Source organism: Platalea leucorodia (assembly GCF_965183815.1).
Source record: "Platalea leucorodia genome assembly, chromosome: 9".
In the NCBI taxonomy this organism is placed as follows: Eukaryota; Metazoa; Chordata; class Aves; order Pelecaniformes; family Threskiornithidae; genus Platalea; species Platalea leucorodia.
Window position 1 is genome coordinate 34,073,456 of NC_138831.1, and position 60,948 is coordinate 34,134,403.

Genomic DNA, 60,948 nt, shown 5'->3' on the forward strand with positions numbered 1-60,948 from the left:
CACAAGTTTCAGTAGTTTAGTAGTGTTGCGTTCTGTGAAATCCTAGTCATTGGTTCAAGATTTAATTCAGCTATGAAAAAAATGGGATTCTTTGAGCTGCAGTTTGTCTCAGTTATGATAACAGGCTTGGCTTGTAAGTAGCATTCGGTTCCTCTCAAATGTCAAAACTCAGGTCCCAAGGGGATTTTGGTACTGGTTTTTGTGGTTCCCCCACCGCCCCCTTCTTCAACATTTTCTTAATTATGTCACAATGTAATTATTGTTCACTCCTTTATGACTTTCGCATTTATAGTTTACTGGAACATTTCAAATTTGCATGTGGTCTGATAATGACTGTGAGGAAGATTACAATATATTCCCCAGACGTTTTGCATGTAGTCTAGCTCAGTTCCTACTCATGTACAATTTTATATATAGTTTTGCAGAAAAATCTAAACCATTGCATCTCTTTACACTGTATTTTGGCATTTCAAAGTTCAGCTCCCACATTTGCTATCCATAAATTTTACTTCTGGTATATGCATGCACTAGTCTCTACATGACATGGCTTGTTAGATCTTACAGAATGCTACATAAAGAGTGCAGAAGAAGAAAAAGAGGGGAAAAATATTTCCTTCGTACTAGGTGAATTAATTTGCTTCTATTAGGGGAGCAGTTTCAAGACCAGTAAGTATCTGAAGAGAAATGATACGTTGTCTGTCTTTGTATTGTTTTCATTGATACAGACACATTTGGGGGACCCCAGCAAATACATGAGATTAGAGAAGAGTGTAATCTTTTTATGTTTTTTTATCTTTTTGTTAAGAAAATGCTATTAGCTGCATTCAGTAAATGAGCTATCAAACATGCCAGCCAAAACTTACCACTTGGAAAAACAGTTGTTTACTGAGTTTTCAATTATTCATACTTAAATATAGCTGATTACCCAGGTATTAGATTTGCAGCAGCTGTAATAAAACCATAACAACTTGTTACTTTTTGAAGATAAAAGTTGTTCGCTATCAGTGAAGCAAACATATTTTATTTTGGCAGTGGAAGTAATAAGGGCATGTGTTGACAGTGATGGATGTAAATAAAGCTTTTTTTGGCATGGACTAATGCCTGTATATTGTATGGGAAGATATTGTTTAAATCGATAAAACCAAATTCATCAGTTCTTCATTCTCCCTTACTCCCTGAAAGCATGTGGGTACTGAGTACCATCGGAAACCAAGGGAATTTTTTTCTGAGACAGTCACAGTGAGGGCAGCAGAGAGATGCATATCTTTATCCCTTTCCTTCACAGTGCATTTATATCAAGCCATGTCACAAAACAAACTCCCAAGTGCCATGAGCCTTCCCATAGTATGAGTGCAGGCATCCATGAAAACTATCTTTTGTGTAGTGGCATTTTCTCTGAGAATGTAATTTTTTTCACTCATGTGTGTTATTCCTTTGAACTCTGAATGAGCACTTTGGCTGAACTTGACAGAATTTGGAATTAAATGCCAGTGATTTCTTCCTCTTACCATGCAGAATTTTGTCATAGGCATTTCAGATGGTAAGCACAGCAGACAGTAGGCTGTTTGCCCTTGACAACAGAAGTGCATGTTTATTAGGTTTTTAGCCAACTTGATTAAGGTCTGTTTTACACACACTGTGTATAAGTCCCTTTGGTTTTACATGGCTGTTCCCTGCCCCACCCCACCCCCCGGAACATGGCAGTTAATTCTTATTATATTATATAATTATTATTATATTATCATTATATTTTTAAATACATAGAATGATATCTTTTGTTATCTGAACTACTATTCAGAACATTCTCATTAGAGTGTAGGCATCCTGACAAGCTTGGCTTTGCTTAAAACACTCAGTCTGAAATTTGTGTTTTTAAGAATTTTCAAAACTTGTTCTTTATATTCAATAGAAAGTGAGGAAAATGTTCTTATTGCTTGTAGAAGGGGGCTTTGGTCTCAGTCACCTTAAACTGAACACTCTTAACAGCTACAATTTTTTTCCTTTTGGGTAGATGAATATGGCTTGTTTATCTTTGATCAGTCTCATTGCTTAAACTGAGGTGCCAGAGCAGTTACGGTGGTGTAGAAGGGATATGCTGGCAGGCTTGCAAGCCTATCAAATTTCCATTAAGGGAAGAGTCAGCAAAACTTGCACTTGGTTTTAAAAAATACTGTACTTTCTCAGGTGTACATTTCTGTCATTGCAGTTTGAGCTAACAAATGGAAGAATAAAACGGATAGGCATGATGTTTCCAATATTAATTCTTAAAATGTGTTGTGTCTTCCAAATGCAGGTACTGTAGATGCAACCTGCGTTCTTGCATAATGGCTGGCCAAGGAGAACTCATTCATGAGCAAAAAGGAATTAATTCGTTTTTAACTTCTGTTGCTATAGAGAACCTAGCCAAAGAAACATATCACACCTCATGTCTGAGTTCCATCTTCAGAAGGGAGTTAAGTGCCCAAATGGCTTTTTTTTTTTTTTATAGTTTTTCTGGCTTATATATCTTTGGTAATATTTCTTGCAGTTTATCCACTAGGTCAACTTTTTCTGGCTCACAGAGTACATCACATTCCAGATCCAAGAGGGCTCCATAAAGGCCACTATGTCAGAAATCTGGTTTTCACTGGAAAAAGAAACATCTGTTGACGTTATCACATGTCCTCCATTTCTATGCTCAGCTTTCAAGCATGGTGGGTAGTGGCTTTGAGACAATCTCTTTGCTTGAACAGGATATCAGACAGCTTCTGCAACAACCGGAACTTAAGCTTGATGTGATTTCAGAGGTCAGAACTAGCAACGTGATTTTGAAAGCACAGAAAAAGAAAGTTATGCAACTTGTGATACGCTGTTTCGGTATCTGTTGAATACATTGATAGAAAGTCTCTCATTCGTGAACTTTGGATGAAAGCTTCAAGTAAAAAATTCCCTAAATCAAGGAATGCTCTGTATTTCCATTATTAATCGAGCACTGTACTCCACAACGGACCTAATTGCTTGCTTGCTTTGGTTTCTTGCTCTCTTACTAGTGTCTTCCTTTCTTCAAAATTTACCATCTCCTCAAACAGAAATGAAGTCCTGAATTTTTTTTGGCATTGTAGTTTTCCAGAGGCATGTCTAATTCTTCCATACCCCATTGCTGTTTCTCATGAAGTCAGCAGGAACTTTGTCTCATTAGGAAGAGCAGGGTCTAGTTCTAAAACAAAGCTGTTTCAGCTGCATGCTTTGGCATTTAGGGCAGGACAGAAGCTGAAATGATGTCTGTAAAATATTTCTTTGCCAGCCACAAACAGGTACATGTTCAGTACATTGGAGATCAGATACAGGAACAGTGAAACAAGGTTAGAGTCTAGCCAGGCTACTTGTCTGCACAGTGCAGTGCAGCAGAAGCAGGGAGTTAGACTGCCTTTATCTCTACATAGTATGATCCTTAGATGCGATTCTAGATGTCACCCTTATCTATTGTGTTATGTTGGCACTTGGCACAGCAAGACAAGGTAGATGTTTGAAAGTTAGAGCAGAAAAAAGAACTACCTGCAACACACTGCGTCCTTTGCTATTGGTAGTTTTAAAAGTATGAGAAGATGCAAAAGAAGCCCTTCGCAGCAAAGGAATTAATTAAATTGACAAAACCAACAGGGTATAAAAATGCATGTGATATGTAAAGTTACAAAATGAATGGCTTATTTACGACTTCAGCTGTTTTAGTACAGCATTTTGCCCAACTTCAAATTGCTCTAAAAAGGATTAGATATAATTAATGCTGTATGACCTCCTTTTTCTTCTTTCCAAAGAATGTAGAGCTGTACATCTAATGAGGACCCCTGAAAGGACTATTATGTCCAATTGTCTCAATTATGCAAATAACGTTGATATTTTAGCAGAAGGGAGGGGATACTTCAAATTAAAAGTTTCAGCTCCTGCTTTAGCCTTTCTGCAGTGCCGGCATTTTTACAGCAAGTACATCCACTGTTTGAAGAGAGGAAAGGAGGTTTAACAAATTGGAGATTTGGGCACTATCAAAGTAGATTTGTTGTGCCTTGTTCCACCATGAGATGAAAATACCCTCTGGGCAGGGAGATGGGTCATGAGACTTCTAAAGGATTACCTTCAAAGGGAGTCATGAGATTGGTTTGAACAAAGAAGCTGCTCACATGCTTATCATATGAGATTCTCTTCTTAAAGTGGTGGAAACCCATCTCCTTGGGAATTCTCATGAACTTCAGAGAGACTGGAAGCCCTAACAGTAAGATGAATGAGAAGTCTGAACAATAAACAGAAAGATGGAACAGAAGCTCAGAGTTAATGCAATTTATTTATTCTAGATGTAATTCGTCTTTCCAAACTCTGAAACACTTCCAGTGACAAGCAGGTAGGACATGATTTTAAATGCTTTTTCATTTCATTCCTGATCATCTTCTGCTTTGCTACCTTTTTTAGCATGGATATGCATAATTGAAATTTGCGCTGAAGACCTGTATAGTGACCTATAATTGATTGGAGAAAGATAATTCAGTTGAAATGACAGTATTCTGATTAAACTACTTCCTAGATTTCTAATTTATTTTGAAAGATGTGAAACCTGAAGTACTAATTACAAGAAAACAAAATGAGTTTTGAAGTCCAAAAAAGGTGCCTCGAAACATTTCAAAATTAGAAAATTGCTTGGGTATGACTGTAATAAGATGTAGAAATGCTGGCAAAGAGAAATTAGGTGAAAACATATCTTACATATTTCAATGTTTTGACTGCTAGTTTAGAGCTATCTGTGCAGCAAATGGGGATGGAGTTCTGTGGTTTTATATGCTTTGTAAGTTGGGAATTTGCTTTGTTTTGGGGTTGTTTTCAGTTTTCAAAATTAGCCAGTAATACTTTCTGGAGTTCGCTTTTGGCAGCAAGCCTTCTGATAAGCAAGCCTCTGTCTGTGTGTGTTTGTTTCCAATTGAGTTTATCAAGGTCCGATGGTAGGTCAGGTATTATGGAAGTCTTAGAACAGAAAAGGGCATAATTTATGGTGGTTTTCCTTACCCCAGTGAGGGTTGCCAGTAAAGGGGGTTTCCCAGTGAAAGACTTATAACGAACATCAGCAGCCCCATCACATTTGTATTAACAATGCTGCTGTTGTCATTTGAAGCAATGCATTTCTGCCATAAAGCATATGCGGCTCTGAGGTGAGAAGTCTCTATGAGAACTCCCTCACCGAGATCCAACCTACATGTGATCCCTGAGTATTCACGTACCAATCTTTCAAATGATTGAGGAGCCAAGGAAGCTCAGTTTTGGCCCTTGTTACTCCCTAGCTCTTCATATCACAACTCCAAAGAATGATGCTCCCATCCACTCTTCCGTCATTCCTACCCCATCTGCTGTAGTGCAGTTCGGGTCTTGAGGACGGAGATCTCAGAGTAACAGTAGCTCCAAGAGAGCATATCCTTGTATTCCCCTATCAAGCCAGAGACAGCCATGAACACAGCTTCTGGCCTGTTCAAGTCTCCTTTAGCTCCTCGAATTCAGGCTTTAAAATTTTTCTTCCCCATTTTTGATAGTGGATTAAATCCAGTAAACGGAAATCTTTATAATTTTTCCCCACTATCATTTTAATTCAAATGGTAGACTGCAGCTAACATTTTAAAGCCAAATACGTTAATGAGTTGTACATAATATTTGATAACTGTAAATGATACTGTATGTCAGTACAGGCAGAGTAGTTCCTGTGTTGTGTTTCTTGGATTGTATTTTGATCTGTTGAAGCTAGATGTGTTCTCCTCTCTCTTTAGAGAAAAACAATATGTTGTACACCATGAAAAAAAAGTCCAGGAACATCGCTGGAGATGCTCTTTTCTGGTTCTATGGCGCATATTAATTCTTTTCTCTCATAGCTTCGAGGGTTTTAGATGCGTAAGGACTGAAAAGAAGATCAACCAAATTTTCTGAAAACTTTTAAACTCATTTGAAATCTCCCATTGCCCTCACCCTTTGTAATTATTTCGGTCCCAAAGTATTCAAGTTTTCAGAAAGTTCTCAATGAATGTTGGCAACTCTCAGGTATATATAATACAATATTTTAAACATACATATTTATCGTCTCCAGGAAATAATTTAACCCTTGAGTTCCAATGCTTTCATAATGATTTCTGAAAGATTATAAGGAATAATTTTGTGCAAACCTTGCAGGCCAAGAGTTAAATTAGCTGGAAATTCTTTCTTTTTTGAAAATGACAGAAAGCAGCAGGGTATAAAATGCGGCTGATTGTGGCATATTCTGTTAAAGCTTACATATTAGCTAAGGCCTGGAACATAATTGCTTTACCAAGTGTAAAATTAGCCACAGCAAGTTGCAAATTTTCAACAGCCAAACCATTGAACAGAATTCTACCTGGAGAACCTTGCTTTCAGGAAAACTGTATGTACTGCAAACTAATGTTAATTTCTTAAGGGAAAGATTGGCTAACATATATATTACATACATATTTGCAAAAAGAGTGCATATTTACAGAAAGCAGAGGAGAGAAGTAAATATTCTTTATCTTTTCTCAAAATATATATTTGTTCAGCATGTCCAGATTTTAGAGACTTCTGAGATATGCGTATATTGTATTATATTGTGAATATAGAAATTTTACTTTGTAGTAATTTTAAAGTGTGTTTTATTAACATGCCTAGCAGTATGTCTTAAATAGTGCCTTTCTTTCACCGTATTTTGAAAATGTCAATATAATAAATTCTCCAAGCCTACCTGTTCAGTGCGCTCTGCATTTCAAGTACTACTAATTAGAACTGTACATTTAGAACCAACTCTCATAGATAAGTAATATTTCACACAGCATGTAGTCATTCTCTTAAAATGTTGTTCATTCATGGTTTACCCTGTTTCTTAAAGAAAAAGATTATAAGGTCTCAAACCATACTATTACATCATGTATGAAAAATCAGCATGTTTAACTGGCTTATCAGTAGTTTTATAGAAGTTATCTCTGAACTAGTAACTTGTAACCTCTTACCTCAAAGAAGCACTTACATTTTTAACCTCTTTTCCAAAAAGCACATTTTTTATCATTTCTACTCCAATAGTCATTATTCGTAATAATATGGACTTGCATGACCCAAATCTCTCTCAGATAGAGGCAATATTCTAGTCCAAGTCAATGTTTTTTGCATCTGCATCACTTAGTGCAGGTTAGTCTTTGCATGCATAGTTAACATCTGTTGACACGGTTTTGTAAACCACAAATAACCAGGAGAATTAAGCACGTGGGTAGTTTTGGTTAGAACTATTCATAGGCTTAGTTATGTAATGAGGGAAATACCTTGTTACGTTGGTTGTGATTTCAGAAGAACTGATGAATTTCACATAGGAGGATCTGCTGTTGAGGGTGTTGAATCACATTGGTTTTCATGATAATAGCATTTTTCTATTTCAGGTCAGAACAGCCTGTATTAAAGGCTTAAGTTAAGAGTAGTTTAAGAGAAATATCCCGCATGCGTATAACCTGGAAGCATCCTGACTTCCTTTAAAACTGTATCTAGCAAAGAGTCTTCATGTTAGACAGGGCAGGTAATTGTTACAGTACAAAAATCATTCCTGAGCCTTGTCAGAGCTAGATACCAGGGTCATCTTATATCTTCAAATAAGAATTATGAATAAATTATTTTATAGAAGAAACTAGTAATTACCAGGGTACTTTGGCTAGCATCATGTTGGAGGCTGCTTGCTGTCTCTCCGTGCTCATCCACTCTGCTATATTGGGCCTCTTGAGAATGGTTACTTGTAGGCAGGGATGACTCCACTACCCACAGATAAAGTTGCTCAACACTTCCCATGCTAGCATCTTGGAGTAAAACTGGCTATATGGAGTATCTGCAGGCCGAAGGTTTTTGGGTGAAAAAAAATCCAAAACGGATCTCAGAAAGGAGGCTAAGTACAGATATATATTTGTGTTCCTCATCTCCCTAGCATCTATAGAAGAAAGGCTAAAGGGAAAAGGAGGATTTGACAAGTTAATAACAGAACTGGAATACGTGACAAATGAAGATTATACACTATTGTTAACATTTCTTAGAAAATGTCTTCTCTGACATTTGGTACCGTAAGGGATGGGGGTGAGCTGTTGCAGGAATGGCTTTTGCTACCTTAAAATGTGGTAGGTGTGGGATGTAACCTGGTCAGTGAGTTTCCTTCTGCATTCCACGCAAAAAAAAAAAAATTCTCCATTGAAAAACTACACACGGTATGTTCTCTGCAGGAAAGCGCTGAGCCAAGCTGTCCTGTGGTGTGCTCTAAATTGTTGTTTAGTTGCTTCATTTTAGTTGCGTTAGCTGTACTGTGTAGTTACATTAATGCTGAGCTGTGCCCAAGCAGCTGTGCCTGCCTCTCGCTGGGGTGTCTGAGCTCATCCAACGCACTTTACTAAGGTGCCTCCACGGACTTTGCGCTGGAGCTGGGTATATCCAACCATGTCAGAGCGGGCCGGGTCTGCTGTGGTGTTGAGGCTGTAGCTGTTTTTCACATCTCTAGGCCTCTGAGGAAGAGCTGTGTATCTCGAAGAGATGCAGCAGAGTTGTGTTAACTTTGAAAAGAGAGCTTGATACTTCCTTTTGTAGACTGTGTCCCTAAGTTAATCAATGTGGAGAGAAAATTATTCCTCTTGTTTCAGTGGATGTTTGCTGCGTGCCTTACCAGTAGGCCAGGAACACAAAACATAACGAAGGCATGAAAGCTCATTACAGCTCTCTGTACAGTGTAGCACTACTTACTGGTAGTAAGGTAGGAGTGATTTCTGGCCTCAATTTGAAATAACAGCATTGCTTACTGACACTGCCATCCTGCCTGTTGTGTGTTAGTCTCAACCACAGAGCAAATGGTTCCCTGACAAGGTTGCTACAAGGGCATGGGTTCAAATTGAAACTATGCCCTGTATTTCTTAGCAATGAACAACTTTTCAGTAAGATCTTACCAGTTCATTAGTGCCTACAAAATTGGCTATTAACATTTGTCACATAGTTCGGAGTATTTTTCTCCAAGTAAGAACGCTGTTATTGGGAGGACAATTGTTCTGGGTGGAACTAATCACTGGAAAGGCTGATTAGTTGAGCACTTGGAAAAACTGTTCCTTCAAAGTGAAGAATGGTGGATAGTGTAATTAGGATGTTGCATAAAGGCAGCACAAAATAGAAATCTTTCTAATATCAGTTTTTAAGTTCCAGATAACAGGGATTCTGCTAATATAATGATTTTTTTTTTTCTTTTTTCTCCCAGGTGTTTATTGGGCAGAGTTCTTACTTGTTTTCTCTCAAGTAACAGCAACTGCATGTGATTACCTACATGGCATATACAAAACTCTGTGGACTTGTATACATGGTGAATGCACACACCATGCACATGGTTTGAATTTCATTCCATTTTCGGATTACTTATTTCTCTTACTATCTCATCAAAGCAAACGTCTCTTTGCTAAAATCTGGCATAAATATCCCAGTTTAATTCTGTAGACCATTCTAATTAAATAATTGGGCAACACAGTTGAGATTTGACTTCCCTGGTGATACCACCTTTTGCAGCATACTGCAAGCTAAAGGAGGATTACCAGGAAATGTTGGTAAGATGGTGTGAACAGGGTTACAGCTGAATGTTTCTGTAAAGGACAATAATCAATCCACATCTTAACAAGATGTTGGTGAAAGTAATTTCTATTATTCCACAGATGTGAGCTCTGCTGCCTGGCCAACTCCATTTTTGTGTAATTCTGTGCTTGATTTAGCCTGAACGGCTTTGTCAAACCCCATATTATGCATGACATACGTTCATTTGGTCCCCTGCTACTCCCTCATTGCATCTGTGTGCCAGGCACTGTCTGCTGCGTCTGATCCCTGTACATGGCTCCAGGCACCCAGCACTGCTCTTTGCATGCCCGCTTGTCTGCTGACCAGCTGTGCCTGGTGCAGGCAAACCCTCACTGGAGTGCAGCAGCTGGGGAGCATGTGCTCTTTTGTAGGGCTCCAGGTGCCCAAGAGCTGTCCTACAGCGGATGCTCTCTAGCTGCAAGATAAGGCCAAAGCCCCATCCCATCCTGTGACCAAGTCAAGCATGCCAAGCCATTCAGCAAAGACGTGTCCCTGTTGGGTGGAGCATCTCTCTTTGGGGATCGTGGCAGTTGAGAGGGCTAACTACATTGGCTTTAGGTCTGGTTGAGTTTGGGCTTTGGATATGCTCCGCTGACACTATGACTCTCATCTCTGCCCCCCTTTCACACCCCAAATTCTTTCACTTCCTTTGGTGGTAGTTTTATCATTATGATTGTTCACAGACACTAAATACTGCTGCTATCCTGCAGAGGTATATGACAACTGAAGTTCACAGCTTCAGGTGGCACAATGGCGTTTAAGAGTTTGTAGCATGATGTTTCCAGTGGCTTTGCTCTCCTGTGTTGATTCTCACCCTGGATTTTCACCAGAGGTGCCTTGGTCCAGAGCCCACCTGCTGCTCTTGCATGAAGCTGCAGTGAAACAGAGCTGCTGGCTCTGTTTTGGTATGGCCTGAAATTCAGGCTCAGTACTTGTTCATTGACTGGTTGGTTATACGTGAAGTGAAATACATAAAATTTAATGTTAATTTATCAGCAGACTGGAATTGTCTGTTTGTGGTGGTGAGAGAAAATTTTCTCTTCATTTACTGCATGTCTGCAGCCCTGGATAGGCATGTTTCTCAGCAAATAGTGTAGTTTGCTTGTGATAGTCAAAGGACAACTGGTCTTTGTAGAACTAGTTCTTGTGTTTATTAATGGCTGTATTTGAAAGGTGACTATTTGTCTTGATTTTGTTAACTCATGATTTACAAACCAACAACACTGATTTCCATTCCTTTCTGGAGGAGGACCTTCTGCAGGAGGATACCTTCTTTTAATGCTAAAGAGAACTAACAAATCCATAAAGTGGAATAATATAAACAGTATCAATTAATACTGTTTCTTGGCAACATATTGATTTCTAGGCTGAAGACCAAAAATTAGCAGTGGTTTGGTTTGGCTTGTTTTTTATCATAATTTAGGAGACCTGTTGTCAGTTTTCGTAAAGGAGAGAAAATATGCCACTGAACATCTGAAATGTCTTTTTTAAAAATTAGATTCTGATTAGTACATTCAGGATTTGCAATAATAAGCAGGTTTGCACTTTACTACTATCAACAAGTTGGGATCTTGCTTTTTTGTGTTTCTTAGACATGAATGGAAAATGTGCAGTGTTTTTTAGTGTCATAATCCTGCTGGGAGCAACTGCTTGTCTGTCAGCCTAATGCTCCCACTGGCTATTGGTCTGAAAACTGTAGCTGCTCTGTTGTAGTCCTTTAACAATTCACCCATTCCAAGACTGTTAAAAAGCGCTTTTTTTTTTCAAACTCACGATAGACAGTATGCATGCTTATATTTTTCCTCAAGAAACCAAATAAATTTCAATCCAGAGAGAGGAACGTACAGAATCTGTATCAAATAAGTGGGGAAAGTGCCCGTTTTCTGACAGTGAATGTTTCTGCTCAAGTATTTGCACTGGATTATAATGAAGCTTTGGTTAAGCAGATTAAATAGACAAAAGCAGTGAAACTTCAAAGGCTGACCAAATGTGCTGAGGTTTTATTTACCCAATCTGTAACGCCTGCTTTTGCCTTCCTCTCATTAAGCACAGAAAAATAAGCCAGTAAAGCATAATGCGTTGTCCAACTGTAGTGCCTATAGTGACTGATTTCTAACAGGATTTTTAGTTGTGAGTTGTAAGGTTTTTTTCAATGTAGCAGTAGATAATAGACCTCCTATGAGAGCGGTTTTAAGAATGACTGCACAGCTGAGAGCTCAGCTGTATTGTAGAGCTCATTTTAGATACCAGGATGCACAAGCTTTCTTCCAAACACAGATATTAAGTCTGTGACTTAATCCAGTGGTTAATTAACTGCTTTTACATGAAGCACACAAAATAGCAAAGGAAACTCTGTTCTTCGGTAAACTACGAGAAATAAGGTAAAGCAGAACTCAGTGACGGAGTAAGAATCCAAGTTGTTTTGATATTTCTAGCTTCCATTTTCCAGTATTCTTTACAGAACAGTTACATGTGCAGCATCTGTTACCATTTATATTTCGAAGAGTGTTTCCTGCACTGTGGGATTGATTTGGACATTTGTGTCACTCAGTCAAGGAGTTTTCAGAGACCACAAAGAAGTCTAAAATTTTATTTGGGGAAAGAGGTGAATGCGTTTAAAATATATAAAATAATAATAAAACCTAAATCAATTATAACTAATTAAAAATTAAAATATATAATTTAAAAAGTAGATAAATGACATAACCTCTGTAACAGTTTCCTGTTAAGTTCATTTTATAACATTAAATATCATAAGCTATTATGGTGTGTATAAGCACAAGTAACAACATTGGACATAGTTGTAAAACAGCAGCGAATTTGGACACTGTGGTTTTGGATTAATTTTGAAAAGCTAGTGTAATTCCAATCAAATAGACTGCTTTTGTCTCTCTGAACATTTCGAACGGCCTGAATACCTGTGAATTAGCGAAATCTGGTTCTGAACAGGTAAATGGCATTTGTTTGATATAACCACCCACCTCCGCATACCACAGCCTCATGGATCTCCCTGTCTTGAGTGTTTTCTTCTGTACCTTTCTAGACCTGCACCTCAATAACTAGACTCCATTGCTATAAAACTAAAGCATTTTCTGAGCTCTATTTCTAATAATACTATTGCTAAAACTTGTCATCTTGTAAAAGCCTTGTCAGAAAGCATATAAAAAGAATCTTTTAAATATTTTTGGGAACAAAGGCTTTTTAGGTTCATTTGAAGAAGGAATGTATGGAGTTGGCACAGGAAAGCTGACCAAGTCACACAGCCTTTTAGATAGTAAATTTAACGCTCTCTTCCTTCAAAATTTGCTACATAATCAAGCGTTTTATGCTGAATGCCTGAAATATATGCCTTGTCATTCAGGAAGCAAGTAACATTGTAAGCTACATGAAGTTTCGTCTAATGAGTTCTTAACTCTTCCTCACTCTGTGGTGCTATGAGCTCCCAAATAACTCATTTTAAAATGAAACAAGGTGGTTCTGCCTTGGTAAACCAGTAAGTATATTAGAGTGGAGAGCAGAAGTGCAGGATCTGCCAAACCACTGACCATCAAGGTGTTCTGGCCCAGAAGCACCTGAAAGAGGCAAACGTTTACATACCTGGACAGATTATGGACAGCTTTTTCATGAAGTAGAAGCTTGGGTTTTAAAGTTATTTGCAATTATTTGCAATGAGGGAACTTCAAGTACCCTCCTAATATTTCAGACATGATGGAGGAAACGAAGAAGCCAGACAGAAACTAACAAGTCAACAAACAAAGGAACTTCAGAGGCAGCTCTTGCTCACACAAGAAAAAAAGATGAACTACCACAGCCTCTATTCATCATGCTGTAGACTGTGCAGCACTTAGGGGGCTAGTCCAGTCTCGAAGCTATTACCAGACAGGCTGACAGAGCATTCATCCAACAGAAATCTGCAGTTGACTTTCTTAAGTCAGGAAATCAGCAAGGTTTTTAGATCTTTCTCTAGGAAAGGCCCATTTTTTTTTGTTGAAGGCACCTGAAAGTTCTCGTGTAATTTTTAGCTTTTGTCTCTGCAAAAATTTAATTTCACTTCCACAGAGGAAACTAAAGCAAAACATATGACATTTGCTTGCTACTTGAAAAATGAATTAAGACACAGTTTCCTAATTGAAGTTCAGAAGAAGCAGCTTTCATCAGCAAGGCAAAGTTATTGGTGTCATCAAATCGTGAGTGTGTTTTAACATTTTTGATTTCTTTAAAATTAAAAGGCTGCTTTTTAGTTCACTTTTTTAAATTTACCACTAAATGTTGGTTTATTATTGCAATCATGATGATCCGTTGCCTTGCTGATGGTTGCAGGGACAGAGAAAGCCTGGGGTCTGCAAGTAAGAAACTATGGGAAACTCTGGCCTGCAGCTATTTCTGAACTCATTCCCTTCAGTGTTCCCAAACTCAACTGGACTACACTTCTGCAACAGACTTTCTAACCACGTTGAGCAGATCTATGATTTTTGTTCTAGCTTGCCTACGCATTGTTGTTTTTAAAATGGCTGTGAGCTTGGTCTAATTTCTGGTTTGCAAACACAGTATAATAGGCGAACACATTTTTATTTTGTCTTCAAGGTTGTTTTCCTCCTCCTGTTTCACAGATACACCATGCCTGAAGAGTTTGTGCTTTTTCTGTCAAACATTCTTTTAATTTAAGGAATGCCTCCTCCTAAGACACATCTTGTTAAGAGGAAGGTGCCTTAGGAATGACTGGAACTTGATTTACAACAGGAAAAAATTATTTTGAGAAGATTGTTAATCAAGCAGGGCAAGTTTTTGGGAAGCAATTTCTACATACAAAGAACAATACTAAAGTATTATTTGGAGTAAATACTACTAATCTACTTATGTCACAATTTATGCTGTTTTTCTGTACTACTTTGAGTCCATTTACTGTTTACTAAAATAGGAAGAAGTAGCTGCATTTTTGGTAGACCTTCGGATAAACATTGTAACTTAAAGACCAGCATCTTTGCACATAAAGGTTTTCACACACATTCAAGGTTTGAATTTTATCCAAGTCATGGACAATTCACATCACCTACGTGCTTCACAAGTAGATGCATCTGGTGTTTAAAAGTGATTTAACGAATTCAGTGCTTGTTTTTAAAAACAGTAGCTAAAAATAGAAGGCAAATGTTACTATATCTGCCACACAGAAATATTTCAGTATGTTTCTTCTTAATTTTTCTTCCTTTTAAGGGTCAAAAGGCTTGGATAGAGAAGACCTTTTCAAAAAGAGAATGCATCTATGTAATTGCCAACAACAAAGACATTAGCAGGTAACATTTGAAATTTTTGTTTTGGCCAACAGAAAAGGTTAATGCTGAAGAAACTGGACTTGATTTGGGTTTAGACATGTGAAACTGAGACCCAATTTACTCACTGCCCTTAAAGTGAGATGATGGGGGAATAAAAGTGCAAGACATGCTTGCACTCAAGTCTGTACAGAGACATGGGACATGTCATACAGAGATGATAAGGCTGGGCAGCAGGAGAGGCAGTGAGTTGTTAGTTCCTAGCTTTGCAAACCAGGGCATAAGTTCATACTAAATTCTGAAAGCAAAAATGCAATAATGTGCACTGTGAAGCAAGTGGTACTGTTCTTCACAGCTGGTATGACACTACCAATAACAATGCTATACAGAGGGACTGGAATTCTTAGTCCAAATATTAATATTACTGCTACTGCATGGGCTAGCTAAATTGTGGTCCAGCTTGTTTGGATAACGTAACAGTTTATGTCACATGCTAGCTATCACCTCTGAGTAAGAAACAGATGGTCACCACTCCTGTTCTGCATTCTTCTTCCTTCCCTGTCCTTTAGCCTAGAACAGCTTTCCAGTGTATAACAGAAGTGAAGTGAATTTTATCTTTGCTTGTTAAGAAACACCTGTGGGCTGGTAATTGTGGCATATGCGTGTATGCAAATACAGCAGATAAGACCTAGAAGAGGTGTTTCTATGATTCATGTAGCGCAAGGCATGGTCAGTTGAAAATATAATTTCTGATCTATTCCTTTTTTTTTTCTTTTTTAAATCGCTATGCAATATTGAAGATACTGTAATCAAAGTCACTTCAAATTTTAACTTACAGGTGCTGCTGTGGCCAGCTTATTAACCAACATATTCCACCTCCTCCAAGTATAACAGCTAATAAAAATGGAGAAGAAACAAAGCAAGTGGAAGCTCAGCCAGAGAAATGGTCCGTCAGTAAACACACCCAAACATACCCAACTGATGCCTATGGAAACCTTGAATTCCAGGGAGGAGGACATTCAAATAAGGCCATGGTAAGGAGCATAGGCTACGCTAAGGTGTTCATCTGGTATGTTGGCTTAATAGATATGCGTCAGGATTCCAGCTCACTCAGTGCATAATCCATTGAAATCAAAGGAGGTCTCTTTGCTGTCTCAGAAAGGTGTGGACAAGATGCTGAAAAGGAGAAAGAGAGAGAGAAGGCAAGAGAAAAATAATACCTAATACTTAGGTAGCACCCTATAATGTCTTGATGAAACAGTTTCATTGAAGTTAATGTCAGTAAATAACAGCTAAGGAGGCAGCTGCATGTATTAATGCCCAAGATTCCATCTGTTTGTATTAGATTTGTGGGCCAAATAACCCAGCATGGTAATTAATCTTGCCTTTCTGAAAGATGGAGGCCTGACAGAGCTGGAAAATGGACTGTTGAGTTTTCTTAGCAGCAGAAGTAACAGCAAGTCAGGCTGCTGTAAAAAAATCTCTTTCTGTTTTGCCTCTCTTCTGAACAAATCCAAACCTAGATTTCTTTCTTTGCCCATTTGCTTTCTTATCTCTGTGCTGAGACTGCCACTGGAAACAACCACACTGCAAAAACTTGTACAAAATGTATGGGAGAGGTTGGTGGTTTTTGTTAGTGGTGGTTTGTTTTTAAAGCAGAAATAAACACGAGTTTATTTCATAGTTTTCTTTGATAGAGTAGTAGTTTGAAAAGAAATCACAATGGTGGAACTAAACTGAGAAGAATGCAAATCATTGCTTTGGAGGCAGAAATATGTACATCAGCAGTGAATGGGATAAAATGTAACATAAGCTTCCTATTTTTTATGAAGATTGTTGCTTCTCTTTGGCAGTCAGACCAGAGGTTTTAGGAACATACAAAACACCTTCCAGTCATTTCAAATAGGTAGCTCCCAACAATGCGGATTTGTAATAAGAGCTTAGGATCATTTGATTGCAGTCAGTTTTGCAGGTGAAGAGAGGAAAGTGGTGCTTTTAAAATGCGTGAAGTGAATGGTAAATTCTCAATAGCAACGTGAAAGGTTTCAACCTGTTTCTTCTAATCACAAGCAGAAGAGAAATTTAATAATGTGTTGCTTAAAAATTGTGAAACTCTTTCTTCAAGATGGAAGGCTTAGTATAACCATTCTTTGCTCAGTCAATAGACAATTTACAGAGCAGATGGAGTGATAATATTACGCATTACTCTTTGCAGTATATCCGTGTGTCATATGACACTAAACCAGATTCTCTGCTGCATCTCATGGTGAAAGACTGGCAACTGGAACTGCCCAAACTCTTAATCTCTGTCCATGGAGGCCTCCAGAACTTTGAAATGCAGCCTAAATTAAAGCAAGTATTTGGAAAAGGTCTGATAAAGGCTGCCATGACCACAGGAGCTTGGATTTTCACTGGAGGTGTTAGTACAGGTAAGGAATTACCAGCACTTTTAGTTTACTTAAGAATTCAGTGATGTTCATTCACTAATCTTTCCCACAGGCAGAAGATTTAAATCTACATGAATGAGTCATTAGCCACTAGACCAAAAAAGGAGCATTGTAATCATTTGTGTTAATCTCCTACCCAGCCCTGACCATAAGATTTTCCTGGGTCAATATCGATTTGCATTACTCGGTGTTTCCCCTGAAAAAAAAATTTCAACCTTGGTTTCAGTAGCAAGGAATCTACCAGTAGTTATAATACTTTTTTTTTTGGTGGTTGGTTATCCTTGTAGTTAAGAAACCTCCTACTCCAAATTTGCCTAGCTTTAGCTTCTTACTGTTTTTTTGTTGTTTTTTTTTTTGTACAAAGATCTGTTACTAAAAGTATATTTCCTATACTAAAAGTATATTTTCATACACAGCACTTTTGTCAAACTGCACATGCTGAGTTCCATAAAACTCTCACACTAAGCATGTTTTCCAGTCCTTCAGTCATTATCACACCTCTGCTTTGAACTCTTTCTAGTTTTTTAACAGCCTTCTTGAATTTTGGACACTGCGATTTTTGAGACAGTGCTTGATGAAGCTTTTAATCCCTGAAGTAAAGCAGCCTTTCTGCTTCCATTTGACACTTCCCTGTTCATGCAGCAAAGGACTGAGTTAGCCTTTAGTCTGTGTGATCTCTCTGAGAGTTAGTGATCAATTGATAATCCACCTTGAATGCCATGTCCCTGAGTCACTGTCTGCATGGGATCACCCACCACCACATGTGCACACGCTCTGTCTTGAAATTAAGTAAGATATTTGTTCTTAAATGAATGACTATAAATTAGCACTCTTGAAACACAAACCTGAAGTCAGTTGTAAAAGTCTCTACTTGAAGACATTGCAATCTCCTGTTTGCATTTTCCTCCGGTCTTCTGGCCACCTGAAACAGTTTTCTGTTTCTGTGTTTCCTTTTTGACCATATGAATCATCAGTTGTACAGCAACTCTACTTAACTCCACCAGGAGGTTTTTGATGCTGTTCCTGGATTCTGTCAAATAAACAGTGTCTGATATGATGTCCAAAATTTGAAAGACATGTTTGGTGATTCCCTATATATTGTTACATTTTGAGATCAGCTGATTTCTAATTAATTTCATTTATGTTAATATCAATTCTGAGTGATTCTCAAAAAACAATCAGATGCAAACTTTCATTATAATATTTCTATAACAATATCTTTATTAAGCTGAAATAAATCTCGATATCAAGTTTTTTCTCAGAAAACTATGTAAGATAAGAATGAATTCCTTTTAATTTCATTTTACAACAAAGGTCTAATGTCTTTAAGGGAAGATGATGATTGCTATTCAGAATAATTTTTAAGGGAAAACATGTTTCTTAGATAACTACAGGGTTGGAGCTTTTGCTTGTTCAGACCGCAGTGATAGCATTCCATATGTGTTTATCATTGTGTACAATGAATAATATAATTCCAGACAATGGTACACATTACACTGTGACAAGTTAAGTAACTGGGTAGATCTTTCAAAGACTTCATTGAATTCAGAACAAGGATGTGAAAAGGCAATAGGATTTACACACACCTATTACAAAATAAAAGCATGGATTTGTCTGCATTGCATGTTCTATTATAGAGATACCAGGTTAGTAGTGAAAGCAATCCAGAAAAGCAGTTAGCTCCGTAAGAGGCAAGAAGAAAATTCTGTTGTTTAGTGATCTCTAAAAAGTGCCAGGAATGAATTAAATTAATTGTACCTATAGGTGTCATTCGTCATGTGGGAGATGCCTTGAAAGATCATTCTTCCAAATCCAGAGGACGAATATGTGCCATAGGAATTGCGCCGTGGGGCATTGTAGAAAACAAGGAAGATCTGATAGGAAAAGATGTAAGTCTTTAAGGAGTAAGTCTTAACTCCTGTGTAATTAGCAATGCCAGCTGTATAACAAAGTACACCGTTCATCTTTTTGGAGTATTAATATTTTCGCTGTTTCTAAAGCATGCCTAAGAGCTGAAATTGAACAATTTCTTGAAGAAAAGCTGTCGTTTAAATATATTTGTCAGGTTGTCTTATATGACCTCAAAGTAAATATGGAGCTAGTGAGGTTTCCATTGCTTTTGATAGTAGAGACCTCTCTACGGTGACAGTTTTAGGTCCTAACTTCAGTGTGGCGTGCTCAGACTTCTATAAATCATATAAGAGCCTTTATGTGTACAAGGCTGGCATTTATTGTAGATGGGTACTCTGCAGTGGCTTATTCATTACTAGGAACTCCAAATGAGAATATTTTCTAATGCAGTAAGAGGATTATGTGACGCAGTGTGTGATCAAGGAGAGTACATTAGTGAGCTTAGGGGAACAGGCAGGAGAGTGCACAGGTGTGACTGTCATCCTCCAAAGAAAACACTGCTGTGAAGAGTTCAAGTTTTGAATGTAAAAGCAAGCTCCATTTCTAATTTTCCTCTATTTTTGGTTATAAAGATCTGGTTGATTTGTTTTCTCATAAGGCACGTGGTTCTGTTGGGCAGTGTGGGGGATTTTCACATTTAGTTCTTAGTTCTAATCTAGGTGCATCTATCCTTTTGACACACAGGTAACACGGGTTTACCAAACAATGTCAAACCCTCTAAGTAAGCTCTCTGTGCTCAACAGTTCCCATACCCACTTCATTCTGGCAGACAATGGTACGCTAGGTAAATACGGAGCTGAAGTAAAGTTACGACGTCAGTTGGAAAAACACATTTCCCTCCAGAAAATTAACACACGTAAGTACAGTGGGGCAAACTGTAAACATAACATCTTAAAGGAAGGGAGGGAAGAAGGGCTTGAAATACTTCAAGTTATTGAAATTAAACGCTTCTTCCAGCTCTTTCTAGCAGGAATTTGATCAGGACTGTGTGACTAAACTAGAACATACGCTGTCTGATAGGTGGTGAAAGAGCCCACGTCTAACAGCATGGAAAACCCAGAAAAGTAAGGATTTGTATTGGGTTTGCGTGGCATAAAGGGAGAAAGAAAAGCTGACAAATAATAGTGAGGAGAAGCTTCAAAGCAGTAAGAATTTAAAGAAAGGGAAATGTAAAGAATTTGTGCACTTCTAGCTAGAAGCATTCATAAGCAGCAGTAAATACACAGAATGGGGTGATTTTGTACAGTTCCTGTTTACAGGAATCCTATGCGGCTCAGTGGTTTCTGATTCCAAATGTTCATACTAACATTTTATTTGCTCTTTTATATGAATTTGTTTTGTCCAAAATATCACACTGAAAATTCTTTGATCTTCCAGACAAACTCAGCTGGGATTTTGATTTTTAGTGAAGCCATTATCCAGATAATTTCACATCAGTGCTTTCATATTTAGAGTTTAGTGCAGTTTTAAAATTTCTGCCAGTTCTTACAGCCTCTCTAAAACAACTTTCTAGAATTCTTTCTGTCATTAGCTTAGAAAAAATTCTTGTAAAAGACAACTTTTCAATAACATTTTTGTAGAAAAAATTGATTTTTTAAAAAAGGAAATAAATAATAAAAATTAGTAGCTGTGGTTTTCCAGCAACTTTAAAAAAAAAACAAAAACAACATGACAACAACCTAATTAAAAATGGTTGCAAAAAAGTTAATAGTCTTTGAATCCACGCTTCAATTAAGAGCTACTGGAGAATAGACATCAGTTCTACCAGTTGCCTTTCTGACTTCTTACAGATGCCATTGTAACCTGTGTAGGCCTGTATAAATAAGAAAAAAAACAAACATTCAGAATGACAATTGCATTAAACTCTACAAAAGTTTCTAACAGGGCTTAAGTGCTCTTATAGGTAGAGCAGAAAAATGAAGTAGAGTGCCAGGTAAAGCCGGAAGGCACAGTTAGAGATCAGCCACAAGATACCTAAACATTCTGGAAAGTCTTTAAGTACTGCTTTTTGCCTACGGTAAGCTTAAGAAACAACTCACCAAAATGATGCCCCTTGCCTTTCAGTGTGGAGACAGTGTTGTGCGCTGTTGCCCACAGACATTAGAAAGAGCTAACGTTAGCTATGCTTTTTTCATGTTTGTCTTCTGCGGAAGTGCTGGGAGAGCTGTAACACTGTAAAAGGGAGCACTGGCTTGGAAGATAAGGAAGCCGGGGCCCAGAGGCAAGATGTTCTGTATCATTTCTTTTAGTACCACTGGGGCTGGGGATATTGGTTCTGATTTAAGCAGCATTTGGTGATTTTTGTCATGAGAAGGACAAAGTTGGGAATACACATAGGAATTAAGAGTTCTGTGAAGGGCTGCAGTACACCTACTAGTAACAACATACAGGGAGTTGTTTTGTTTCTTTTTAATCACTTCAAGCACAGGCACCTCTTCTGGAAATCTCAGCAGGAATCATTAAGGATTTCATGGACACACAGGCCGGCCCATGCTCTGTGACTCCTCCTTACCAGAGCTGGGGTATACTGACAGGAGGATGTCAGGAAGCTTCTGCTGTTATTGTGCATGGTGTTCCTGTTCTTCAGAGAGGAATGAAGGTTGAAAATATGAACTCTTTCACGCATTCTCAGCTGTACAAAAAAGTGCATCTTCTTTATAAAGTGCTGGTCATTTTACAGGTTAAGAACTGAATTCAAATGCTTATAATAGTGGGATTAGTCAGCCTTCAGGTAATGTTTTGTCCTTCATTTCCCAAAGTATCTTGTGACCAAGGCTACTGAGACCATGTGACCTGTGGGCTTCCCTTTGTCATCCTATGCCTGGAGATCACAGTGAGGCAGGGACAGCAAAGGGATGCTCAGCTGTCGTCTCTTCCATCGGCCAGCCATTTCAGCCTCATGATAAAGACACTAATTTCATATTTTCTATTTTAGGAGAAAGCATAGGTATATGTCACCTTACTGAAGACTTCCTGTAGGTAACCAATGAAGAGTTAAAGCATCAAAGACACAGTAGCTGGGAGCCATCCAAGTAACAGTGAAGCTAGTGAAGTAATAGGAGAATCATGTTAGCTGTTTTATCTGTACATGGTGTCTGTTGCAAGAGATTACAAACAGTTCACCAACAGTGAGTGAATAAATGATCAGTATGGAGCTGATGCAAAAGCAAGGGCAGAGATACATCTTACTCTTTTCCTTTTGGGGCTGTGAAATGGCATATGAACATTTTTCCTGGTGTTGGCCATGAAATGGCCATCATTTTTCCTAGCTGCTCTGGTTTGAAGTGATGCTGTAACACAGAAATTACATCCGCTCATAATATCCCAACCTCTTAAACTAAGTTTCAATGACACTTCTATTTTTGCTTCTGTTCTGTTTTTTTGCAGGGCTGGGACAAGGTGTTCCTGTAGTTGGGCTCATAGTGGAAGGGGGTCCCAATGTGATCTCCATTGTCTTAGAGTGTCTACGGGAAGAACCCCCTCTCCCTGTCGTGATATGTGATGGTAGTGGACGAGCATCGGATATTCTGTCATTTGCGCACAAGTATTCAGAAGAAGGAGGGTAAGATTTTGAGATCTTCACCAAAGCTGTGTCTTGCTTGGGAGGACAACATAGGACTATATGCCTTGCTTTCATTAAAGCTTCATAAAAAAATACCTCAGGGATGGAATGCTACTAACAGCGGCATTCTGCTGTCAGCCAACTTTTGTTGCCTGTTTGATCTTAGCCCTGGCGTTAATGAGTACGAATTGTTACCACTTGCAATGTATATGATGGTCCATTGAAACAAGCTTGCTCTCAGTGCAGCACACTGTCATACAAGCTGCATCAAAATTTGCTGCACTATACTTGATGCTGGATTGGGCGTGTTAGAAGCAAGGAACAAGTGACTCCCAAGAATTACTTTTTCTCAGCCCAGGGCTGAGGTTAATTAGTGCATGTATTTGCAAAACTTGTACTGCCTGATTCTAGTATGTTGTGTGAATGAGCTTCATTCTCCAAGAGTGCCAGACCAGCTGAAAAAATATTGGGCTTCCTTCCATTTTCCTGCTGTTTTTTGCATCTATGATGGTTCTTCAGGGCAGTGCTTCCTGATGACATGAACAGAGTGGAGGATGTTGTCTGGAGCATTCTGCTCCACAGCCCTCCTGTCCATTGCCCAAATGAACCTGTAAAAGTCACTCCTAATCCAAAGTTTTCTGGAATCTGTTATTTTTATCATTGGTTGTCTGCCCCTTTGGTTGATAGAAAGTACGGTTAGTTTAAAGAAGATACAAAGCCTATGCTAGCGGCATAAAGCTCGTCTGCTCTGCAGAGTAAAAGATCTGTCCTGACAAATACTCCAAGTGGAAGCAGAGTATTGCATTTTTAATTGAAAATATTGCTTCTCCCAGTCAAGTAACATAGATTTCCCATTGTTTTTGTTAATATCAGAATTTTATCTTTAGTAGCCAGATTCAGGCAAAAACCTAGTATATTGTCTTGATTAGGGTATGACACACCCATATTACACTGAAGAAATAGCCTATTTCCTTGACTGAAATTGAAGCTTAGCTTGGATTAAATATTAAGCAGACAACTAGTGAAGCCAAGCAGTGCAGATGTTATTTGCTGAATTCGGAGAGCAGCTCTGATGCTGGATTTTTTTGATGTTTACACATAGTACATGTTTAATCCTACCAACAGTACCAATGGTATTTAATGATTCAGCAACTTTCTTTTCCTTTCCGTCGACCGAGGCTCCTTAACTTTCCTTCTTTTTTTTTCCTTTCTCATTCATCCTTCCTATCAGCTTACAGGTAATTGAAAGAGCTTATTAGGATCAGTCTGTCTGAGATGGCACTCACTGCGTGACTTTCTCTCCCAGTGCAGTGTCCCGTTTTCCTCTCCGATAATTATGATGAGATAAATGCATTCATCTGGTAAGGCAGGTCTGTAATGAGAATTTTTCATCAGCCCTGCTGTCTAAAAGAATCATTTTCTCACAATGAACTTCGAATTTTACTGCACTTCACAGGCTCAGCTGTCTCACTGCTTTGAATGTCTGCTCGTAATGTTTGCCATCATCTGAAAATACACGTGTTTTATTGAATAAAGATCGAAGGGCTCTGTTTCAGATTGCTTTGAGAGATCAAACACTTCTGACCTTTCTAGAATGTTTTTGATCTAATTTCTTTAGTCGCCTTTTGAGTTGTTTCTCAGTTGAATATTATGAGGTTTCAGATACGCTAGCAATTTAAATCTTCTGTTTAAGAGGATAACCAAGATAACCAAGGTGACATATCAGTAGTGTGAAATATTTTGGGGTTTTTAGCTATATGCAAAGGGCCTTGCAACATTTAGAGGCAAAGGTAGGGGGTCCTGTAAGGTGTACTGCTGAAATCTGAAGACTGAAATTCTTAACTAACGTGTATCTATAATATATAACAGGAGTAAGAGCTACCTGCATTATATTCCAGGGTGAAAGGATAGTTCAAGTTCCCTGCAAGTTTGTAAATCAATGCTGAGGTACTGAGATGCATAAGAGCCAGTCTGGGTATGAATTTCTTGATTACTGTTAACTCTTCATGAACTCCTTACCTGTACTGAATGCAAAGATGCTGTGTGTTTTCATTTATTTTCAAAATGAAGGATGAAAAATGGTTTCTCAAACAGCAAGCCTTCTGAATATATATTAATTCTGGCAATGTCTTCTTTTATGTCTCATTTTTCGTTTAGGATAATAAGTGAATCCCTTAGGGACCAGCTTCTAGTTACCATCCAGAAAACCTTTAACTACAACAGGAATCAAGCTCATCAGCTGTTCATCATTCTTATGGAGTGCATGAAAAAAAAAGAACTTGTAAGTGTCCTAAAAGTAGTTCACAAAGAGAATTTCTGTGACCAAACTTTATAGAGTACTTTCAAGTGCCATTCTCCCAGGGTTACAGTGTAAACTTCCCCCCCCTCCCCTCTCCATATAGCTCCATAAACATACACAATCATTCATTCATAAGCATAGGCCAAGAACGAGATTTTGTCTTCTGGAAAGCCTCTAAAACCAATTTCAGATTCTTCTCCTGTGTAAGTTGATAGGAGTCTTTTTTCACAGACTTCCACAAGGCAGACTAAGACACTGAGATAAATGCACTAAAACCAGGATCAACTGCAGAATGTAGAGGAAGGATAACTGAAGAAAGGGTTCCTAGGAGCTGTAAGCATTCAGAGTGCATCAGCACAGTTTTGGTCTTCTGATATAGTTACTTTTTCACAGACTTTCATTCCAGTAAAATGGGCTATTGAGGTCTTTCAAAAGAAATTGAAACATTAAGTGTTCGTGAAGGTCCCAGCCTTGCTTGATCCTGGCTTGTTGCAGGCCTATTCTATGTACTGTACCCCTCAGTCAGGTTCCTCCATGTCTGCCATATCCCAGCTACAGAGAAAAGTGTGCTCAGGAAAAGAAAATCTTTAACATTCGCACCTGTCATCTGTGAACAGTGTCTTGAGGTTGTGTTTATTGTGCCTTTGCAGGCAAAATGAATCCTTGAGTGTTTTTCCTTGACTAATTGTCTTAGTGAATTTTTGTAAATATGATCTCTACCTTGAGTCCTGGTATAATTCCATTTCATTCTTTCATAGAAATCCTAAGTAGCTGTTTTAATAGCAGATGAACAGTCTGATGGATTTTTTTGTGTTTTTTTAAATTACAGCTGGAACTGGTATGGCTGATATTTTTATGTTTTTTGCTAAAGTTGCATATTTCTATTAGACAGAAACAAGAGAGAACTACCACAACCTTCTCCTCAGACTGTGTGTAGGGAATCAGATAACGAAACTGCTATTGAATTTAAGCATTATATGTGGGGCAGTTTCGTTCTTCAGGATGCCTAATTGTATCACTAAGGAAGTGATGCCTCTAACAGGAGCAGCTATAAAGAAAGTATTTGTATGACAGATGAAACTTTTCTTAGGAGGCTGAGAAAAGACGGAATTTTTTCTAAGTTCTTAGAAAAATGGTGTTTCGTGCTCCCTTAAAACTAAGCGTGTTTTCCTTCCATACAGCCCACGCTTTCTGTCTTTGGTCAGCTTGGAGACAAACTCTAAACTCTGGCCTTCCCAGGTTTAATACTGTCTCCAATAGATGATTTTTTCTTAAAATTTTAAATAAACAATAAACTGAATGTAGCATTCCTTACAGTTCTTACTCGTTTCAGTATGGAGTGTTCTTTTGATTTCTAGAAGTAATTGTTTAGTTCTTTGATGAGAAATAATAAATCCTGCTTTGGTACCCAGAGAAGTATGACAGGAGGTGGGAAATAAGTATTTTCGCTGGAGTACTTGCTTGTTACTTGCCATGGCAATACTGCATGTAGTAGCTGCCGGTGTTTGCATTTCCAGTCTCAGATTTGGAGCAAAGAAAATGAATACAATGTAATTTTTAGTTATCTAAGCCTTGACATACATACTTCGGAATCGGTGCAGTGATATAGTTTTGAGCATGAGGTCAGGTGCATTGTTGTGAAAAAGGAGAGCAGCCCCTATATGTTACTTGTGTAAGTGCCATTGATTCTTAAGTAATAGCTTTTGTGCAAGTAAGATCTGAATCAAATTGTCTAAAATTTGACCTGATTTACACACAGAGATCACAAAACATGAGCAGTCCCATCATTTTTTGCTAGAGCTGTCACTACCATGCACAGGCATGCTTCTGGTTCCATCATTTTCTGTTGTGTGGTTTCATATTGACTTGACATTATTAGCGAGTGAAGGGCTAATGCAAGAAAGTTACCACTTGATCCCCACTTAGAGTAATAGGATACAGAGCTGAACTTAGCACAGTGGTACTAATCATAACGCAAAGAAACTTCCTCAAATCTGTACATTAAGCTTTGTGCTAGTACTCTTTTTATACAAGCTGCTCCCAATGATCAACGTACCAATCAAGGCATTATTTTTACATTACTCTTGAGCAATTAAAGTAAACACTGGAAATGAGGAGATCACTTTTATCAGATTAGAATTATCCCTGATGTTCCAGTCAAGGAACAAAGAGGAGCATAAAAAACCTCCAGAAATCCAGTTCATCATATCCACTGAATGAACTCTGATTCTCTGAGATGTCCTGTTCTACTTTTCAATCCTCTCTAAGTCTCACATCAGTAGAAAGGTGGCTAGCAAAGAATTTGGAACATAAAGGAAGTTTATGCTATAAAGAAGTTTGCTATTTTTTCTTTCTCCTGCTTTGGGAAGATGGACACTAAAATTGGTTTTGAAATTTTTCAAATGTTAAGTAAAATTATTTCTTACAGTATAATGGCAACTGTACTGTTGCATATTTTCTGCCATAGGAGCCTAGCCTCTCACAGGTAAAAGCTCGTGCAAAATATTCAGTGAAGTTAGGAGATTTTGGCTAAGTCAAGGAACACATGAAAAAACATGACCAGTGGCTCTCAGGATTAATCTACAAAGCCATTCTCAAAGCGTTTCAGGAAGGTGTCCTGTGACAATTAAAATTACATAGGATTGGGATGGGAATCTGTGTCAAGTAATGGCCGGGTTGTTGCAGACTTTCTACCAGTTTCTTATTCTCCGCACTCTCCAAATAGCTGGCCTTTTTCCAGAGATTATGCTGGGCATTGGCTCATGCCTCTGACTTTTCTTTATCATGTCGATCTCAGCTGCCAAGGGAGTGCTTGCTTGCATTTCAAGATAACAGCTAAATACTTAAATGCTTAAAGTAGTTGCCCTTAGTATCATAGAAGTCTCTTCTCCTAATTGTGTTTCCCTTCTTCCTTCATTCTCTCCAATGCTTTTCTCTCCAAGGTTCATTACATTTGATGCTGAATTCCCTTTAGTGTGGGAGGGATTTCTGCAAGAAGAGAAGGTCAATTTTAGTTTTATTTCCATTTCTTGATTTTTGGTCAGATTTTGATACTACTTAGTTCTTGTGTTCATAAAAGCCAGATTATGCAATTTTGAATGATTTTTAGCAACATATATTTAAATACCTTTGCCAGAACTAAATTCTCTAAGGATTAATCCAGCTGCAAATGCCACTTGGAACAGAATATGTCAAATGCTGTATTTTCTAGTAATGCAGCTCTGTACTGCAATCAAATGGACAGCCATCTGTGCTTTTTTCTTACGCTTTCAGAAGTATTACTAGCATGCCCAGTTGATTATATAAAATCTTACTTAAGGGCTCCAAATGTGAAGTCTTTAGATTGTCTGGGTAATGTAGACATACTGTTTATATATTTACATTTGTATGGTGCCAAGATTAGTTCCATACATATGCCTTCATCAGAAGTCAAGTTGGTAATAAGCATGACTATGATAAGCTGACTGTAAGAGAGTCAGCCTTCCTAGAGGAATTGATTGAGAAAAGAGAGTCCACAGCTGCCTTAGTCAAACTGCTTCGAATTTAAAATGTGCATCAGAGCAGGCCTGATATACTCAGCAAAATTCAGACGCTGGCTGTGCAGCCTAAGCAGGCTTATGGTTTGCATTTGTTGATAATTTTGTTTGCTTTCTTGTTAATTAATAGAATTTTTCCTTTAGTTCTTCTCTATTGTAATGTCATGTATCTTTGTGTTTATGTAAAATCTATTCCAACTGTTGAGAAAATTGCTATTTCCAGTACTTAATGCTAGCATCTGCTGTGAAGAGTTGCTTCTGGAAAATTAAGAATTTGTTATTTTTTGTCTGCATTCAGTATTAACTTAATCAACATAGAATATTAGGTTATTCTGCTTTTGAATTATTAATCTTTTAATATATAGTTCAATGGCTAAGGTTTATACGAATTACTATTTTTAAAATCTGTGAATTGTAATGGACTCAGCTAAGCAAATGTGACTGGAAATTATTGCTTTTCTTTATTAGTTGATTCTGCCTTTTTGGTTGTCAATATGTAGCATATCCAGCAACGAAAAAATGTTTGAGTGTTATCATCAATAAAATTAATTCTATGATAGTTATTTCAGGTAACTAGCATTTCCATTTCCAAGCTGGCATTTCCATTACTACTGGAAAGTAATAGAACTGTTAGAAAACAATCAGTTTGGCATGGCAGTTTTTGTCACTACTTTTCAAAATTCACAGGTTTGGTGAAGAACTTTGAAGTAGTTCATCATGTTTGCCAATGCAGGGATATTTTAGGATACCTTTATTTAAAGAATTTAATTAAATGCTTTTGTGAAAATTAAATTTCAAAGAAAAAATTAGTGGGACTGTATTTTTTGAAAAATCTCAAGTCTTAGAAAATAACAAAGCTTCAACATTCTGCTCTTTTTTCTATCTACATGTTTAGTCTCTCTCTTTCATGTGTTGTAATTTTGTGTGTTTGGTTTTATGCTGTCCTTTAGATTACCGTGTTCCGCATGGGGTCTGAAGGGCAACAGGACATTGAGATGTCTATCTTAACTGCTCTCCTCAAAGGTGGGTTTTGCAAGCAGTTAGGAAGGATGCACAAATTGATCCCAAGAAGACAGTACTATACACTGTCTGAGGTTCACTCTTGATGTTTAAGTCTTTGATTTATTCAGTTCGATTCTAACAAGTAACCTGAAGATGCTTGGCTTAAGGTTCAGATTAGCTTGAAGCATAAAATCTAGATTGAAAGTTTTGTTTGGCTGTCCTCACCTGAAAGCCTGGGATGGGAATGCTGCAACAACTATACTACTGATATTTCAACACATTTTTTTGCAGTTCTAGCATATACTAATAAAGTTAGGAAAAAAGGTGGGAAGCTTAAAAGACTATCTGGATTTTTCCAGATCTCAGATTGTGCTCTTTAAGCCTTAGGGCAAAATTTAGGATCAGTTCCATATTTGTTTGGAGTTTGTTATATTTGCTGAAATAACTTGTTTCTGTCTGCAGGTATATAGTAGTTGATATGGGCTCAGTATGGGATCACTGGAGTCCCCAAAGCTAAGAAATAAAGAGAGGAATTTCTATACTCATATCTACAGTGTCAGCCAGAGGAGCTGAGAGGAGGAGTCTTCTAGAACAGTTACATGCCTATATTTAGCATCAGAATATAAAGTCCATGTGGGAACTTTAAGGAAAAAAGGGAGAGAATCTGATTAATCCTTTTGAAATTAGTATTATGGGGTTAAATGGAAGAGGCTATAAATTGATTTGATGAATCCACTGCTTTGTGGTAGAATTATTATAATGGTAGTATGATATGAAGTCAGGCTTGCTGTTTTCTAGTTCTTGGAGAAGTGAATTACAGAAGGTTGTCCAATCTTGTTTCATCATGCATGAAATACTAAACATCTGTGTGTTTCTCTTTAGGTACCAATGCATCTGCTCCAGACCAGCTCAGCTTGGCTTTGGCCTGGAATCGTGTAGACATTGCACGCAGCCAAATCTTTGTCTTCGGACACCACTGGCCAGTAAGACAAAGTTTTCCTAATCATACTGTTTGTTAACAATTTAAAATAAGTGGTGGAATACTCACACCTTGGATTTTGTTGGCAGGAGAAACAGTATTGAATTCTGTTTTATGCCGAACTGATGTAGGATATCTCATTAATTAAGAATGACCTATTTGTTTTGAAACTTCCTTATAATGCCATTTGCAAATATTTAGCAGTAATTTAAACTCTGTGAAAGAAAGAAAAGCAATTTCATGACAAGCAGAAAAATAACCTTATTTAAGGTCCCTTGTGGGATTTGAAAGCCAAAAAAAAAAAAAAAGGCATTTACTGGAAACAGTCTGTGACCTTACATACAGCTGGACAATAGCAGTCCTGGTCACCCCCAGTGAACTTGTGTGATGCGCTAGCTTTGCGTAGACATCTGACGGTCTGTGTCATTGACATGTGCTAGCAGTTGGCAAGGTCCCCAGCTACCTATTAAAGTATGTGGCAAGGAATCCACGGAACTGCTTAGAAGGAATTGTGTTGCCCACTTCATTAACAGCTGTGAAAATCTCTATTTGGTTTAATGGAGCAAAATCCTGATGACCAGAAGAAACCATTGCAGAAAACAGGCCTCTGGCAGGCAGAGCTGTGCCAAATGAACTAAGAAGCAGATCTTCAGTAAAGCTTTAGGTCCTGAAATTGGATTTTCTTTCTCAAATTATTGGAGTTTGATGCTGCACTAGTTGAAGTCAATGCTGAAACACTGCAGTGCCTTTATTCATCTGTGTAACTAAAATCCTTTATTTAAGCCACTTTTGTGTCTCACGGTATTCATGCTTTTTGCTTTACTGTGTGAACCATCTGGTGTTGAATTACTGTAAAGTGTCATGAGGAGATCAGCCTAAAAGAGGCAGTAAGAATGAAGTGCAAGATTTTTTTTTTTAATTAGTTGTCTTTCCTGAAACTATGCAATAAAATGACACTGAAAGGAACGCTATTCATGTGCATGCTATACATAATGGTGAGATTTATTTAATTTGGAAGCCCTTATAATTAAATTTAAACAAATGTTGCTGCATGTGCTGGTTTATTCCTTCATTTCTAGTAATGTGACGTTTCCAATATTCAAGGTTCATTAAAATGCTTATACAGAGAGGATTTACTCATCCTAAACATGATGAAGTATTACTACTATAAAGCATTTATTTGGACGGAACGTTCCAATCTCCATATTATTGTGGTTAGATTCAGAGGTATCACCTAGCAACTGAAGCCAGTTACTGCTTTGACCTATTTCATAGTCATACTCTGCAAAAATTTCTGGAAACGGTATCAGTCAATTGCGATTCACTGTCATTTCAAATTCATAAAGATTGCTTTCAGACTAGCCTGTGCTGCAAGCTGGCAGTTGCAGTTTTGTCCAGGCTTACGAATGGATTCATGGTAGCTAGGCAGAGAACATATTTTTAAGACGAACAAAACCACAGAACACAAGCCTTGTTAAAGGCTTGGTTCTGTACTTCTCTTTGCAGAGCACAGATAGTTGTAATCCAGTTTACACATTCGTGGAGGTTATATAACCTAAGCATTAGCTGGAGCAAGTTAAGCCTCCAAATCACAGACCAGTAGCGTCAAGTTATTTGCATGTGTGCGTGCCTGTCTTGGGTAGATAGGCTGGAAAGGGGAAGAACGTTGCAAAGAGTAAATGTGTCTGAAGGAGGTATAAACAGAAATATTGTCTGCACAATGTAAATGAACCCGTTAGTGGCTCCCTTCCCTCTCCTTTCTGCCTCCTCAGTATGGATGCTATTTGGCGTCATGTAACATTCTTGTTAAGCTCTTTCTGTCCAGCTCCTTATCATGCTTGTTGCTATTTATTTTGACAACTATTGCTTTGTCTGAGAGCAAAGAAACTTAAGTGTCATCGTGCTGGTTTTGGCTGGGGTAGAGTTCATTTTCTTCACAGTAGCTAGTATGGGGCTATGTTTTGGATTTGTTCTGGAAACAGTGTTGATAGCACAGGGATGTCTTAGTTACTGCTGAGCAGTGCTTACACAGAGTCAAGGCCTTTTCTGCTTCTCACCTCACCCCACCAGAGAGTGGGATGGGGGTGCACAAGAAGCTGGGAGGGGGCACAGCTGGGACAGCTGACCCCAACTGACCAAAGGGCTATTCCACACCATATGACATCATGCTCAGCGTATAAAGCTGGGGGAAGAAGATGAGGGAGGTGGTGTTCAGACTGATGGCATTTGTTTTCCCAAGTAACCATTACACATGATGGAGCCCTGCTTTCCTGGACATGGCTGACCACCTGCCTGCTGGTGGGAAGTAGTGAATTAATTCCTTGGTTTGCTTTGTTTGTGTGCATGGCTTTTGCTTTACCTATTAATCTGTCTTTGTCTCAACTCATGAGTTTTCTCACTTTTACTTTTCTAATTCTCTCCCCCATCCCACTGGGGGGGAGCGAGTGAGCGGCTGTGTCGTACTTAGTTGCCGGCTGGGGTTAAACCACCACAGTCACACAACTGAGTAGTGTCTCTTCCCAGGCTTCTTGCACTGATTTTATTTTGCGAGAGAAATCCTCCACAGTCTACCTACTTCATTACTTTGACTTTCAGTGTTATTGACTACATTAGACATAAAAGCTTTAAAAAAAGTGTAAAGCTGTGGCTATGGAAAAAGGTCCTTATACTGAAGGAAATTATCATTTTTAGTTGACTGCGTGTGAGGAGTGGTGACTGGGGAGTGAGTTCAATAAGAGTGTATTCACTGAAATAGTCACTGTGCGATCAGTTAGATTTCTAATACTTCTAATGCATTATTAAATACAGCCTTTAGGAAGCCTTACAGCTCCTGACGGTACAGCTACTGAGAAGGAAAAGAAATCTCCAGCAGCTCAGACTAAAGCAGCCAGAGGGAAAGGAAAAGGGAAGAAAAAGGGAGGAAAAGGAAAAGAAGAGCCAGAAGAAGAAACAGACCCAAGAAAGCTTGAACTCCTGAACTGGGTGAGACAAGATTATTTGTATTAAAACTGTTAAAGAATTCATTTTTTTTTCATCCTGGGGGCACAAAGAGAGAAGGAAAATACATATTTTCATTCTATAGAATGCTCATTTGCACAGTCTCACAAGATCAGCAGTAGACTCTGCAGGGATACTGTTCAGTCTTTGAGCCAGGAATCCCTCTCTTATCTTGTGTGCACCACATGCAGCCATACCACAACAGTACAACTCAGTGCTTATCTGCTGCACCTTCCCTGCACTTGTCAGAAGGCAATAAGAACACCAGTGAACATCTTCATCCTTCCTTGTACATGTTATTTATCCAGTGAAGGCAGTTTAAATATCTCCATTTCCAAGTGCTTTGTTTTCCAGTTGCAATACGTTAGATCGTTCTGTTGTCTGGATTAAAGTTCATGTGTCAAGGGGATTGCTGCTCAAGGGGTTTTCCCCTCTCCTACTGGGTTCTAACCTCTTAGACCATATTAAGAGAAGATCCGTTAGACTTCCTGACCAACATTTTCCAAAGGCAAAGCTAAGTTGGTAGCTAAGGGGAGCTAAGGTAAGCTAAAGGGAAGAGGACGTGCTTCTTCCCAAATGATTTGAGTCTTTCAGCATTATATGTTGAGCTTTCTCTGTGAGGCAGCAGTTTGAGTGGGTGATACATATGCGAGTTATCAGGGTAAATTATGTCAACCTCTTCTTAACAGTATACAGTGCATTTTTCTTAAATTTTACTTGTTCCTATCATGTTGAGCAAGTAAATCTCTTTTTCACATGTGTCAAGCATGGTATGCTTGGTTTAGTTAAAAATACTAAACAAAATTATTGAAAGCTACAGTTGTGTTGCTAAAGGTTTCTTTCACTGCTCTCCTCTCGCCCAAGAGCTCATCGGAAAACTCTACCATCTGTATTGACTTGAACACGCGTAAAATATCATTTTCTAAATTCCTTTTCACTTAGAGATTAATCAACATATTTGGGAACTTGAGAATATCCTAAGTAATGAAAGTGTTTGTGGTTGTTGGCCAACCAACTCTTCAGTGCTCATGTAGTCTCACATTCTCCATTCTGCAATTCAGGTGAATTCCCTGGAGCAGGCTATGCTGGATGCACTGGTTCTGGATCGAGTGGACTTTGTGAAACTACTTATTGAGAATGGAGTGAACATGCAGCACTTCCTCACTATTCCTCGACTGGAAGAACTTTATAATACCGTGAGTGAGCAGAAATAATAAAATTCCCTGTGACATCTTTGCTACTGTATTTAACAGGGGCATCCTTTTTCTTCTTCTCCTTCTGAGATGTGCTTGTTTTTCCAAAAAGCTCTGAGCCCTGACAATACACAGATGTTGGAGAGCGGTAAAGGGAGCCGTTGCTACTACATACAATGTCCTATTGTTTCCCTACATATACACATTCCTAATTAATAAGCCTACAGCAGCTTTCAGAAGCTATTGCAGTTTGTTATGTAAATATAGTGATGTATTTAAAATGCACCTTCAGAACACTTAAAGAACTAATGTAGATAGTCAAAATTTAATACCAGCCAGTAGTGGTCATTTACTTTTAATCTCAATTACTTTTCATGTATGTATACTTTAATATTATTGAAATAAGCCTGTAAATTTGGCAAAGTAGTTACACAGCACTTTTATTCTTAGCACATAGCAGAAGTCAGTATCATTTTTCCTTGTGGTCCAGCAAAGCAAAATGTTTTTCCCAAAACCATAGAACATCATGCTTTTTTATTCAAATTCTCCCCAGCCCAGCCCACAGCAAATTCATTAGGAACATAACTATTTCTAGACTGTTTTTCTTCCCGTCATTTAAGTGGCAGGTAGTGTAGGGCAGCATTCATACAACATACAACCTCAGTCTAGTCCTTCAGTCCCTTTATGGCTCCTGCAGCAAGTACAAGTTCAGACAGTACCACAAACTGCTGTGACTTGAATCACCGCATAAAGGATTATAAGAAAGGGATTACACAGCTCTTGATAGAAACGTGTTTGTCATTGTAGCCCAGTTCCTTCTTTTCACCCCTGCAGAGTGTGATGGCACATGGTTGCCTAAAGTTCTGCTTACAGTGCCAGATCATTAATTACATTTGTGTTTGCAAAAAATCTGAAGAATTGAAGCTCTAATGGACCGTGAATGATTTTTGTTTCAGAGATTGGGTCCACCAAATACGCTGCATTTGCTAGTCAGAGATGTGAAAAAGGTAAGCTTAACTAACAGTAGCATTACATTTGCATGATTACATTAACCATGTGAGTCAACAGTAAAAGCAAGCATAGCATGGGGAAAAGCAGACGTTTGAAATTAGATGGTAGCTGTTAAGAAAAGGAAAGTTAAATTACTTCTTGTGACAAACAGTGGTGTCAGTCTAAATTGGGTATGGCTGTACTGCACTGCTAGTATTTTAAAAACTAAGGAGAGGAAAGTTAAGCTCCTACTGGTGTAATATATCATTTGAGATTTAGGTTGATACTGTTTCTTCTCTACAAGAAGCTCCCAATGCAGCGTTACAAAGGAGGAGTGGAAGGAGAAGCCTGCTAGGTTAACTGGAAGCCCCACTCACGAGCACAGAACTTGTTCCCTTTTGTTTGTTTCCTTGTGTGTTTTTTTAGTTACTTTTCTCCCATCAATCCTGCTTTTACCTGGGAGAAAATCTGTTCTGTTTCTTAGTGCTACAAGTTCTAAATTTGTTATTCATTTGTTTCCATTACATGTCAATTCGTTCATTATACGTGAATAGAGTCATTGTAAGATTTGTTGTATTTGATCTCTTTGAGGTTTTGGAGATTTTATTCAGTAAAATTCAGTAAATACATGAAATAGCCTGTATTCCTTTTTGCAAGGAAAACTTACATTTATTCCCGAGAGGTTTAGATGTGGGAATTACGCATTACTGAGTTAATGTATAATTCATATTGATCTGCTTCATAGTTTAACGCTTTTCTCCTTCAGTGTTTGTCTTTTTGAGTGTTACTAACGTTCTTTTGCATTCTGCTTTCTGTCTGTCTCTCCTTTTCATTGCATTTTCATGGCTCACTCATTCAGCGGCAGTCTCGGGGATTCGGTTGGGTTAACATGGAGGTGATGTGTTTGCTTAGGATATAGTTGTTTCATCATAGCAGCTGCTCAGTGGTGCTGTAGAATCAGTTATTGTTGTAGGATGTAGCTTGAACAATGAAACATAGTTTTCAGCTCATGGTTCTAGTAGAGTCAATACCACTATCCAGTTTTTAAGTGCAACAATGGAAATTATAGTCTGCCTTTTTCTTTGATTTTGGGCTGCACATTAATCTAGATCATGTTCTACATTGTAGTCTTAACTCTGTAGATAATATTATGATGAAATATAAGTTTCCATAAAATGTAAAGTAGGCCTGATATTCACCATGAAATTAAGTCATGCTTTTATACTGGATTAATGATGATCAGTACAAAGTTATTTAATTTCATCAATATAACCCTTGCAAACAACTCAGGTTTTTATGGACACTGACATATTGTACGAGTAAATCAAATGAAAATTTGTCCTCAACTATAAATACTGCCAACAACAAAACAAAATCTGGCCCAAAAAATTTTTCATTATGTGATTCAGTTACCATTAATTTCATACAAATATTCAGAGACTGAAACCAGTGGCTGTAAATAATACCCATGTGCCAATTTACACATGACATGGTATGTCTAGCTGGGCAATTTAATGTATGTTATGTTTTCTTATCCTAAGTCCTTATTTTGGTGGGTTTTTTTTTATTTTTTGGCAGGGAAATCTTCCACCAGATTATCATATCAGCCTAATAGATATTGGTCTTGTACTTGAATATCTCATGGGTGGAGCTTATCGCTGCAACTATACTCGAAAAAGTTTTCGGACTCTTTATAATAATTTATTTGGACCAAAGAGGGTAAGAATGAGTTCATTCTGGATGTGGCCATCGTGCTGATAGTAAAAAATAAGTAATACTCTGTTCCTTTGTCTTTGTGAAACACACTACATGTTAAATTCTAAAGAAATGCTGCAAGACCAAAGTTGAAACTCTGGTAGTGAAGTTATATAAGGAACCTGTAAAACATCTATGTTAAAGGATGGGAGGACCCAAACGGTGGTAAATACATTGATCTGGAGGTGAATTTCCTATTTCAGGAGTTTACGATCCAAGCATTTCTAAATGTGGTGTTTGCATATTTACTTATTCCTACTTGAAGCTGTAGCTTCCGTGTAACTGTAAACTGTATTGGTCAAGCTAGGCCTATTGATCAAGTAAGTATAACCAACAGTAGCCTTAACTTGGGTAGGGCAGAGAGTTTAGTCTGAATACAGAAGAGCTATGAACCTGTTACAGTAAGTCCTGTAAAGACCTGTTCTGAGCATAAATCTTACCCTACGGAAGCCACTGCAATCTCAGTAAAGCATTTCATAGTCATGTACCGATCCTGAGAATATCAAGCATGGCCCTTGCTTTGTTAAAAGGTCTGTTCTAAGCAAATAGAATAATTTTCTTCATTAGCTTATTGATTTGTTTTGTTTAGCTTTGAAGGTCAAGTGAAGCTTCCTAGCCTAATTGGAGAAAGCCCCACGCTAGGAAACACACTAGGAAACTAGCCCCACAAATGGTCAGAAGGCCACTCAAAGCCCAAGTATTCTGTAGCTGATATATATAGTACATATATAGTGTAGTACTATCTGATGGAAAAAACAAATAAACCTTTTACATAAAATGTAAAACAGAGATTTCACAATGGGACAGAGGGATTTTTTTACTGGGAAATTGTGAGAGGTTTGAAGATCTATTATATTTTTTACTGTTTCTTGTTGGTATCCTTACCCTGTGTGTGCTTAGAAGCATTATTTTTTTCGAGCTTTTGTGACCATGTGGTGATTTAAATTCTCAAAGCAGTGTATTAGCGAATGATTCATTTAACTCTTCCATCTGAATCAAAATATTTCACTTGAGTGCAGGATGGAAGGTATTTTCTAACCCATTGCCTTCCTGCAAATACAATTAAGAGGGAGATTAATTAATTGTACCATTATTGGTACAATTATTTAGAATAGTAAGTTTAATAATAAATACTGTACATTTGTAAATGAAAATGTGGTTTTCCTTGGTATTGTTTGGTCTTTGAATTTTCCCTCCTGTCTAACTGATTGTCTTTTCTATTTTTAATATTCAGCCAAAAGCTCTTAAACTACTAGGGATGGAGGTAAGTTGGATTTATTGTAAATTACTGTTTTTATCAGATCATTTCTTGATACAGTTCTGCTCCTGCTCTTAGCTTTTTCACTATTACTGTGGCTAAAGTAAATTTCAACTAGACAGGATCTTCCATTTTGCAAACAGCCTATGAAAGACTTCGACATTTTTTATGGGTAAGGTCTTGAGAGCTGCTTAAAGCTTTGCTCAATAGTCTTCAGGCAGTTTTTAGCACTATAATGTAATAACACATTCCATGTTGAAACATATTGTATATTTAATCATTCAGATGCGAACATCAATGATATTGAAAAGAGAATGTAATCCAGCAGTGCTGCTTATGGTCAAATCCCCTTTAACCATGAAGCAGCTTTCTTCTCTACAGAGAAAGACCAGGTTATGTTTAATCTCTCTGATCAGCTTCCTGTTTTCTAATGGCTCAAGGCCAAAAGCTCATCCCCTCAGAGGTGTGACCCTTTTTAATCAACGTTGCTCACACATAGGTTGCTTAGTGCTTCTCCAAAAGCACGTTTTGATTTTTCCTATTTCTTTCAGTGAGAAATGTTTTATGTGGCACAAACTGAAGTGTTCTCTCCACTTGACAGTGGATGTAGCCCACTCCCTTTTTCCAAGAGAAAGAAAAGGTGAAAAGAAAAATTCACATTTCTTTTGCTGAAGTGGTCAGTAAATTGATGCAACTCCAAGTGTTCGGGTTTTTTTCAGCTCCAGTGTTAGCAGCTTAAAATAGGAAGTTTAGACTCCTTAGCACTTTGTCCTTCTTACCCAGGGTTTTATTTTGATTTGATTTTCCCAGTGTGAGGAGGACCTAATTTTTGGTCCTCCATTTGCGATTTTATGTCCTGTGCTTCAGAGATGCTCAACACTTTCTTCACGTGCATGCAATTAAAGACCCCTGAATTTTCTGTAAGAGACGGAGGTCACCACTTGGAGTTCTTAAAACTGCTGGAAGAGAAATGCATACTTAATTGTTGAGCTGAAGAGTCGTCTTTGGAAACCTGGGATGTGAGGCTGAACCCTGAATTTGGATTTAAGTTCATATTTTATCAAAAAGTAGTGCATTATGCTGAGCTTGCTTCAACAGAAACTATTTTTGTAGAATTGTAATTGTTTTTACTTGTGATCCACTTCTGAGATTGGAGTCAAGGTCTACAATGATGATGAGCTCTGTCTACACCTATATATGCAATGTTCTTCCCACGTTACTTAAACCCTAATTTTCCCAATCATGGCTTTTCTCCCTTCAGGATCCTGCTTCATTGTCAGTACCTCCCTTCAGTTACTTCCATGTTGGTTCCTGTAGTAATGGCCTATCCTCCCTATCCCTTTAAGAAATGGGATACTTATACCTTCCGTTTGCACTGCATACATAAGAGGAGATTGCTTATTCAAAGGTGAAGACTCCTTTAGTATCTTGCTGTTCTTAAGGACGCTGTCTGCCTGTCTTTTCCATTTGCATGTTACCACTCTCTCCACCTGCATGTCAGTCTGAAAACTGCTTTGTTTGAAACAGCACTGTTCTTCAGGAATAGATGCAAACATACCAACTGAGAAATTACAGTGGAACCTATTCCTAGTGAATTCAGGTTTGGTAAAGCTCCATTGACACTGCAGTGGAATTCATTAAATATTACTTCATTGCAAATCAACTTGTGCAATTACACACGCAGTAGAGATCTGTTTACAAAGCAGTGTAAAGTGATGCCTTCAGTACAACAGGGTTCTACTGTACTTATCCAAGATGGGTGACTTGTAATTAAGTATGCAAGAAATGATTCTCTGAATAAAATATTAAGCTGTGTGTGCTAGCCCCGTGCATGCTCTGTCACATGTTCTTCATAGTTTTATTGCTACTGACATTCATTGTAGCAAACAGCAAAAACAAATTAGAACTTTAACTATTAATATGTCCTCTCAGTACTCGTTCTGTGCATGGTGCCATTGTCAGGTAAGCTGTTAAAAATTGATGGGAACATTTTTTCTTCTTTTCTTCCCAGGATGATGAGCCTCCCACCAAAGGGAAGAAGAAGAAGAAGAAGAAAAAGGAGGAAGAGATCGATATTGATGTGGATGACCCAGAAGTCAGCCGCTTTCAGTATCCCTTTCATGAACTGATGTTATGGGCCGTGCTGATGAAACGGCAAAAGATGGCACTCTTCCTTTGGCAGCGAGGGGAGGAAACCATGGCCAAGGCACTTGTGGCCTGTAAACTGTACAAGTCTATGGCGCATGAGTCTTCTGAGAGTGAGCTGGTGGACGACATCTCTCAGGATCTAGACAACAACTCAAAGTTAGTAGACACAGAGCAGACTTCATGTCTACTTGATACAGGAGGTTGCCTGCCCTGCTGAGAAGCTTTACTTTCAGTAAAGTACAATTGATTTCTAGAACGTAGGTTCACAGAATGCCATTTGGAGCCAATTTATCAATAAGTAAAGAAGCCAAAATGTGGTCTCAGAATCTGAAGGCAACACTAGCGAGGAGAAGACTTGCATTTTTTCTGACAGAACACATTCTTTCTTCAGCTTCTCTCTCTGTAAAACTATCCAGTTTTATTTCACAAAGGTATTTTCAGGATTTACTCACATAAATTAAGGGGTATCTGATAATATATCTAAACTGGCCTTAAGATGTTATTGGTCTAAGCTAATTCTCTCTGGTCACTAAAAATTTGTTTGGAACTTTCATAGACTGTCCCAAATAAAGCTTGAGACTCAGTTGTCAGTTCTTGTCATTGTACATGTGTGTGGAAAAACATGACCCTGTGCAAATGGAATTAAAACCCCAAATGCAAGCAAACACTCATTTCTAAATCAAACTTCACTGGACTTATCTTGCATTTTCCAGAGATTTTGGCCAACTGGCTGTTGAACTCTTGGATCAGTCCTATAAACATGATGAGCAGATTGCCATGAAACTACTGACATACGAACTGAAAAACTGGAGTAATTCTACCTGCCTAAAATTGGCTGTGGCAGCTAAACACAGGGACTTCATTGCTCACACATGCAGCCAGATGCTCTTAACAGATATGTGGATGGGGAGACTACGCATGCGGAAAAACCCAGGCCTTAAGGTATTTCTGTTCTGCAGTTGTTTTCAAAGATACAGTTTTTTGCATGTAACACTACATTAGACATAGTGTATGCATAGTACAAATTGGCTTACTAATTATAGATGTTTCAAGAACATATCTGTTTTAAAGCTATTTTTTTTGGTTTCCAAATTCAGGATATCTAAGGAACATTACCCCATGACAAAGAAAAATATAAATCCATAAAAGGCTTAGCATGATTGGAATCTGAGAGCAAAGTTGTGACTTTCAATGAATGATGAGATCTGTTCATTGAAAACATACACCTTTGATTAAAAATTAGTTGGATACAAGCAAAAAGATCTCCGTTAGGGGTCCACGCAATCAGAATAGAGAGAAAACGAACTAGACATGGACACATGCTACTTATATTGCTTAATATTGTACTGGAAGACACAGAGTTGAGACTCAAGTGTTGAAAAGAGTGAAATCTATGCAATTGCGTTATGTGAAACTATGTGATTTTTATTTCCCTCTGCTGTGATTTGATGATATGGTCTCTCTTACTGATTTTTTATATTTCCTGATTGTTAGATTTACAAAAAAACAAGTAATGTGAGGAGGCTGGCAGAAAAGAGAAACATGAGTGAGCCAATGTTAAGGAAGCAGAACAGTGTTTGCTTGTATGTGTTTTCATGTGAATATAATCCTTTCTTTGTTATATTATGCAGTTGCTGTCACCCGTATGGAGGCCCATCATGATGGTGCCACCTTCAGTCTCACCTCCTTATTTCCTTAAATCCCCCATTACTGACAAAATGCCATGCCTGTCTTCCAAGGTCTTACTCCCAAGCTTGCTGACATACACATTTCACTCTCTCTGTCATTCTCAATTTATTTCCACTTTCCCATGTTTCCCTCTTAAACCTGTTTAAAATCTTCAGGCAATTGTCCTGCCTTTCAGATTGCATTATTGTGCTTTCTAAATCTGTTTATTGATTTCCTTTCTTTTCCCCAAAGGATTAATCAACCTGCTAATGTTCTAGTTTCATTACCTGCATTCTTTTCTTTGCTCATTTTCTGTACTTTGGCAACTCATGCTTGCGTTTCTGTATCTCAGCAATCTCATATAGTAAAAGAACTCTCCCAGTGCTATCTGCAAAGGTTCTTTCACCTTTCACAAATTTTTTAACTATTAAAACTAATTATAGTAGTGACTAAAGTAACTATGAACTCTAGTAACAAACCTGAAACCCTCTCCCAACCACCACTGTGTCCATTCCATGGAATTTCTCTGCACAACTCTAATTGTGGAGCACAATTTCTTAATTGCAGTGTATTCATGGAGATGGGAAACCTTCCAGGGTGCCATCTTTCCATACAAGACCTTATTGCTAATGCTTCATAAGTATTACTTATTCATTTTTGTAGGTTTGAGGATAGCAGAGTATCTTGAATACTATACAAAAGAAAATATTGTTTATGGGATTTGCCTTGTTATGAAATCTATTAATGTAAACAAATATTGCCATCTGAGTTGAATTCTTTCTTGTTGTACAGGTTATAATGGGGATTCTCTTCCCTCCCACCATCCTTTTCCTAGAGTTTCGGAGTTACGATGATTATTCTTACCAGACATCAAGAGAAAATGAGGAAGGCAGAGAAAAGGAGGAGGAAAATGTGGTCAGTAATGGAGATTATTAGGAAGTTCTAATTTCTCAAGAGTGCTCAGTTTTCTAAATTCTCTGATTATGTCATAGGTCACTCAGAGTAAACTCTCAACTGCCTCTGTGGGATAAAAATCAGTGAAGAGTTTTGGGAGTGTATAGGCTGGATTCTCAGGGCGTGTCACTAATCAGTGTAGTTGCACAGATTTACGGAATTTGTATTTTTCTATTTTTAAAAAGATGTCTGTTGCTCAGAGGAAGCATCGTGTAGTTAACAATTGGCTTGTGCTGTAGTTGAGGAAAAGCTACTATTTTTACTCTGGTATATTGATGAAAACTGACAACTTTGGTCTTCCAGGATGCAAATGCGGATACAGGCTCCCGAAAAGGAGATGAAGAGAATGGAAATAAAAAACAAAAGAGCCTTCCAATTGGAACGAAGATCTATGAATTCTATAATGCACCTATCGTCAAATTTTGGTTCTACACAGTAAGTCATGATGATTAAACTGATAGTGATTTTTTTTCTCACACCTGTGAAACTTAAAGGATTCCAATGTAAAAATAATAACCAAGTAATTCATAAATAAATAGTGATGACTTTCATGGAATCCGATGAGTGAAGCACTCCCTTTATTCAGAGAAAAATGCGTAGACAATGAAACAGAATGAATAACTGAAGCTTATGCTGTCAGCCTCTAAAGCTCCTACACACTTTGAAGGAGGCCCTGTCTGGCTAATCATATGTCAAACTCAGTGCAAGCTCCACAATCCAGTCACTCAATCCGAACTAGGATGGATTCCCTTGCTTTCTAAAGGCTCTGCCTCCTGTTCTGCATTGAAATACACTTTAGGACCCAAGAAGTAATGCTATAGTATCAGTGCTTGCTCTTTGCTCTGTTGACAGTTGGGCTCAGATGAATGCAACCTAAATGGAAGCACAGATCCCAGTCCACTAAGACTTAATAGGTACTTTTCTCTTATTTAAATAATTAAAACCAATCTAAACTAAAAGATTTATTTTTGACAAGCATCTGATTTTTTCTTTAGTACATCGAGAATTATCTGGTGCTAAACTCTGTTTTAATGAAACAGAAAAAGTGTTCATGCTACTGCTCGTAAATTTTGTGTGTGGCCTGTAAAAAGGATATTGGTTTCTTTTTTATTTGAAGACTTCCAGTACCTAGTATGTCCTAATATTACGTAGGTTTTTAGTTTTAGCACATTGTAATCACAAAACACTATACTGATCCCTTTCTGCTGCCTGTATTAATAATTTAAAAGCAAAATTCCTATTTAATTTCAAATAAAAGTATTCAACATGGTTTCACAGTGTAAAGGAATTACATTTTAGTAGATGAAAAAAGCCCCAGGCACAAAGGGCCTGATTTAGAGTGCTTTGGAATTGCTGTTTTGATTCTTTCAACAAATGAGATAATTCAGCTGCCTGGATCATATGTTCCATAGCATCTGTCATTCCTTCAGCTGCTGGAGGCCCATGGTCTCTGCCGGTGTGCATGGCAGCTATAGGAAGGGCATTGCAGCAGGCCCACTTCCTTCAGAGAAGAAAATCTTTTTTCCTGTGCAAGTAAGGGTCTTCAACACCTGAATCTTTCATGCATACCCTCAGTGTATGCGTTCAGACATGTTCGTATGAACGTCACAATTAGGCTGGGCTTCTCTTTCATGCATTATGCAGGCCCTTCAGCTAAGAGGATATTCCTGCCTTCTGTTTGGTGTTTCTTCTCTGACACGGTGATGCAGCCTTTTGTGCTCTTACTGAATTAGGCTTCAGCAAGAAATTTTCTCCTGAAACTAAGGCCTACTTAAAGTAACCAAAATATCTGCAAGCCTACTGTTCATGCAGATGGGTTTAAGTAACAAGCATAGGAAGAGGTGTTGTAGGGACTGATACATGAACTCTGTATGCCTCTGGCTTCAAATAAAGAGTTTATTCTGCCTAGATGGTCTCAACCACATTATTACAGGGTGGAGAAAAGCAAATGGCCTGTGTGGCTCTATTTCCCCTACCCCTCCAGGCAGGTGCTGTTCACAGCCCTGCCTCCCCATTCTGCTTTAGATCTGTTTTGAGATAATGGGTAAACAGTTCACATTGCATATCTCATTCTTTAGAAAACTCCATTTTCTCCCTGGAAAATCTTCTGGTTTATTACTGCTTTGTTTCCCTTTTTTTTTCTGCAAAGCCATTGAATCCATTTTAGTTTCTTAACTCTGGACTTCCAAGATCTCTGAAGTTTTTAGTTTGGCTGGTCACAAAAGACTGCCATGAGGCACGGAGACGCCAGCATCACCAGTTTGACTTTTACACCAGTAGTTATAGAAAACTGAGTGATAACTTTATTGACTTACACTAATAGTCCAGAACATCCTAATGGAAATGAGTGGAGACTGATTTTTTTGTGTGTGTGTGGAAGTCATCTCAAGTAATTGAATACTGCCTAACTGTGGAAGGAGGATCCTGGGATCCATCACCTAAAGCCCATAAATGATGTGGGGTTGTTTTTTTTTTTTTTTTTGGTAGATATCATACCTCGGTTACTTGATGCTATTTAATTATATCATCTTGGTGCGGATGGAACGGTGGCCATCAGTCCAGGAATGGATTGTCATCTCTTACATTGTGACGTTGGCTTTAGAGAAAGTAAGAGAGGTAAAGTCTGATCATACCAACATCTCATAATCCTTAAAATGAAGCTCGGTCTTAGAGGTAATAATGGCATGGACTTGTGCAGAGGGTTGAGAAGCCATACATGAGAGAGAAGATTCTCCTATCCACAGAGTCCCAAAATGCCCATCACTGGAGAGAATTTCATTTATAACCCATTCCCGTACATTAAAACCTTCTCTTATTGGGCAGAAAGGTCAGGCAAAAATGCCCTGAGGTCAGTAGTCAAAATGAATGCTGTCATTCTCTTATGTGTATTTCCAAGGAAGGGCAGGGCGAAAACCCATGAAGGAAATCTCAGTAGGTACTGTCTTTTTATTACTGCTGCAGTCCTTAATGAGAACTGCAGACAGAGAGGCGTTTGGGGGAATTGGCCAGGAGTACTATCTGACCGATCTCATTAATTTTGTATGAGGAAGATAGCATAAAATCTTCTACTGTATTCACATGCTGCAGTGTGGTTTGCACTTGCCCTATCCCTCTCTGATTCACAATTCCCACATCTCATACTAACTGTATTTGGAGATAAATATGGATGCCAAGTCAGCAAGCCAGATCTCCTGGTTTAAATGTTATTCATTAAAACCTACAACAAAAAAAGGCTTATTAAAGCCAAAATAGAAACAAAAGTGAAATGGGGGTCCAGAGGAGGGCCACGAAAATAATCAGAGGGCTGGAACAGCTCTACTATGAAGAAAGGCTGAGAGAGTTGAGGTTGTTCAGCCTGGAGAAGACAAGGCTCTGGGGAGACGTTACTGCAGCATTTCAATATGTAGAGGGGACTTGTATGAAACACAGAGAGACTTTTTACCAAGGCCTGTAGTGACAGGACAAGGGGCAACCATTTTAAACTGAAAGAAGGTAGGTTTCGATTGGACATAAAGAAGAGATGTTTTATGATGAGGGTGGTGAGAGACTGGAACAGGTTGCCCAGAGAAATTGTGGATGCCTCATCCCTGGAAGTATTCAAGGTCAGCTTCAACAGGGCTTTGAGCAACCTGATCTAGTGAAAGATGTCTCTGCCTGTGGCAGGGTGGTTGAACTAGATGATCTTTACAGGTCCCTTCCAACACAAACCATTCTATGTTTCTATGAAAAGGAAATTTTGCCTGCTAGTAACTAAAAATATTGCTGCTTGAGACAAATTTTGCTGGCGGTGGAGGGGATCTCAGACACCTATTGAATGTGACAAGATTGGTCTTTTTTCATGACCGTTACTTCAAAAATATAACTTGGAGTTTTTCCTAATGATTTCTTTGTTGTTTTTTTAATTTTATTTCAGATTCTGATGTCAGAGCCTGGCAAGCTGAGCCAAAAAGTGAAAGTTTGGCTCCAGGAATACTGGAATATTACTGACCTGGTGGCTATTTCAGTATTTATGATAGGAGCAATTCTTCGCCTACAGAACCAGCCTTACATGGGTTATGGAAGAGTGATTTACTGTGTAGATATAATTTTCTGGTACATTAGAGTACTAGATATCTTTGGTGTGAACAAATATCTGGGACCTTACGTCATGATGATTGGAAAGATGGTTAGTGCCTAAATTGCTGTAAATTATGCATTTCAGAACTTCATGGGAAACTAAATTCAGTTCTAATTTAAAAAAAAAAGGTTGTCCATCTGAGTAGGACTCTGAATAAAGGCTGTGAAAAAGTTGCCATGTGAATTTCACACACACACAAGATGCAGTACTCTTGCTAATAATTGCTTGATTTGAGAGGGAATCTTTTTTCTTTCTTTTTTTATTTTTTAAACCAGCCTGTGGAAACTTGTTCGCTTTGCCTGCCTTCTGCCTCCCAAAGCCATAGCAATAACAGATTGCCGATACACTGGGATCATCCACAAAACCATCAATTGCGGACAGGAGATGATACAGCAACGATTATATCATCTCTTTGCAACCACAGAAGAGGTCTGTGCTGAAAGCACAGCATAGTGCACTTGATGCAAAAGAGAATAAGAATTGCAAAGATTTTAGCATTTTAGGTCTTTTTAAATATAAATCTAGTATTCCTTTTAATGACTGTTTTTACTGCATTTTGTATGTATGCTTAATTCATGAGCAGTAGTTAAAGTCAAAGAATAATATCAAGAAAATTATCCAGGTGAATGTGTTTGTGCTCTTGATACTTTCTTGTTTACTTTAATGCATGCTGGCAAACAGACATACTGTACTACCTGGTGATGATAGTCTCTGTATCGTCTCTCCATGCAGATGATTGACATGCTCTACTTTGTGGTCATCATGCTTGTCGTTCTGATGAGTTTTGGAGTAGCCCGCCAAGCTATCCTGCACCCAGATGAGGAGCCTTCCTGGAGACTAGCTCGCAACATCTTCTATATGCCCTACTGGATGATCTATGGAGAGGTGTTCGCAGACCAGATAGACCGTAAGAGTAGAATTCATAGTAAGAGTCTGTTTCCTGTTTCTGAGGCAGATGATCAGATCCAAATTAATGATTGTTTTTAATTTGGAAGTAGTGTTTTGTCTTTATGATTATATTGTTGTTGTCGTTTTCTTGTGACAGACTCCAGAGACTGAAAAATTTTCTGTTCCCCACCTACATGTCCTGTCTTTCAGTTTATATTCAAATTCCATTAACACTGAGAGCGATATAGTCTGGAATACTCTCCTGTCCAAGAGTATAACAGTATTAAGTGTTCTGTTTACTTGCAGGGATCAAGAGAGATCATTCTGAAATGTTCTTTTGAACCAGTGTTTTACTAATAGTCAGTTCCAACAGAAGAAGAAAAGAATAAATACCTTGCACAGGAGATGAAAATATACATATACTTTCATCTCCAACTCACAGCACAGGCATTGAGCTAATACTCCCATTGATACATCTATCTACTTTCCAGAAACATTTCCATTTCATGAATCACTCATGTTCTTCTTTTCTACACCTGTGTAAGAACAAAACAAAAAAGGAAAACTCTGCTTGATTAGCTCTGGGTGTGGAAATAGCCTTTCTTATATAAAAGCTGCACAGTTTTAAAAAATAACTGTCAGCATTTTAGAGGAGATGGAAACTGTCATGTTACTGCTAGTTTTGTGTTAATATTTGAAATTTGTACAGACAGTCAAACATGTAGCTGGCCTCCTCTAGTGTGTATCACATAGTTTGCACTTTATCTGAAATAATATAAGCTGCTCTTTCAGCATTGTGTATGTGTTATTTCAACCATCTGCATATATTGACAAGTAGCAAAGTGGAAGGCTGAAGAAACTGTGAAGTCTAAGTTCAAAACCCATAAAGACCTATCATCATGAGAAACCTTTATACCAAATGTCATTAAAGTGTACTTTAATTGCTTAGAAAGGAATAAAATGTCATTAGTCTGTTTCTGAACAGTGTATGCTGCTGCAAAGATCATATCATCTTCGTTTTCCTTACAAACGCTTGTCTCATTAATGTAGCTTATGATACAGTAAATTACTCTTGACAAATAAAAGGTCAAGCCAGTCATTTATTTTCTGATATTGCAGTTTCACTGCACGTGTGAGCCAGGATAAACTCAGGATCTCCCAAGTGGGTTAATTCTCCCATGGGGAGAAATAGACTGTAACAGGGTATCCCTTACCTTTGTGGCTCATAATGTGCATTCAAATCCTACTTCACTTTGGACAAAGAACGTTTGCCAATGTAGACAGTTTGATTTCTTTATAAATCAAAACTTAGACCTTACCAACAGTACTGATCTTTTTACTGTAAGTAACTTCTCTCATGCTTCCAGTCATTTCTCAGTTATATACTCAGCATCCTTTGAATTAGAAATCTTTCTTCAGCAGTGTGAAAGATTTTGGGGAAAAAATGTTCAGGCTCTCCAGTTACACAAGTTCAGTCCAGCTACTTGCTCCACTAACCTCAGGTCAGAAGCTTTCCTGTGTCAGTAGCTTAAACATGAGCTAACTTGGAAATGTGTGGTTTTGTTATTGTTTTAATACTGAAATAAAAGTGGCTACACAAGGAGTTCTACTGGTGCAACTAGACTGCATCACAATTATTCCGTAAATTTCTTATGTCTAGAAGTCTATGGACTGACTTCTGAAGATCTTTTTGCTTTCAATAAGAAATTTTCACTCTGATCTTTCTGTGGTTCTCTGTAAACACACCACAAAAGCATGTTCAGAAGTCATGGGGAGTGATTGCTGTGGGCAGTCTGACCTGACTCTGTGTCAAGTGCTTATGCGTCGTTTTGCTAAGATCCATGAGTGTAAACAATTTATGGAAAAATTATTACATCAAATTTTCCATCTGAAAGAAAGTAGTTGGACTTTTGTGAGTAGCTTCGCTGAGGATAGGATGTCACCTAAAGAAGAAGATCACAAATCACAGAATTGCTGAGGTTGGAAGGCACCTTTGGAGATCATCTAGTCAAACTTCCCTGCTCACAGCAGGGTAAATTAGAGCAGGTTGCTCAGGGACTGGCCAGTCAGGTTTTTAATATCGTGAAGGATGCCTCTCTGGACAACCTGGTTTAAATGGAATTTCCCATATTTCTGTCTTTGCCCACTGCCTCTTCTCCTTTCACTGGATACCACTGAGAAGAGTCTGGCTCTGTCTTCTTTACTCCCACCCACCATCAGGTATTTATAACATTGGTAAGATATCCCTTGACCCTTCTCCAAGCTAAATTATCCTAGCGCTCTCAGCCTTCCCTCATTTGTAAGATGCTCCAGTCACCTTAATAATCTTTGTGGCCCTTTACTGGAGTCTTTCCAGTATGTCCGTGTCTGATTTCTATGGGGGAGCCCAGAACTAGACACACAAGTCCAGATGTGGTTTCACCAGAGCTGAGGAGAGGTGAATAATTACCTGCCTTAACTTGCTGGCAACACTTTTCCTAATGCAACCCAGGATGCTCTTGTTTGGTTCATTCCGTATAGATGCCCATGAGCAAGAAGTTAGTGGCATCTAGTACTCAACAGCAACATGTTCTTAAACAATAGAGAAGCCTCGCTGAGTTTCTTTCAATAGTGTGATTTTTCTTACAATCACCTTTTAGGGGTTGGCAAGCAAGTATCCATACCGGTAGTCAAAGTGGACTTTAATGATATTGTACACTGTAATAACATCAGTATCATGACTATTGATGGAAACATAGCTATTCAATAGAAACAGCTGGCAGACTCAAAGCCAGGGTGGTTCTTAAAAAAAAAAAAAAAAAAAAAAAGAGGAAAAAAAGGAGGAAATGTTTCCATAATACCTAAAAGAGTGATTTTGTGAGATAATTTTGTGTTCGTAGTGACCACCAGTTTTGTTTACTTGCCTGAAATATCGTGTATGTTTAAATGATCATCTGCCAGAAGCATTTTGTGATTTATTATTAATATCATGAATTCACTGCCATATGTAACATTTGGGGAAAAGAACATGAAAAGGAAATTGCAGAATGCAATGCATTTTTAACAAAGACATTGTGTCTAAGCATATGCCTCTACTGTTTTGACATTTGAGTTGCTTATCTTTTCTTGGCCGCAAAACTGTATTTTCAATCATCTTTTTTTTTTTCTTCTATATTATTCTATTGTTTTCTTTCTTTCTCTCCCTGCCTCCTTTTCTATTTCGTTCCTTTGGAATGCTGTTCAGTCTATGCCATGGAAATTAATCGTAAGTCTTTGTGGAGAGCTGATTATCACATTTAGCTGAATATGTTCGTTAATCTTTTTCTTCACTAGATAGTGACATTTTAATTATAGGGCTCATCCAATATTCAGGTGTGAATCTTGTTTTGCTGCTGTATTAGTTTCATTTGAAAATAAGCAGAGGAAAAATATTTTATTTTAATACAGATTGCAGATCAGAAGTTTTAACTGAGGTTATGTGGTTGCTATGACTTGTTTTTAGTGCACTGACAGTAAAATAATCCTTTTTTTAAATTATGATGCATGAGTGTCATGGTATAACTAATTTCTTTGATTACCTAGATACAATGTTAGTGTTTCTTTGGCAGTACTTTCATTGGTCCATGTGAATAATATTATGATTCGCTTGACTTTTCTGGTATACTTTCTTTATGATAAAAAGGAAAAATGTAGGTTTGCTGTTTGAAAACCAAGTAAAAGAGATTTTATTAATCATAGTATAAATATCTCTTTCAGTCCACAGTAAATAAGATTAGTCTGTTTTCAAATAATTTGAAGTATTTTTCAGGTGAGGTTGAAGCATTGGGTTTTCTGCAAAATGATTAAAAAAACAGGTTTGTCTATTCACATAAACTAAATCTGTAATGAACTCATTGTTGGACTTAGTATTTACTAAGATTTCAGCTAAAGAACCTGTGGTTGATAAACACTTTACCTGCTACTAAATGGTTCCAAAAGCTAGCCTTATATTCAAAATCAGATACGCTGGCGCTGCACTTAAAGACAGAACAAACTTGCTGCATATACCCAACTCCAAGACAGCTCTTACCCCAAGACAACCTCTGTATTCTTAGGATTACTTCAGGCAATTATTTTATATCCGTTTGATCAATATTCTCAATTTTTGTCTCATTCTCACCAGTGTGTTTTGCTGTTACTACCCTTTTCATTTTATAATTTTATCTCTTTGGTTTAAATTTTTATCTAAAATTTAGAATATTGTGAAAAATAAGGGAAACAGAAATTGGCCTGGAAGTGGTGGCAGGGCCACCTGCTGGTAACATTCGCAGCCCCAGACAGGACAAGTAATAGTCCAGAGTTGATCTAGGGAGTCCAGTCAGGGGCAAAAAGAGACAGGGCCAGAGACAGAAGAAGGGTCCATCCAGGGGACACACACAGGTTCAAGGTCCATCCAGGAGGCAGGGCTGAGACCTGCACACCTGACATAGCTCAGGCAGGGACAGGTATGCATAGGGGGTGTAGGTGTAGACCCCAGTTGAAGCTGGTCAGGATCATTAAGGCCTCTTTAGTACATTCAGGGACCTGATAAAGGTTTAATTTATGCTCAGCAATCTGGGACCACTAAGTAAATCCTTTTATATCTTTGGTAAGGTATGCACATAAGTTTGGTTGGAGAATTTTTTTAAATCCACTATTAATATGTATGTGTGCACATTAAGATCTTGTCCTAGACTACTACTATGAAGAAAAAGCAAATCCATATGAATTTGAAGAAAAAGCCACACTACAGTAAACTCTGAGCTGCCTCTCTGTTCACTATTATGGGAAATTATTGTTGTATGCTTAGTTAGAATCAGAACTTGAAGTAGAAATTATACATACTTGCTTACTGGAAATAAACTGACAAAATTTGTTTAGCTTGGTAAATTTTATGCACATGTCATCTTTAAATAAATGTGAATAATGTTTTTAAGTATTGGGCAATTTGTGAAAAATACCTTTCCTGTTTTTTCTTCAGCTCCTTGTGGGGACAATCTTTATGATGATGATGGTAAACGCCTCCCTCCATGTATACCAGGGGCCTGGCTCACTCCTGCTATTATGGCCTGTTACCTCTTGGTAGCAAATATCCTGTTGGTAAACCTGCTGATTGCTGTCTTCAAGTATGTAAATGATCATGCACTATCTTTACTTTCTTATTGCCGAGATAAAAGTTTCTGTGAGAGCCCATCAACTGATTTTGCAAGGGTTTGCACTCGCACGCAGAATCTAATTAATTACTCTATGAACATGACTACCAAATACTTGGAATAGTGTACACACTGGGAAAGAGTGGAGGAACGGTTGCTTTGAATTTGCCAGCAATTGCAGTAATGCATATGAGAGAATCTGGCTACTTCCAATTACCATTTAGCGGATAGTGACAGGCCTCAAGATTGCTCTGGAAAGACAAAAAACAGAATCCATGAAACCTGCTACACAGATGATGGAAGCCCATGTAACCACTAGCAAACATGATTCTGCGATAGAACTTCAGAATGAAAATCTGAACACCAAAAGCAGGAGGTGTTTTCACTATCACTACATCATCTGGCTTCTCTTTCTTCTTGTTTTGCTTTTAATTAAAAAGAAATTAGGGCCCTGCAGAGTTCTTATACAACCCAGAAAAGCAGTCGGTATGTCTGTATTGCCTTGAACCAAGAGAAAGGATGGCTACATGTTGCCAAGATCTGTGGCTAGTCCAAGCAACGTGCACTATGCCCATTCTTAATGTTATTCCACAAATCTATATTTAGATTTCTCTGGAGTAAAACTAAATAAATTTCTGCTGCTTGTTCTTTCTGCCCACAGTTATGTTGCATGCTTTTCCTGTCATGACCTCGGGGTTAAAAAAAAAAAAAAAAAAAAAAAAAAAGAAATATCTACTTGCTATTAAGACTTTCCGAACACACCACTTGAGAAAAGCAGGTGATCCATTTTTGATGCCCATAAACATGTAGTGTGGGAGGGCTTGTTGGCATAGGTAGCTGGTGTCACAACCACAAAAATAGTTCATCGTGTGCCCAGAAATCTACAGCTTACAAAGTCTGTCTTTCATTTGATGTACGTAGCTTAAAAGGTCATGAATTTTAAAGTGCTCAAATGCCAGTCACATCGCTAGGGAAAAGGGGAAGATACAATGGTAGCTATTATTGGCTGAAGGACCAAGGAATCAGCAGTTTGGGAAGTAGGTCATGCTGCTAACTCCTGCCATTCCAGCATGGTTGCAAGGGGGTGAGATCTAGCTGGGGAGTTTCTGCTATGCAGGAGACACAGAATGCAGGCAGATTATCATTTATCATTGGAAAATAATTTCATGTATACTTCGTCAAAAGAAACCAAAAGCTATATGTACTCAAGAATCTCTGGTTTCAAAGAGATGTTTTAACTGGTTTTGTGAACGTAGATATTCAAAACACAGAAAGTTAGAAAAGAAGTGGACAGAAAATATAAAAAACGAAGTGCCAGTATATCATCATAATTGAAGTGGAGTGAGCTGTCTGAGCATACTTCAAAATAGCTTGAAAAGCTTTATCTAAGACAGAACATCAAGTCTGCTTTCTCTTAGTTGGTATTTCATAACCTTGACTACTGTTATCTCTGGATTGAGTACTATCACTTATACTCTTTCATATCTACTGAATTACAAAATAAAACATCTTTATAACACACCTCATTTTGGTTTAGAAACGATGAGGCCATGGCTTCCAAGAACAAATTCCTTTACAAGAATATGCACCATGTTTTCAAGTCAGAAGTTTGAGTGAATACAGTTTGAATTTAGGACATTTTGTGAAAACTTGGAAAGTCTTCTATGTAGGTCAAGCTGATTAGCATATTAAAGGCAAACCATGTGATGCTTCTGGGTTTAGCATACAAAATACCTTTCATGGATTTAATACTTTGTGTAATATCAAATACTGGCATGTGTTAAAAGAAATACTTTATAACCAAGCCCCAAAATACCAATGATGTGTTTCATAAATTGTGCAAGTTTCTTTTCACTAACACCTAAAGGACTTTATACAGTAGAAGCAAATAGTCTAAGAGGAGGACTGTTCTGGGTGGTGCATAAGGGATGCAGAGCACCGTCTGCTTTGCTACCCTCAAAAGGAGTGGTGAAATCACGAGTTCAAGTTAATCAGTTCAGCAAGTTCAGCAGCATCAACAAAGAGCTGAACCAAGCAAGTCATGTGGCCTCATGTTGTTATTTAGCTGCTGCTTTTTTCAACATAGTACTTGCTCAATGATAAGTAAACGTAGGGGCCTAATAGAAACTGTACCTATGTTCCCTTTCAGCAATACCTTCTTTGAGGTAAAATCAATATCCAACCAAGTCTGGAAGTTCCAGCGGTACCAGCTGATCATGACGTTCCATGACAGACCTGTCCTCCCACCGCCAATGATTATCTTCAGCCACATCTACATAATCATCAAGCGAATCTGCTGTCGCTGCAAGAAGGGTGAAGGAGACCAGGATGAACGTGACAGGGGACTGAGTATGCAAGAAATCTTCTCTAAATTGAGCTCTTTGCACCATATTAGCAGAAAGCAACAGCTTTTCCAATAGTGAACTATTTTGTTCATGGTCAAGTGTATCTGCAGAAGACAGTATGGGACAAAATTTATATCAAGTTAACAGCTTTTGAGCATTGCGGGCTCCTGAGAATATGCAATGTTGTGCTGCTAATGAAGACTTTAACATGCTTTCCTAAAACAGTGACATAGCATCTACTTAATCCAGTTTTACCAAGTTCTAGTGAAGTCCATATGTTTGGAAGGGCGAATAGGAAATTGAGAAGAAGGGATCACAGTTTTAAATGTCATCTGTAGTGTCAGCTCTATGATTGTGAGCAATCTGTGTCTAAGAGTATCCCCACTTTCATTTCTCCATGTTAGTGATTTATCTGTCATTTCACAGGGGAATTGTGAGGATTCTTCTCCCAACATGCTCTGTAATTGTTGATTATTATTTTCATTATATGCCTCACTGAAATAATCGGATGCTCACAATTATCCCTGTGTTTCTACATTTCACAAGAAACATATTTCGTCAGTAATTCTATTTCTGCACAATATGCTTCTGAGTTAAAAAAGGAAAAAAAGGGAAAAAAGTAAATGTAACACTCCCTCTGAATACAAAGAGACAAATTCAAATAAAGGATGAAATGTTCCCAAAAGCTTATATTTGCCTTGGATTTTCCTTACATAATTATAAATTTTTGAAGCTCTTATCCAAAGAATGTCTAGGAAATAATCTGTTACATTAGATTATCTGTTGCCTATAACTGGCATCTTTTTAAGAACAATATTTGAATGAAGGAACAGTCAGACGGGCAGAGATTGCCCTAGTCATTATCCTGTAAAATCTAGTCAGTTTGTTCAATGCGTAGCACTGCTGTTAAAAAGTGCAAAGGTCATTGAGAAAATATAGCCCCCAGTGGGTGAGCATAAAAGCAGATGATAGTCATAATGCATTACATTGCCTTCAGGGCTGTGGCCGTCTTTGGCTAAGTGCTCATTCCCTATTTACAAAATCATCTTGTTCATTTAGTGCAGGAGTAGAATCTGCAGTATCCATATGTCCAAAAAAAATCCGCTAAACTGGATTTAAATTGACTGCCAGAAGTTTAGAAAAAGGAAACTCATATTTTGTTTTTCTGTTTTGCACAGAGTTATTTCTGAATGATGAAGAGCTAAAAAACCTATATGAGTTTGAAGAGCAGTGTGTAGAAGAATACTTCCAGGAAAAAGAGGATGAGCAGCAATCATCTAATGATGAACGCATCAGAGTTACCTCTGAAAGGTACCTATTATAAGAAAAAACCCACACCACTTATCTGGAACAATATTTGGTTTTTTGTGTCTCATTATAACCAAAGTTGAGTTAAAGTACAAAAGATTTAGATCTTGAAGAAAACCACCACCAATTCAGAAACTGATCTGAATCCTGAGTAAATATCTGTGCAGGTGCATCTCTCACAAGAGCAAGCTTTTTGTTGTTCCTACTGGTACGTCACTAAAGCTGCTGTTTTGGGTAGCTTTGGTATAAGAACATTTTTGTTCATGGTGATTTTTTTTCCCTGTCATGCATCTGAAGATCACAGTTATGCTTTTTATCTGTTTGAACAAATTACTACTTGTTGAGCTTCCAACAGCTCATCCAACCATAAGAAACATGTTGGAGCTTAATGGCAAAAGCACTGAGGATTCTTCCCTTGGACCTATGGTTTACACTGGGGTCCAGCACTCACAACTGCTGAATTTTAATCTCTGCCACAGATTCTCTTGGAAGCTTTGAACAAGGCATTTAGCTTTTCAGTATGAACTTCCCCATTTAAAAGTCAGGGAATATTCACATGTAAATCATTAAGCTATTCTGAGGACTAGGTAATGTTTGCATATTGCTGTGTAAGCACACAGTGATAATGGCAGCAGCACTTTTTTACCAGGTCACTTGGCAGGACTGTTCCTAAAGGCTTTGTCTATTCTGTTAGTAGTTCTAAGTAAGTCAAAGGATGGGATCTTTTGTCACTTCCTTTTGAAATGATGAAAATTTCTCCCTGTAGTGAAAATGATCCACAGTTTAAATACTCTATCACCTTAACCTACCTCACAGTATTTTGATGATGAACTACTCCGTATCTATCTAACTACTTAGATACTCCGTATCTAACTATCTATCTATGTATAACATAGATATGTTATCTATGTTATACATGTATGTATGTATGTATGTATGTATAACATAGATATCATTTAACATATGATAGTATTTTGATGATGAACTACTCCGTATCTATCTAACTACTTAGATACTCCGTATCTAACTATCTATCTATGTATCTTCCTTTTAACATTTGTTATGAGGTAGCTCTGTGAGCCATATAATTCTTTAATGGATAAATATCTTTCTCTTGAAGGGAGGCCCTGAACATCTTGCATTATTATATGTGAAGTTTGAGAATAGAAAAGTAAATGAAATCTGCTACGTGTATTTGAGTAGTCTCTATCGCACTATTTATCCATGGCAATTTGTCAAAATCATAGGTATTGTGGCAGAGAATAAAGCAGGGCTGGTAAGCCTCACTGATTTACTATGGTCTATGGCCACAAAGCAGATTTGCTTATTTCTCATGGCTTCTTGCTCCAGATGCTTCGTCATCTTTTGTGTGTGAGAGCAAAAGAATGTTAATTTAATTTCCACAGTTGATTTACTAGTGTATGATCTCTAAGTCACATTCTAATGCATTACTTTTATATGCATTCTTATGGTACCATCACTTTCATTATGATATAAATGATAAAAGAAAATGGGAAAAAGTGTTACTTTAATTGAACTAGACAATAATTCCATTCCCTTCAGATGGTACATAATTGAAAGGTATTTCAAGAGCAAAAGTAATCCCATACACACCAGCATACATTCTCTCTCATACAGCTACAAAACCTGTTTTGCAGCATGCCTTGATGCTATTTTAAGCATGTCATTAGAAAGTATTCTTCATATACTTAATTGATGCTTCCCAGTGAAAGAGGACAACTGAAGGTGAATTGGGTGACACATTCAGAAATGTTAATAGTTGGCTGTCCCTAAGGGCTGCAACTCTTGTATTCGTCTGGCATGTAAATAAGGGCAAAGTTCAAATAGCCCTCTAATATGGTGTATAGAAAGCATAGATAACAAGAAAACGTGCATGCTTTTGACACTACACATAGGAAAAAAAGAATGATGCATGATACATAGCACAAAATTCTGCCTTATGAAGAAATCAGTAGCTGGGTGCCTATAATGGGTTACTGCACCATTCCACAGCTTCTGTTCTATGCTTCCTCTTTTATACCCAACAGAGTTGAAAATATGTCTATGAGGCTAGAAGAAGTGAATGAAAGAGAACATTTTATGAAAGCTTCTCTTCAAACAGTTGACCTTCGACTCTCTCAGTTGGAAGAACTATCTGGTCGGATGGTGAATGCTCTTGAGAAGCTGGCAGGTATTGACAAATCTGAGCTGACATATACACGTTCACGGGCTTCATCTGAGTGTGATGCTGCGTATCTCCTAAGGCAAAGCAGTGTTAACAGCTCTGATGGCTACAGCATGTACAGATACCATGTCGGTGGCGATGAGTTAACATATGATGACAGTACCACTCCTATGTCACCAGCCACAGGATTGCGTAAAAAAGCCCATTCTATTAGTACCAAAGAAGATGAAGCAGACCCAAGGATGCTGGTTCCAGAACACCACACCAGTCTCCATTACACCTCTAGTGCTAATGCAGTCACCACAGCAGATGACAGTAAATCTACATTAGAAATTGCTCAGAATGTTTCCAGACCCCATTCTGGTTCAGGTGGTTTGGGGGATGAAAAGCAGGGGATTTGCAAGAGTGATGGTATGGTTCCTCGAAGTATAAACCAGATGGATGCTGTTACGAACAGACAGTCAGTACCAAGATCAGATTTTCAGAACACTCAGTTAAAAGTAGAACGTACCAAGTTAGAAGCAACCATCTCTTATCCCTTGGACAAATCTAAAGCAATGCGCTATTTTCCTCCTGAAACATTCAGTGCTTGTCAAACCACTATGATGAAGTCAAGGAGCTTTATATTTGCACAGGGCGGGAAGCTGGTTGGAGGGGTTAACAACTGGACCACAGAGTATAGTACCATCATGGATCAGGTGTGCCCTTCTACAATTGAACAATGGGCCACAGAGTGGAAATACGAAGTTGAGCAGCAGCTTTCTCAAGAACGTCCTCCAGAATACCCTGGTTTTATCTCTGAAGCAGAAAGGCAAGCAGAGCAGAAACAGTTACAGATGGACACAGATGATGACAGCGATGTTGGTGAAGCAGGTATGAGTGCCTCTTACACCTCTATGCCTGCCACTGTCAAGGCTGAGAAAGAGAATTTACTATCAGTAAAGCCAGAAAGGACTTCTGGGTTCCCATCAGTACGGTCAAAGAGTTTGCACAGCCATTCTCGGAAAGCCAAGTCTGTAAAGGACAAATTAAATAGACCAGGACATGCCAGCAGTGTCACTAATTTGGTGGTAGCATTTGGCAGTGCCACAGAAGAACAGAAAGCTAGGCAAGAAAATGCATCCACAGAAACTGAATGTTAAAGTGGCTTGTGGCCCCTGTTTTCTTGACAGTCAAGAGAGCAGCATGATTAATTGAACAAATTATGGATTTTAAAATTAATTTCTAAAGAAGAATTTTGCATATATTTGTTTCATTTTAAACTTAATAGATATACGTTCTGTTCTTAAATAAATGCTTGCTGGGTCAGGTGAAAGGGAGATCTCAAGGGCAGATAAAAAGTAGGCACAGTCCACAGATGCCAACAGT

General features: G+C 38.1%; 2 protein-coding genes across 2 annotated transcripts; both read left to right on the forward strand.

Annotated features, from left to right (window-relative positions):
• Positions 1-9,352: 9,352 nt before the first annotated feature.
• LOC309594975 (transient receptor potential cation channel subfamily M member 1-like) lies at positions 9,353-22,812 on the forward strand (the record flags this gene model as incomplete). Its single annotated transcript, XM_082321417.1, has 7 exons — positions 9,353-9,382; positions 14,833-14,912; positions 15,727-15,922; positions 17,104-17,317; positions 19,100-19,224; positions 19,931-20,102; positions 22,634-22,812. Exons 1-7 carry the CDS (start codon positions 9,356-9,358, stop codon positions 22,810-22,812), a joined length of 993 nt encoding a protein of 330 aa, XP_082177543.1. The 5' UTR covers positions 9,353-9,355.
• Positions 22,813-29,608: 6,796 nt separating this feature from the next.
• LOC309595282 (transient receptor potential cation channel subfamily M member 1-like) lies at positions 29,609-60,722 on the forward strand (the record flags this gene model as incomplete). Its single annotated transcript, XM_082322047.1, has 17 exons — positions 29,609-29,666; positions 30,528-30,628; positions 34,683-34,817; positions 35,771-35,821; positions 37,383-37,523; positions 38,794-38,823; positions 40,829-41,121; positions 41,679-41,907; positions 43,426-43,548; positions 43,891-44,022; positions 46,075-46,203; positions 47,501-47,752; positions 48,437-48,617; positions 53,571-53,715; positions 55,892-56,091; positions 57,266-57,398; positions 59,444-60,722. 17 exons carry the CDS (start codon positions 29,609-29,611, stop codon positions 60,720-60,722), a joined length of 3,612 nt encoding a protein of 1,203 aa, XP_082178173.1.
• Positions 60,723-60,948: the final 226 nt, after the last annotated feature.